A 70,533-nucleotide genomic window follows, 5' to 3' on the forward strand; every position below is an offset into this window, starting at 1 on the left:
TGAGCACAATAGTTGTTAAATGGAGTTGCGCATTGTAGCACAACAGAAAAGCAAACTGAGGCCTTGAATCTGACACCAGGCCTGTTCACTCTGACCACATAAGCAAGGTCCTCTGGCACAAAAACCTCACTGAACTCCAGAGTCAGCAGTCTCCATTGGCAAAGAGTTGAGAGTGTTCAGCCAAACAAAAAGCAGCAGACTGACTGAAAGGTGAGCAGGTGCACTGACTCCATCGCAAGACTGTCCAAGGAGGATCCACAACTCCTCCTGAGGGACCACACTTTAAGTGCAAGCAAAGTCAAGCAGAAAGCTACAGGGCATGGCCACATTCAGCAGGCACATTTCACAGACACAACTTGAAATTGTGTCAAGTTTTCTACAACAATAATCCAAAATCATCCTTGTCACATTTGAATGATCATAGCAGGAATATCAGAGAAGTTACAAACAACCAAAATAATGGAGATGTTCCATTCAAGTGTCCCTGAGATCCATGCCAGTGAAGCCAGCACTGACAGCCCTGGTGCTAAAGCAGCTAAGGGAAATCAGTTGTTTCACATCCCTGTTTTTCCAGTTGTGCCATATCGGCTTCAGTGATATGTTCACTGAATGTCAGGATATGATAGCTTTCAGCTCTAAGGAGTGTCCCTTGGGTCTGAACCTGTTACTAGCGTTCAGGAGCCAGCCATAGGGAACTACATACACCACCGCTTCACACCACTGTTATATTTATATCTGTCCATACGCCGGATGGTTACGCTGTTGTTTCGGTTGGGTGAAAAACAACACATGTAATGATGACAACACCGGCGTTGACAACACTGAAATGTAACGCAGGTTCTACCGTGCTGCTCATATAGTGGTTGGAATCGCAGCTGAACGTCCCCTGTCCTTCACGTCAAAGACAGACGCGAACACAACAGCGGCTCCCACCTGACCACACACACACGCCCAAGCCTGCGAGCTCACCTCTTCCTGTTTTCAGCTCGTCGTTGATATCCTCTGAGTATTGTGTATTTTTCCCTTTCTCCCTCAAACAACAAATGCATCTACTCCAGGTCCTTCACCGTGCAGAGGCGGCCATGTTGGGGAGCGTTCTGGCCGAGCTGAGCATGCTGTGTTGCGATTGGACGGCACCACGGTGCTCTGTGGTCTAATTGGCTAACAGGGGAGTGGGCGGAGCAGCGTTGCAGCGCTGTGCGGCAGTTGTATCGTGAAATAGGATACAACAGTTCAGTGACATGTTGATACCAATATACGAGGTTAAAATAGACTTTTAAAGAACTAACGCTTCCTAAGTGTCAACTATGATCCATCACAGCGTGAGGTGTCGTGGTTCAATGTACAGGGCTGTGTCTGGAAGCATCCGGTCCGTTGCTACAAGGCAGAATGTGCTGTTAATACCTATTTAACTTTGTGAAGGTAGTTATTCCTCTTATGCAGCACCTCTTACCTGCTCCAGACCTGTCCTCAACCCAACTACTGACTGATCACTAGATCACTTGAAAACCAGAGTCATCTTTCTACAGGATCATTAGAGGGACAAAATAAATAGCAGGGGCGTTCCATATGTGCATCCTAACGTTTGAAGCTTTAATATACAGTTTATCTATGGTGTGAACGCAGAAGTCGGGCGAAAGTTTATTTCCTGACTTGGAAATCCAAGATGACCCCTCTATTTACCAACAGTACCGACATTTTTACTGTTTATTAGCACATTTTTGTTAAATGTGGGTACACACAGCCTAATTACTGATTGTTGACCGTTTACTACGGTGTTAGTGTGCTTGAAATGCAGCATTGTGCGTTATTGTGAACTGTTTAGGCTAACAATGCCTTGTTGGCTAACATAAACATTATTCCTGTGCAACTGGAACCCTATCAACAGCTGTGGCATGATTCCAAGCTCCAAGGTGTAATCGAATGAGCTTATATGCTGTAGCTAAATTTAAACCCGTATTATCCATCGATATAACCAACTAATTCTCTACCGAGATTGGCCATCTTGTCGATAGCTCTGTAAAGTCATTAAAATTAGACTCAATAGCGCCTCTAAAAAAGTGTTTGTGAAGAGGTAGGCTACAGACATAGATGGGCTACAGAGACGAAGGAACATACAAATAAAGACTTAAAGCTAATTTAAAGAGGCAAAACTATGAAAACAGACGCTTATGTAGGGGATTTTTTAAATTAAAAGTGCAGTTACATATTTCAACTTTTAAGCTTGTGAGGTGGAGAAGAAAACAAAGAGGTAAAACTGTAGCAATGCAGTATTATTAACACAAAGCATGGAAAATATATCCTGCAAAACATACTATTTATGTTTTTATATGGGCAAGTGTACTGGACATACACCCACACATCATTCTGAAAAAGCCAAGAAAAACTGAAGTTTAGAATTTCATGCCACATGTTGAAAAAGATTTATTTGGATAACCTCTGCAGCGTGGTTAAAGGTAAAGAAAGACATTCGAATATTGAATCGAGCCAGGCAGTGACAAAGTCAACCCTGACAGATGAAAGTTGTATGCACAACCCACAAAACAGGATGTGGTCAAGAGTATAAACAGGAGGGTGCCTCTTGTGGCTGTGCTGTGCATCCGTTTTCAGATTGCACTTGTTCTGTAGGGAGAAATGTTAAAGATTCACTCAAGCTTTGGCAGCTTAAAGCAACAAGCAGTGAGCAACATGTCTCCAGCTCAACAGACTCAAACATCAGCACAAAGACCAATGAGAAGACGTTAAATTGCCGCCCACCATGATTGATTGACAGCTGATCTCTGTGTGGAGCGGAAATGTCACAACGACAAACTTGAGCAACAAACAGGGAGACAAAATAAGTGTAAGGTAAATTCAACTGACCGGGGGCCCGTTTCACAAAGCAGGTTTAGTGAAAACTCTGAGTTAGTTAACCCTGAGATGAGGGAAGCTCTGGTTTTTCAGTTTCACAAAGCCAGTTCAGCTTTACTCTGAGTCAGTTACCCTGGCAACATACTCCGTGAACCTAACCTGCTCGCTGGCAGGTTTTCTTCAACTAAACCTGAGTTTCTCCTGCTCTTAAGTTGAAGCCTGCAGACTGAAGGCAGTGGCAGACATGGCGTGTCCTTTTATTGAAGAGCCAGTTGATGTCGAGGCGCAGATACTCCGCAGACATCTCCACCGGGAGAGGATTATTAGACCCCGATTGGATGTTTTATCATTCCCTGATGAGTATCTGTTTGAGCGTTTCCGTTTCTCTGCATCATCTATAATTTATATAAACGATATTCTCAGCCCTCACATCGCTCACATGACGCATCGTGGACATGCTCTCAGTTCCGAGCAAATTCTTTGTATTGCACTTCGTTTTTTTGCCAACGGCAGTTTTTTGTATAACGTCGGTGATGCAGAGCATGTGTCCAAGGCAACTGTCTGTCGGGCTGTCCGAAATGTGACACTTGCACTGAAACGGCTACTATGCACGTTTGTAGTGTTCCCAAGTCACAGACCCACCAGACTTCTCAAAGAAGAGTTCCACAGAATTGCAGGTATCAGTCTAAGCAGTAATTCATTTATGTCATAAAGCTTTGAGACTTGAAGCACTAATCAGTCAATTTGATATATTTTAGGGTTTCCAGGTGTGATTGGCTGCATAGATGGCACTCACATTCCTATCATCGCTCCTTCAATAAATGAAGGAGATTATGTGAATAGGAAATCTGTCCACAGCATTAATGTGCAGGTAGGCCTAAATAGTAGCCTTTAACATTCCAAATTAAATACACTACACCATACAGCTAATTACTGTTCTCCACTGTGAAGATCATATGTGATGGAGCCCACATGATTAACAATGTGGAAGCGAAGTGGCCTGGGTCTGTGCATGACTCACGAATGTTTCGTGAGTCGACACTGAGTGCCAGATTTGCCGGTGGTGAGTTTATATATATAATTTATATACAGTATATAGTTATATCCTATGATCAAATATTTTGTTTCCTCCTATTGCAACTGAAACAAACTGTATCTTGTATTATCATAGTAGAGTTCGATGGTTACCTACTCGGAGACAGAGGGTACCCCTGCCAGCGCTATCTGCTGACCCCTTACCCTGACCCTGAGCCTGGCCCACAGCGACACTACAACTTGGCTCACTGCAGGACACGAGCCAGAGTGGAGATGACCATCGGGATACTCAAGGCCCGGTTCCAGTGCCTTCGTAGGCTCAGGGTCACCCCAGAGAGAGCTTGTGACATTATAGTGGCATGTGTGGTTCTCCACAACATTGCCACTATTAGAGGAGAACAATGTCCTACTCTTTCCCCCTGTGATCCAGGTATTAATCATACCCCCCCTGCTGATACACGAGATGGAAGAGCTGTTAGAGACATGATATGTGTCAATCATTTCTAACTGACCCATCACCTCCCCAATGTTCAAGAACGACAATATGCATCTCATTTTATGAGGTCTTCTTTATTTCCTAGAAGGACAAATTTTGTACAGTTATTAATCCTTTGTTGTTGAAACAATTAAAAAACATCCACCTGTGGGCACGTCACCCACCTTTAACTGATGGTCCAGCAGTTGTATTTCCTTTTCTGTTTTGGTGATCTGCAGCCTTATGTGCTCCATTTCTAGGTGTGATTTGTTTATTTGAGATTCTAAATATACCTTGTAAAGTTGTTTCACAGGGAGCTATAGGAACATAAATGACATTGAATTTCAGTGCCATGTCTATTTAGTGTCATTGTAAGTTGTGGGTCAATGCTGAACAACATCTTACTGAGGTAAGCTGTGCTGTGGAGGTTGATGGACCTTCTTCCCCATTGTAATTTCCAGCATGGCTCTGTTAGAGAGAAAGAAGTTGCAAGTTGTATTGTGGAACAACACTATTAACTGAGCCAAAGTTATTTAAAAAAAAAAAGGTGTATACTTCAGCAGGCCTCTCTGCATCTTCCCTCTCTGTGGCAGCTGATAAGGTTTCTTCATCATCCTCCTGTAATGAAACAGAATGTGTGTGTTATATTCTACCAATTATGAAAAATCTGTGGAATATTAAGAGTACTTACAACAGCATGGAGGTCTGTTATGGCAGAAGGCTCAACGAGACAGATTACACCATCAGTAACTGGTAGAAAATTAAGATTAGACAGTTGATGATTACCCAGAAAAGTGCCCCACCTAATTTAAACACAATTTTTCAAACTCTGAGTCACCTTAAAATAGATTGATATCTGAAAGCAAAAGCAGCCAATTGCAAAGAACTGTAGCTTACTGCTACAAGAAAAATCAGTGTGCCAACTAAGTTGTGTCTAAGATGAATGGGTGGCCATTACTGAGCGAACACTAGAAAAAGGATTAACGTACATGCCATTCATTTGAATAACTTACCTCTTATGTAGGCCCCTGTGACCTGGGACGTGGGTGGGTCCGATGAACTCCCCCCAGAGATGCCCTCAGCAATGTGTCGTCCACTGTTCTGACTGAGGGCCATCTTTTCAGCCTCTGTGAGAGGTGGTGGTGGTGGACCGCCACCTGTTTTGCGGGCCTCAGCCTTTTTTCTGTTGGCTATAATGGAGGTCAAATTTAAATACATACAGAAAACACAACTTTGGAGACTTGTATGTATAAAAGGCATTTAGTTGTTGCTTTCATAGAGACAATATTAAATACTGGCAGTGTTGGGATTTCTCTTTTTTTTGCAGATTTCCCTAACTACTTAAATATATCCATCACATGTTGAATGTAGCCACTAAATGCTGTTTAATGAGGGCAGGCTAAACAACATCACAATTGCTTGTACTTTATTATACCTTACCTGTTTGAACTACATTTTTATATTTCATCTTTAGCTGCTGCCAAGTCCGTTTGGTGCCTGTTGGGTTGCACCTGTGCTCACAGACACACATATGGAATATAATTGTTGAATAAGTGGAACATTCAAGACAAAACATTTCTTTTTTTTTTCAAATTAAGACGCATTGACTCGGTCAGCAATTTCCTGCCACGCAAAATCCCGCGCTTTTGCTGCTGCCACAGTATTGCTTCTTTTTAAAAATATATGCTCACTTTCTGCATACGCAGTCATTAATATTTCCAACTCCACTGGGGAGAAGTAGGAGGATCGAGGCTGTTTACCACTTGTTGCCATGGTGAATCATGTTATCTGTGTTCCATTGATGAAGGCTTTTTATATCCTCATGCACAAGCTTCACTCAGGGTTACCTTGACTCTGAGTTGATTGAACTAAGTGTTATCACCTGTTCTGAAACCGAAAACTTAGAGTTTGACAGCTCAGAGTTGCTCAACCCAGAGTTAAGGTTTTAACTCAGAGTTTGTTGAACCTGCTTTGTGAAACGGGCCCCGGGTGTCTCACTGCTGTGGCCTTGGCAAACAGGGAGTTTGCTACAGAGGACACAGCAGATAGACACAGAGGAGGATTTCATATCGTTTTTTCTTATTACGTTTTATGAGGCACCTCTTTGTAATAGTTCTGGCATGTCTTCTTTTTTTCATATTGTCTTGTGAAACGCCTCTTTGTATAAGTCCTGGCTTTTTCACACTTGCAGCCAGTTGTTCCATCCTGAACACCCGTGCTGGTTGTGTAACTCTGCAGAATTTCATTATTTCAAATCTCAAGATGAATTTCCATCACATAAGTTAAAGATTTAAACACAGAATCTAAAACATTGCTCTTTAAAGGACTTGAGTCAGTTTGTGATGACAGAACTCAGCTACTGATCCAGAACAAACAAAATGTCCAGCAAAGAGAGGCTGAGTGAATGTGGTCTGGACTCTGTGGAGGAGAGTCATGGGTTATGAGACTCTGTAGAACGACAGAACACCTGCACTGGGATCCAGGTACACTCCTACTGTTTTGTTGACATCGGACTGCTTGATGTTGTTTTCAGAAAAGTACCCACCCCTTCTATGTTTGTCTAAAAAAACAGAGTGCTATCAAATTCTGCAAATATACAGGCCTTATGCAGCCTGGCACCAGTGGGATTTCAGGCTTCAGTTCAATTACACAAAAAATAGACAAAGCAGTAACAACATTTAAGCATAATAGGTACAAATATGACAAAGAAATGAGCCATTTAAACGAGCCTGTTTCACAATAAAAGTGGAGAAATACAGATCACTTATTCTTGGTGCTCAGAACAGTAACACACTGATAAACATTCATAAACTACGTTAACATCTCAGGGTATGAGTCACAAATATCGAGGCAGCTGTAACAGTTGTCACACCTGCCTCAAATCATGGCAACAACACCAACAACTTCTTCTTCTTCTTCTTAACCGCAACATTCTTCTTTGATGTCTGTTGCATCGCTGCCATCTTGTGGCTCCTACAGTGTCTTGTATGTCTCGTCAGCTTTTTTTTATCAGTCCTGTTTTCTTTAGAAAGCCTTGACCTCTTCCACCACACTCCAGTATCACTCCTGTTAGTCCTGCTGTCTTCATTCCCTCTATCATGTCCTTCCTTTGAGGTAAATATTTATTTGTGTCCTATTCTGAGTCAAGTTATCTCTTTCCTGCTTCACCCTGAATCTGCATTAATTGGTGATACAGCTTCTCTATAAATATTGCAATTATTCTAATCCTGTTAGTTTGTTGCAATTAATTGAATCAAACACACAAGTGGCAGTTAGGAAAGAGTGTCTTCTTTATTTCAATCATCGGAGACACTTGACAGTAAGGGTTGTTCTTGGGAATAATTTTTATTTGCTGACATGTGACCAGTGAAAAGAGGATTTCTAGCATTTCCTGTTACAAATACACTGGAAAGTTTCATTGCACCTGTTAATGTGGATCTGTGTGTAGTTACGCTTGTGTGTGTGTTTTTGTGTCCAACGAGAAGCAGCAATTTGAACTCCAGGGAGTAAGGGTCGTCCGACAGAACGGTTTTTACCTACAAAGAAAATAAATGAAATTATTCTTCCGGTCTCATCCTGGTCCAAGTCTAGTTATTCATCAAGAGCAATATCAAAATCAACGTGTCGATATTTGAGTTGTCTCATATACTGTCATTTAACTGTCATTGAATAGTTTTCTCTCAGATAGATAGATTGATAGACACTTAACAGACACCACACATTACCACAGTAACCATGCATAAACAAATGCTCTAAATGTTTTATTAAAGTTATTTTATTATAAGGAGGTTATGTTTCCACCACCATCCATTTGTGTGTCGGTTAGTTTGGAAGCAGGGTGACGCAAAACTACAGAATGGCGTTCCACAGATCTTGTTGGGAGGACACAGTATATGTCAGAAACGAATCCATTAAAATGTGGTGCAGATCCTGATCATGGGGAGGATCCAGCAAATATTTATCACTTTCTTGGACATAAAATGTTGGAACCTTGATTAAAAAAATCTGCCATATTTGGGTATATATATATATATTTGATGTCTACAAGTGTCCGGAATTTGGTGCCGCTTGATTGAATTGAAGGCGACTGTTGGGCCTTGGAGGATATGCGCTCCCTGATTGGCTTTCTGTTTTTCTGTGAATTTAGACTAAATCCTCAAGTCTGTGACTTGGGAAATGTCACGTTATGTTAGATTTGTATTTGTAAATCTGTATTTTTGTTTATAATTTGCCACTTAAATGTCATTAATTGTGCATCAAGGTTGAATTTTTAAGTGGATATATATTGTGGAACCAATGTTTTCGGATCCTCTTGAAACAGTTTTCCGTATCGCTTTGTGGCGATGAGGATCAAACCTGGGATCTCTGACATGTGACTTACTGTAACTAGTTACAGAGAAATGTGCTTGTCATGCTGTCCTGAAAGATTCCAGTGTTCTGAGATCAGTTATGATCTTGCAGACATTAGTATTCACATGTTGCAAGCTGCACTTGTGCATTATAAAATTACTTCAACAGTCTTTTCCTCCTAAGAGTTAAGAGAGAGGTGTAAGTTTTGTTTTCTTTGTGTTTCTTTACATGAAAAAATCGGACATCTGCCTTTTACCTCATGACACAACACAATCATACTCATGACTTTCCCTTTAATACTGTAAAGTAAAAAAAAATGCTTTGTTTATATGGTCATAATCAGGGTTCCTCCATATGATACATTATAAGAAATCACAGAAAAATACAAGACATTGTACATTGACATTGACCGTGTACAGTGTTTTATTTAAATTAAAAAAACATGTTAAACTAAAGCTATTCAGCCTTTTTTGAAGTAACCGTTGTAATTGTTCCTCAATGTAACATGAGTTCTCTTTACTCAACAGTAAAATCAAATCAGAACCCAGAAAACTGCAGAGGTGTTTTGCATTTCAGTGTTGTCCAGCAGAGGGAAGCACAGGCCTGCCACCAGACTAACTTGTTTAGTTTCTGAAATCTATACACGTTTAGATAGATTGAATTGTACAGTGTGTTGGTATTAGTCTACACTTTCTTTTTAGGTGAGACTGTCATACTGAAACATTTGTCTCTGGAAGAAGAAAAGCTACTCCGGTCTTATTTACCATCTTCATTTCTGATACAAACATGCTGTTTGATACACAATCAACTGTCAAGCTCATTTATGCTTTTGTTTTAATTCTATAGTGCAATTACTTTTCCAATGTCCTGTAAGTATAAGTAAAACATAAATCATAGTAAAAGTTGTTCAAAGTTCATAAAATCAAGCTAACTTTTGGTAACTTTATGTTATAACTTTACAATTTGGATTCAAATGATGCAGATACCTTTGCTGTACTTGTATTTAGTGACAGTTAAGAGCAAAGTGTACAAACTCACTGTATGAGGCATAAAAATAATAATATGTAGATTTGTTTTCAGTTGGAGATAATGCCAGGATTACATGGATGGGCCTATAATCTTTCAGGAATATACTCAGACTGAACATCACTCCGCTGGTTGTACATAGAGTCATAATACGGGGCTGTGTGGGCTAGGGGTGGAGTAGTCGACCTCCAACAAGAAGGTTGCCAGTTCAATCCCCACTCTTCCCCATCTGCATGCCAAAGATAATGAACCCCTAAAAAATGTTGCTTTGGATAAAAGCGTCTACCAAATGACATGAAATGTAATAATGTAATGCTGCTCGTCTGGAGCTTCTAACTGCATTGGACTTATTTGACTGGATAAAGTTAGATTTAGTCTTAATCTCCAAAGGGCCAACAAATATGAAACACTTAAATGTCCCAGTTTTCAACATTCAGTTTCAATTTGTTCATGTTTTCACCACAGTTCAGATATTTACAATATTCTGTTAACTAACCAAGACATATACACAATACACCACTTATCTGAATTCAACTGGTCTTAATGCAAGGCACCACCTTTACCACTCTGCAAGATTGCTATACCACTCTAGACAGTTTAACAAAGCATCACCAGCTGATCTGGGGACTGCTCTGCCCTGCTCTGTTCTCTACAGCTTCAATACAGAGGTAGCAGTAGCCTCTTGCTCTGTTCCAGCCTCTGCACTCAGACAAGCATATCTCTGTTCCCACAAGACCGACACAGAGAACCCTCCCCATTCATTCTTCAGATCTTTTCATCTTGGAAAAGTTGTTAAGACATTTCAATCAAGACCAAAGTGGTGGAGCTCGGATTCGGATTAAGAAAACGTTATCTATTCCAAAAAGGGCAATTCATTTTACAGTCTTTCCCCTTCATAAATTGAATAAAACAAAAAAGATAAATGAATAACCAATAGCAATAAATAAATAAAAACATGTGTTGTTATAAGCTAGAAGGATGAGCAAGCGAAATACGGACATTGCTATCACTTTTTATCATGTCACTGGTGTGGCTGAAAAGAAAGAGCCCTCACTGTGCAGTAAATCATCGAAAAGAGCAGATTATATCATATTACATAACTGTGCACTTGCTTGACTCGCCCAGTCTTGGTTGGGGTCCTGCATGGCTACCTGTGCTGTGGAGGTAATGGACTGGATTAAGCTGTGGAGCTTTTTATCCTCAAAAGGATTTCTGAGTATCAGAGACGGTTTTATTCAGGGTTTAAACAGGATGGAGAAACCAGCAGTTATTTCGCTGCTCTGTCTGTGTTTGTGTGTGTTTCAGGAGCCGCAGTTTAAAGGTGTGAATCATGAGTTCAGGTCTGTGAAATAATATGATAAGATTCCTGCACAGATTCTCTGACAAAAGCTCAACAGCTTATATACATGGAACGGTGGGAAATTGTGTGTGTGTGTTTGTGTACTTGTACAGATATCTTTGTGAAGACCATTTTAAACGTTGAAACTACGAAGAGAGGACATTTGGGCCGATGCCACTTCCAATGGGCTGTTTGAGGGCTTGGTTTTAGGATTTTAATTAGGTTTAAATTTGTGATGGTTAAGGTTAGGGGCAAGGGAATGCTTTATGCCAAAGAGTGTCCTCACTAAAATAGAAGTACAAGGATATGTGTGTTTGTGTGTGCGCGTGCGTGCGCGTGTGTGTAAGTGGTAAGTGGTAAATGGTAAGTGGAGTGGCTATGTTATGAGGGGCCGTGAGGGACATTATTCAGAATATCCTCTCACACACACATCTGAAATGCTCTCACACAAACTACTGAAAAGCTCTCATACACACTAGTGAAAAGCTCTCACACACATTACTGAAATGCTCTCACACACACATATGAAATGCTCTCACACACACATATGAAAAGCTCTCATACACACATGTGAAAATTTCAGTTGAAACGGAAGGTATTTCAGTTGAAACGGAAGGTGATCAAGGATAGTTATGTGAGGAGGGGGGGCTTGTGAGCGCCGCGTAGCAGTGTTTCCGTTTCGGTTGCGGTGAGGAAGGACACATGGTCTGAAGCGGAGTGACCCGGCGCTGCCCGGTCCTGATGCGGCTACGAGCGCCCAAAATTATTTATGAAATTAAAAATAATAATAATAATAAATAAAAAACACAGTAGGATATTTTCAACTGATATATTTATTTTTGTTAACAAACTAACTCAAATTATCAAATTGAATGAATAACAGGCAAATTCAGACAAAACAAGGCCATACTGAATAACCAAATAATATGTTAGGGTTAGAGTTCGTGATGTGCTTTGGGGGCTTGTGAGTGCCGCGGAGAATGTCGGGGTGACATTCTCACAAGAACTCAAATAAATGCCCCGTCAGATATCAGAACACATTTAGGGGGAATTGATGACAGAGAGAATCATTTTTATTCTTAAATATTGATGAATGAAGAAAAAAATGGGCTCCAGCAGAAGGGCACTTTTCTCATCCAGGGCAATAGGGCCAGTGCTTGAGCATCATTAGGGGTGTATCTGTGCATGTGCCTGCCGCGGAGCATGTCAGGGCGACATTATCACAAGAACTCAAATAAATGCCCATCAGTTTGGATGATTTGAAATGGTCATTTATTATCACACTAGCATTTAATTATCACTACAAACAATTACGCTTCACTGAACTGTAAGTAAAGTACAAGAAAGTTAAAATAACAAAACCTGGAATTATTACTTGTGAACGAATATCATTCACAGTTATATTCCACAATACTATGCAAGAGCATTTCAGTTGTGTATATGAGCACATTTCACTATTGTGTATGATAGCTTTTCACTAGTGTGTGTGAGAGCTTTTCAGTAGTGTGTGTGAGAGCATTTCAGTAGTGTGTGTGAGAGCTTTTCAGTAGTGTGTGTGAGAGCTTTTCAGTAGTGTGTGTGAGAGCTTTTCAGTTGTGTATATGAGCACATTTCACTATTGTGTATGAGAGCTTTTCACTAGTGTGTGTGAGAGCATTTCAGTAGTGTGTGTGAGAGCATTTCAGTAGTGTGTGTGAGAGAGTATAGTTTTTCAGTAGTGTGTGCGAGAGCATTTCAGTAGTGTGTGTGAGAGCATTTCAGTAGTGTGTGTGAGAGCGTATAGTTTTTCAGTAGTGTGTGTGAGAGCATTTCAGTTGTGTGTGTGAGCGTATAGTTTTAAAGTACTGTGTGTGAGAGCATTTCATATGTGTTTGTGAGAGCTTTTCAGTAGTGTGTGTGAGAGGATATTCTGAATAATGTCCCTCACGGCCCCTCATAGCTATGTGCTTATGCAAGGTCATGTCTGTAAAACCCTTTTATCTGATAAGAAAATAATCGTGGAACAGAGTGGTTCAGTATTATTATAAAGTGTGCATTCATGAAACAGTTTCAAAAGAGGCCTCTTTCCCTTTTGAATTAACTCCAGTTCCTTATGCAGTAACACAGTCAGAGGCAATGGACTGTGGCCGTTTTGGCTCATTATGACTTCCATCCCAAATCAATGTGGGTCATATTACAGTAATGATTCTCTGCTTTGTAATAATCCTCTTAGGGCAGGAGGATGCTGCAGAGATCTACGGTCTTCATTAAAACGAAACAACTTCTGCATCAGTGTCAGTGAACTCTGGTGCATCTCTGCACTTGTGGGTGATAGACAGATAAGGCTGACAGGTGGTGCTGCAGTTGTGTGTTCATGCATGTGTTACGCCTTATCCTTACACACTCCAGACCCACTCCACGCTGCCAGCAACACAAAACCTTAGAATGACACCAAAAGGCCCCTGAGTAGGGAGCAAATGCAACATTAAAAATTATAATAAGGTGGAGAAAGCTTTTGCTACTATACTTTTTTCCGTTATAAAAAAAAACTTGAGTTGCAGCAACTGACCAAAACAAGATAAAAAAAACACACATTTTTGGACTACCCCTTCAGTTGTTTCAGTCGAACTCAGCAAAAATCGATTGGAGGAAAACGTGTTTATTTTGGACAGACTACTTTTCTTTAATCTTGAAATACAAGGCTACATATCTCCATGTAATCCAGCTGCTCTGTACTGAGTTGTCATTATCATGGTTAGTCTGTCATTTGAGATGTGTATAGGTTTATTGTTTCACAGTGATGTCTGGTCCTGCACTAAAATTATTCTTTTAAATCTTGAGGAGTAGAAGTCATCTTCTGCGTCGTGCATAAAAATTGTTCTTGATGTAGGTTAAAATTATCTATTGTTGAAGTTATGATCAGTAATTCATGTAGAACGTTAAACTACACCTGTTAGGGAAGCTGTGGGAGCAGCCATACCACCAAAACATGTGTGTAAAATAAACAGGTGCCATTGGAATTACGTGTGGTAATTTCACTCATCCAAGTTTATTGTACTTTGTGTCTTTTGTATGAAGAAGCCTTGTGGGTATTGAGAATAGCAGCGCTCAGGCTTAACATTGTTGAACCAATTTATCCAAACCACATTGTGATGTGTTATCATTTCATTTCATGCTTGTTCTTGTTTCATTTTGAAGATGATCTCATAGTCTGCAACCTTAGCAATATAATGTTTTTAGAAATATAATTTCAGATCCTGATCCACCCAGGTATGTACACAGATTGATACATAATTGTTTTTGTGTAGGTAGCTCTTTCTTGACCTAATCCAAGAGCTTAGGTTGCGTGGAAATACAGGAAATTTGCTTTAGATTGGAGAGGCGGTGGTCTAGTGGCAGAAACTTGGACTATGGGCAGAGAAGGTCTCTGGTTCATCTCTGGTTCAACTCCACGGAGAGACAACAAAAGACGAACCTGGATTGATCTGTCCAAAAATCTCCCTATTTTTGTCTCCCTAACCTGTCTAGTGCCCCTGAGCAAGGCACCTTACTCCCCCAACATCTGCTCCCCGAGCGCCGTACATGGTCACTCACTGCTCTGTGTGTCCTGCACACAGATGGGTTAAATGCAGAGGTTGAATTTGCCTGCCATTGCATGGGTGTGTTGTGCATGTCTGTGCATGTGTTTGGTATGAATAAACATATCTTAATTTTAAATCTCTGGGTGGACCCACCGATATTAATTTATTTTCCAATTTTGCTCCCCTGTTTAAAAGCATTACCAGGGACCCTTGATGGTGCATTAAATCACTTATTTACATCTTTCAATAGGCAGTCTGAGGCTATAAACAAACATTTTGACTGCAAGAATATTTTTATTAACATTTACTAAACGCAAAATGATGATTTTCTATTAGAGAGTAAACTGCTTGATATGTTCTGCAGACGATGTCGCCTGCATTTTGCATTAAGCACAGTAAAGAGAAAATTATCAAAATAAGGCACCGGTTATGTCCTGAATGGGCCTGGAGGCCTGTGAGGTAGCAGCAGGACATGATCTGCCAATTGAGTGACTTGGTACTTGGACCTCTTATTATCGTTTACTTTTTTAAAATTACCTCCTTGTGTTTCAACTGTTTCTATTTGCCACAATGTGTTTCTCGCATTTTTGATAACCTGCTCTGCAGCGTCTTGTCTGTTCCTGAGTCGGCCAACACCCAGTCTGCCTCTGATCACCTTTTGGTGGCCCATCCAACTCTTACTCCTGAACCCTAGTCTGTGGTACAGCCGACACCTGCTCTTGGTTCCTGGTTGGCCATACCTTTCCTGGACCCAAGTAGGGTCTGCACTCCTGCATCCAGCCTCCAGCCTTGTCACCCTTCCCATCACTTTGCTAATGCTCTATGGAGTGGTCTTGCCTTCATACTTGCTTTCCTCTTGGCCCTGTGGAATGACTCTACCTTTCTGTCTGGCCTACTTGCCACCATCCTAAGAGATACCACCTGTACCATCCAGCATCAAGGCCATGTTTCTTCCAAGCCTCTGGGATATGTGCCCAGTCCTCTTGCTGTTCTGCTGAGATCCCCAACCTCATTCCTCTGCTCAGTGTCCACTGGCACGTATATCCCTTATCAGAGGGCTACACGTCTTGATTTTGAATATCACAGACTGTATTTCCATTAATGTTATGTAATAATGATATACATGTAGTATTAATAATAGTAGAATTCTGAGTGACTTAATGACTAGTGTGGTTCATAAAAGATACTGCATGTCTTTTCTATAATTCTTCTTATAAACTTTAAGAGGTATTATAGATTAAACACCTGGAGCCAAAGATATAGAATAGTAACTAAATTAACACACAAACACACAGATCCACCAACACTCACACTCACACAAACACACACACACACACACACACACACACACTTTTATATACTTATTTTTTTTATTCAAAGTTTTATTCAAATCTATTCTAAGGCCGAACTTTGAATGAAACAAATAATGCTTTCTTCTGCCATCTGTGTTAGGATCTGCCTCTTGAGTGACTCCATGTATGGATTTAGTTTTCTTATTTTCTGTTTTATTTAGGAAAAAGTCCTTCCTCATGTTTCTGCAGTTGTTTTACCTCCTGCTCTAGTGCACCCATGTTTCCCCTGTGTCTCTTTACCTCTGCACTGGGCTTCTTCTCACTTTGTGTCAGTTGGTCTGTTCTGTTGCTCCCGAGTTTGGATTACTTAGTTTGCATCCTGTTTTGCATCTGCCACTCTGCCAGAAGCACAACAAGCCACGACAAAACACAGACCCTCCCCTGACTGAAAAGCTTTGGAGTTGTGTACTTAACTGTCAATAATTGCATCCCTTATAAACTAACAGCAATGTGTAATAGAGAGGTAGAGAGAATGAGAGAAGCATGGTTTAATCCTGACTATAAACCCTGGTAAAAATAGGACTGGAACTAGAGAGAGGAGATTAGAACAAGGGATTAACACTATTTGTTTAAAGGAGCATTCACTGCTAGAGGTGCAGGAAGAAAGTAATTCAAAGGAGAGAAGAGGAGAAAGAGCCCATGCAGGGAGAGAAAATTATAACAGGGGGAAATAATGACACTCAGAAGAGCACACACCTCTACTAAGGCACCTTAAATGGAATCAGGCAGCACCGAATTTCCGTCCCCCAAATACAGGGCATAACAGTTTTGCCTGATGAAGATCTAGTATCAAAACGCTGCAGCATAGTAAATCACTGATTGAAAACTCAATTTTGCAATGAATGATTGCGAGTGTCAATGAAACAGATGTGTGTGTCTGTGTCTGTGTGTGTGTGTGTGTGATAGAGAGAGAGCAAGCTTATATTATGATGTAACTGGGTAGTTGTAATTCTAAGCATGTGCATGTGCGCAGGGTTGTTCATTTAACCGCAGGAAAAGTGAGCTCGACCTGAGGCTTTGTTTATTCCATTATGTCTTCCATCCCTCTAACAATCGGAGTGGATCAGAGGCAGCAGAGCCACAAACACTCCCAGTGTGAGGGATGCACTCATCTCTGGGTCTCACACTCTGCTGCTGCTTCAATTAAAACCAGTGGCAACCAGCTTAGGAAGCAACGGCTGAGAACTGGATATTTCAAAGCAGATTCCATCTCAGAGGTTTGATAGGGCCCGACAAACATAATATTTCCATACTCCTAGGAAGCGAGGCTCAGAAAACTCCATTAATCTACATTAAGGTATTGAGAGCAAGGCTGTAACACTCAGGATGTATCAAGATTATTTCCATTAATATGATGCAGTGACTTTATGACTATCGTGCAGCTTTTTCCATAAAATATAAAGACTGCAGATTTAAATCTTTAATTCCTCTCAAAAGCTTTATTTGTAGGCTACAACCCCGAGGATATAGAATACTTACATACTATATAAATCAGTAAATAAACTATATAGAACATGTGTGCACAAATGTTTTCATATAAACACATCTGTGAGTCAAATCATCTTATCATGGTCGTCATAAAGGGTAACCTAGGATTGCAAACACAGACTTTAATACAAAACAGCCTGAAGGTTAAGCTTTTAATGATGAAAAATGGTAAAAAAGTGGGGACTTCTGAAGTCAAGTTAACACTTTGTGTCAAACTGCAGAGGAAAGACTGGAGGGGGGGGTCAGTCAGGAATCATACTCGCATTGAAAACATGAATGATTCAGAATCACAACATATCTGTCAACATTACCTAGCTTAACTTACATCCACATGGCCCTATACTCTAAAAAACATTTGCCAAAACATGTGTTGCCATAAACCTCACATCCATGGCAACATCCCCTAAATATTTGCCTTATTTTTTCATCAAGATCCGTGATAAAAAAGTTTCCTGAACGCGCCTCTTTCTCCAGATCCATCCCCAAAACTGTATCTGCTCTTCCTTGCCACATACCCCATCCTTCTACCAATTTTCAATAAAACTGATGGAGAAGGGCTGCTAAAAACACAATTTGCTTGATATGAAGTCATCATTTAATATAATGATGATAAATCAAGTCTTATTAAATGATACCTTCTAATTTATTTTCACTTTCCTGTGCTTAAATTACATTACAAATTAGCCCAGCTGCCGGCTTCGGTATATTTTTTGCCTAACCAACCAGGAACATTTTATTTTAAGTCAAATTAACTTTTTTTGTTGATTGATTATCTTATTCTTACCATACTTAGGATAATATATTTTTTTGTCAGGCTTACCTTGAACCATGCACCCCAATGTGGGCTTGGATTGTAAAATAGTTTGAAGGTAATGAAATGGTACAGTCTGAGAGGTTTAGTGTGGTCTTTAGTTGAGAGCTGATTCTTTTTGTTTCAGCAAACACAACATGGGTTAGGGTTAGGGTCATTCATTTGAGTGTCTGAAAGAGAAGTAGCGCAGGTCCTTCCTCCCTGCTGCTGTCAGTGTACAACCACCACAGCTCCCAGTATGCAACAAATTCTGGGACTACACAACAAATTCACCTACCTGAATGGCAAATTAAAAAAATATCTGTCTAAACACTAAACACTTACACATTAAATGTGTAAACACTGTTTACGCTGTAATTCTTTGTATTGTCTATAATCCCTCCATTTCATCACCTTCTTATATTTCAGTAAACAATCTCTCTATGAATATTGCACTTAATCATAACACGACATGATTATGCTCCTGACTTTAGCTGGGGGAGATTTTCTCGAGCTGGGCTTCACCCTCACGTGACCCGCCCGCCTCTGCGCTCTGCCCTTGTGGCTCCTCCGACTTGCCGTAGATCAGCCTCGCTTATAAAGGCGGCTCCTCGCAGACTCCGTGCTCCTCTCTCACATTTACCAGGCTGTCAGCTGCTGTCACCGGATCTCTCTACTGTCAGGTACGGTCCAGTTCAGCTTCTTTACCGATGTTTGTGTCCAGCTGCCCATCACACACGTCCCTCATCAACCCTGTCGTTTAAAGGAAGCAGTTTGGAACTAGCGCTCCTCATTTTTATACTTATCTGAAGAAGCCGGCATTACCGGCACGTTACGTACAAACACTAGCTTGCTTCCAGCTCAGTTAAATCTTCATTTATTTAAAAGTATAGGGAAACATTTTATATAGAAGTGAAGGACACGTTGTTCCGATGCGGTTGTGGCGCATTGAGGCGTTCACCGGCTGACTGGGCTGGAAGTGATTGGTCTGCGGCGCCACGAACAAAAGGCCATGTGGCTGTGGGCGAAGGCCCGGGCCTGTGCTGGATATTCCCAGGTCTCCTGAATGCGTCTCTACTGCTGCTGGTTGAGCTGTGGTGTGGTTTGAATGAGTTCCAGCCGGAAGCTCGATCATCTGACAGACTGAAGAACTGTCAAAGTGCAGCCAGCAGCTCGCAGACATTTACACCAGTGATCACATCCTCTTCCTGGAGTGAACTCAGTGAGCTGTGCAAACCTGACGGAGCCTGATCGCATAACGTTCATCTGGTCACTAGATGGACGTTGTCGGAAAAAATGAAACTATAATGTAGCTCGAGGAGGTGTCCTGAACTTTCTTTTGTTGTTAGACCAGCAGTTCATCCTTACTGTGAAATAGACAGCCCCCCCCACGCCTTTCTGCATTGCAGTTTTTACAATTACATTTATTTGTCATGAGGGTTAAATAACGCCTTAAAATCATTGACAATTTTTTTTTTATATTTGCAGATTAATGGGTATCGAAAAAATTGTCACTCCCTAATGTGGGAGCACATCAAGCCTGTCAGAAATCTGAGCATTGTATTTGACTGCAACTTGCGTTTCAAATGGCACATCACAGAACTTGTACAGACATGCTTTTATGAAATATGTCTTGTGTTCTGACCTGTAATCATTTTACATTTTAGCTCATCACGCCTGGATTAGTGAATCAGCCTTTCCTAAATGGCAAAACTATAGACTACTAGGCTACAAATATTTTTATCAGAATTTAAGGTTCTTTTTAATTATCTACTAATCACTACATGGACTCGCAATATATTTCCGTGTAACCCATCCTCAGGCAGGGGTCTACTCCGTGCCCCAGGGCTTTGGATAACCTTGCCTCTTTTAAATCTATGCTCAAAACACATTTTGATCTTATTGCTTTTCCATATTGTACCTGGGTTCAGTTTTCGTTCTTTGTCCTGTTTCCTACTCAATTTTGTCTGATTGAAGATCCAGTAGATGGCAGTATCCATATGGGTGGGGTCCTTCAAAGGACTCTTAAAATTATAGTTTTACACAGGGAAAAGAAATAAGAATATTAACTTCTAGAAATTATTAGTAACTTAATTCTTCAGGGACTTGCTACATGCATGAGGTGTGAGCAGCTAAACCTGTACTGGACTCTGTCCGCTGTACCTGGTGCAGGGATAAAGTTGTTTCCTCTGTGGGTGGGGCTTGCAACAAGTCACAGTGGGTCAGTAGTCAGATCGGCACTATCCTTCACATCGTCAGTGGGTTCCCAGTAAAATGGGGTCGGGGCCCTCGGCAGCCGGCCCCGCCTGTGCCAAATGCAACCAAGTGGTGTGAGTGACACTCGGGCGTCCTCCTCCAGGAGTTTACACTGTTTGTTTTTTTTTTATTGTCCTAAATCCTTTTTTTCCCCTCTGCTTTGTTTTCAGAATCATGGCCGAGCTTCAGGAGCGTACCTTTATTGCCATCAAGCCCGATGGTGTGCAGAGGGGCATCGTTGGAGAAATCATCAAGAGGTTTGAGGCTAAGGGCTTCAAACTTGTGGCCATGAAGATGGTTCATGTAAGTAAACAGAATATAATATGCTTGCAAGCACCTGTAGGGTGAGGGATGTAACAGTGGCTCCTTTCGTGAAGGTCACTGGTGATATTTTTAACTACTATAGGATGTGCACATGATCATGTAAGTGTGCAGAGTAACCCTTAAGACATCCGGTGAGCTGATTAGCCTGCTCTTGTCTATTCCTGACTGTAGCACGACCAGCGTCCCCTGATCCTTGAACATCTGAGCTGTGACAGATTGGGATGTTTGCTTTACCGTGCTGAGTGCTTCATTTATAACCCTGCATTATGTAAGAATTTCTGTTTTTAAAATGACCTTTTTTCTGGGTCTCGATATAAAAGGGCCAGATTAATTGTAATTAATCCTGCTGTCTGTAATTCAGCAGGAAGTGAAATTAAAGTGGGAGCCAAGTACATTCTGACTAAGTTTCAATGAACAGTGTCCAGAGGAAGTAGAGCTTATTGAATTTAGAGTTGCATGTCATTTCAAATAGTCATCCCACTGAAATGTATCCTCAGTTATGAGTCATTTTGAGCTCAGTCTTTTATTCTGAAAGGGAGTCGTGGTTGAATAAATTGCAGACTGAATTTTGTAGATTTGTGTTATTTGCCCTGTTTTATTGGATGTTTGCTCTTTTTGATTGGTTGAGACATCTGCTTACAGGATTTGTGGTTATACACTTTGTGACATTGGAGTGGGATGTATTGTATAGTTGACACTGTTTCCTCGGACACGGACTACATTCACCCACTTTCTAGTCTTAACATCCTCCGCTAAAATAGCATTTATACTCCAGGGTGGCAGCGTCTGGAGGCAACACTTCTAATCTACACACACCTTAAGTGCAGCTCAAGTGGGAGTTGGCCAACGGACCTCTCTTTTAAAGGATGGTTCACTGAAAAATGTCTGAGTCCACAATACACTTCTGGAGACTCAGGGAAAACTTTGTAGCAGCTGATTCCAATACGAATGAAGTCAATGGTAGAGCTGAGGGACAAAACGATATCAGTAATAATCTCGATATAACATTCCTTGATGGAAAGTTGAGACATGTTGATATAACGTGGAGAGAACTCGGGCATCCATGTTTTGACAGACAACACAAACAGCCAATTAGCCTAGCGCTGAACTAATCATGTGGCTGGAGTAGAGTTAGGAGCAGCAGCACACCTGTTAATATTTGTAGGATGGTAGGAAAAATGTTACGAGGGCAAAGGAATGTGTTCTCAGCATCAGTGTAAGTAAAGTTGGACTCTGACGTTGTGTCTACTTGTTCCCCTGCTGCAGGCCTCTAAGGAGCTCCTGAACCAGCACTACATCGACCTGAAGGACAGACCTTTCTTTCCTACCCTCATCAACTACATGAGCTCTGGACCAGTGGTTGCCATGGTAAGAAGCGATGATTGTATTTTACAGTATGTTGCGTTGTACAATAAAAGAAAAGGCTAAACCCTGGAGAGGAGCTCTGCTACCAGGCTGCTGTGCAAATGATCGTCCAGTATGACTGCTGCCATAGAAAGGTGTTTTTATTTTAAAGACTACTAGAAAAGTGACTTTATCTCACCATCACTGTTGTTAACAGGCATGGGAAGGCAAAGGTGCCGTGAAGACGGGCAGAGTGATGCTCGGTGAGACCAACCCCGCTGATTCCAAGCCTGGAACCATCAGAGGAGACTTCTGCATCGATGTCAGCAAGTAAGTGCAGAATCTGACGGCTGTAAACGTCCCAATACAGTATGTAAATCGCTGACTGGGATGTAATTGTTTCCTTTTCACAGGAACATTATCCATGGCAGCGACTCGACAGACAGCGCCAACAAGGAGATCGCCCTGTGGTTCAAAGATGAGGAGGTGGTAAAGTACGAAAGCTGTGCCTTCAGCTGGCTGTACTAAGCTGTACTGGCTTCTGCAGCAGTTCCCTCACTGGTCAGAGACCACTGAAACTTTTGCCTCAGATTTCCAGTTTTTCATCTGTAGCAAAGGGAAGAACTTTCAAGTTCTTCATGGTCCCCACATTGCCCTCATTCACTCATCCCATTGTCATACTGTACTGGGATCTGGTCTCTGCGGAGGTCTAGTCTACATTCCTGAAGTCATTCCATTTAGTGACATTCCACCTTCTCCTTGACAGTAGTGAACGATTTGAAACTTGTCCTTGACTGTTGTTTAAAGGGGATCTGCTTTTCAATAAAATGCTCACAATACCAACTGTCTCGTCCTTCAGATTATACCCTAATGTACATATGATCCTATACATCTGAAATGTATGTGATGTGGATCATACAGGATCCTTGGCAGACTGTAAATATCTGTTTTGTGTAACTTGGACTGATGAAGCCTCACAGGAGGCCTTTTTAAATGTAGACTAAAAGGTTAAATCAAAACTTCTAAACTAGAAATTGCACATTACAGGTTGACACCATATATTTAACTGCACTGCCACCCCTTCAGTAACTTGATATAATTTAGAGGACTTGTGACATTTCTCAAAATTGCAGAAATACTATTAGGAAAACAAATGTTGCAGTTTGATGCAAGAGGATCCTAAAAAGCTGCAAAGATATTGGAAATAGATTTTTGTAAATTATTATTAAAATGCATAAAAACATTTATACAGGCAATCTTGGATCGAGTTAGGAGCGGGCCGCTGTATGGTTATTAACTTTTAAGTAATCTATTATTTATATTTTCATTATTAAAAAATATAGATTACAAAAATGCCTGAGGGGGCTTGACTTTGGCTGCAAATATGCCTGTAGCCCCACGTGCCCCGGTGTGTCGCCATAGTAGCATGCGGCTTTCTCGGTTTTCTTTCCCCTGTTAAGGACGGAGGATTTTGCTCCTTGTTACGTCTTATTAGGACAATAGTGATTTGTTTATGACTTTTCCTCATACCCTTGATGACCCACTGCTATGCTCCTTTGAGTGTCTGCCATTTATCCTTACTGCCTCACAGTGCTCCTGAAAGAACCAACTGCTGAAACTCTGAAAAAGAAATCCCACAGTGTTGTAGTCATAAGCCTTTTTTATTCAGTGTAAAAGTCAGATCTTACAAAAATCACCAGATAAACTTTCACAGCCATGCGGAAACTGCAACGCTTGTAAACAAAGAAGCCATCCATTACAACCAATACTATGATCCGAACATTTGGCTTTATTTACAAAGTCTATCAAAGCTTGATCACAGCACAAATATTACCATATGAAAGGAAACTAGTACACACTATCAAAAAGATGTACAAACTTTAAACTGCAATCTAATGTACCTCAAGGGTCAGTGTTAATATCAATAGATTTATAACTATTAACATAGATTATTTTTCATTTGTATCCAAAATAAATTTTGCACCATAACCCTCTCAATTCACAAGTATTTTCAGACAATAGTAATCCCAATACATTAAGTCGTTTTTATCAAATATATATAGCACCACAATATAATGGTTTAATATAATTAGAGGGGGACCATCACATACAAAAGACCCGTGTTAGTATCCAAGAAAAAACTAATATTAACTTCAGTTTGCTCCTCACTGCCCCCATCTGACAGAGCCACAACCCTGTACCTACAACTGAGTCCTGCTGATAGAAGCCTATCACCACCAGGGGGAGGGGATTAAATTGAATGGTGGGTAAAATTAAGATTATTCATGGTAATTCAAAGTAAGGACATCTTAAATAAAAATTTGACGCATTCATAAGAATTTGGAGTTATTGAAACCAAATTAGAATAGTAATTAAAACTTTTTCAGATCATAAGAAAACCAAATTAAAGCCTAAACTTTAACATACATCAATGTTTTTACCTAATAACCCAGAATTAAGAGATAGCAAGCCAAAATGATTGTTGTGAGTTCAACCACAACATTATAGACACAAGTATAAGAACAAAATTGAACGATAAATTTAAGCCAAAATGATGATCATAGGTTAAAATTATGTTAATCTGGAATATAAAGTCAAAATCATTACAATATATCTTTGATTAACTACAATAATTTTGCTTCTGTGAGTTCAATCTTTACTTTGTATCTCACAATCTTGGCCTTCACTCTCTTGGTGGAAAAAGGCTTCCAAAGCTTCCTGTTTACAGTGGAAGAGGAAACGAGGGGACAAACTGAAGTCCAACAAATAAATGGTCACGACAAAATAAGTAAGTAAGCACGATGAGCTCTGTTCTACATGCATTCAGTTGATCAGTGCACCAAATTCCACATACAAAATGGATCCACAATTGCTTCCATGTCCAGCTACTGATGAGCAAACATTCCAAATACACAAGGACCTGTGGATAAAGGTCAAACATGTTCCACTGATAGATTTGGGGTTCAATTGTGAAACAAGAATATCTACAAGGGAAAGTGAGACACAGAAGATCCAAAATGGTGCTGATTGTGCATTTGATTAATTAGGGAGAGTCTGGGGAAGGGTAGCAGCAGTTAGTCCATACAACAGTCGTTTTTAAATTTATTTATCTAAGCTATTAATGCAGTTTTGTCATTAAGTACACCTTCTGCCCTCTGACATAAGTTAAAAGTAACTCCAGATCCTAGCTTTAAGCTAACCTCCTTCTAATGATTGTGAGTAATATGTCTTTTATTGCTCATTTGGTCTTAGGAGCGCAGCGATTCAGCCGAGCTTTGTATTCAATCAGATCAGGAGACAAATTCAAAAAAAATTAGTAGAAATAAATTCCATATTCTTTGAGGAAATTAGATGAAAACAAGCTACAAAAAGCAGATTAAACCAAAAGGCAAACAGCATCCGTGTTTTGTTTTTTTTTGTTGTCACTCAAATGGAGAATTCATCATGAACACGTGAAATGGAAAGTGAGATAAGACCTTTGTTGTTTGAACGGCACAGAAACAAACAAGCACCTTGATAAATAGAATCGTTTACGCAACTTAACACCTATTGTGAAATTTAACCATTACTCTGCACTTAAATTTGAAATGCCACTGAATTTGTATTATTCAGATATTTTATTTGAATTCCTATGGAAATAGGTTATGAAAAGATGATAATTTGTGTGCACACAATTTAAAATTCAAAACTTGAGTTTTCAAAAACTGAACAAACATTTCTATCTGAATCCTAAAACATTCAACGAAACAATTCTTTTTAATATTCTGGTAGAAATTTCACAAAAGTGTTATTAGAGTAACATATTTCAATGCTAGAAATTCAGTGGTAACTACATTTCAAACATTAAGAATCAAGTTGTGGTTGAACTCCATAATTTTCTGTTGCCTTTAACATTGTGGTGATTCTGGCTCTCGTTTGCTTCCACACAACAGACGCACATCATGAAAAGACCATTGAGCTGATTCAGACTTGCTACAACATTTACAACACAGAAAAGAAATACCAACTTCCTGAGACCTGAATTATGAACCTTACTGGTAGAAAAAGAGAAATTATGGATCGTTTCAGTGAAAAGTTTAGATCTGCTCTTCATGTCATTACCTTGGCCATACAGTCACTTTTCGGTGTATGCACCTCTGCTCAGAAAAGAACCACGGCTATATAATACCATTTTGTTAAATTATCTCATCTGTTAATTATATTAATGTAGTGATCATAACATTTGTGGGTGCTATCCGTTTTTTTTCAACGTAGCATAATAATATTGGATCTATCGCTATTGCATATCATTCAAATTAGAAGACTACCTCATGTGCTATGATAAAAAGTTTCTTCCTTGTTTGGTGTCTAGTCTTCAAGTGGAGCGTATTTAGGTAATCATTTTTCATTTGCATATGCTAACACATATTTCACACACTTTTAGCTAAATGTGGCTAGCATCAGGAGGTAGTAGATAAACAGCTGCAGAAGTCTAGCGCTAAGAAGAATGAAAGAGGAGTCTCGTCATTTCCACGGCCAAGCAGTAATTACTGACTTTCGGATTTGTTACTCTATACCATCATAGTCAAGCATATACATACATATATTGATATATATATAGATAATCTAAGTTTTTTTGCCAGCTCCTGTTTTAAGTGAATGCTGCCTTCAGAGACTGTTGGAAAAGCATCGTTCATTTTCCACTAAAGTCAAACCTGTTACTCTGTGGCTCAGGTGAATCATAAACTAGCTTGCATACAATAGGCTCTGACATGACAACAACCGCAACGATACAAAATAACCCTCATGTTTTTGCATATTACACTAATGAAATATTCTACATATTCTTTTTCCGTATATGGACAAAATTGCTCGATGATGTTGACTGTTAGAGTGAGGCAAATTTTCCTGTTCTCTGAACATAACAGCCCAGCTTCATATTCTCTGACAGAAAGCAAAGTTTGATGCTACAAACACCTAAGGTATGGAATCTCGAGTGTGCCACATTTGAGTGTTTAATCATATTTCACTATTGTTCAGAAATTATATAAATCTATTACTTAAACAAATTTACATTTAAATAATGCAAAAAAACTCAAAGTGGAGTAAATTAATTAAATCTAATTAAAATGTATATTTAATTGTAAATAATTACATTTAAAAAAAAACATTTCTCTCCCCGTTATATGTATTTATTTATTAGAACTTAACTCATGTAATATGTTTTTATAATATTACACTGTTCAATCCACACTGAAGCCAAGGGTCAAGGTAATTGGCCAGTGTCACATGCCATCTGGCTTATTGGAGCTCCAGTTGCCTATTTGTGGGTTCAGCATTTGAATTTAAAAGATTTAACATATCAATTGTTTTAGTTTTCTTTATCCATCTATCCAAATACTATTTTTAAAGGTTTATATTTAGTAATGTATTAAATGATTACAGTTAAACAGTGGATAAGTTTAGAAATATTCCGGTGGCACACCCGAGACTCCATTTGCACAAGGCGTTCCAGACAGACAGGGTAACACACAGCAGAAATGGTCCAGAACACAACAGAAAACATGTGCATCTCCAATATGAATCACTGGTGTAGTGCAACCTATGTAAGAGAAGATGATTCACCACAACACTACACTGTAATATCCTGGCTGATACACGAGGCCAGCGAAGGTCGGCCTCTAACAGCAGCGATATCAAAAACTGTGAAGGTTAAAGTACATATTGTCGGGTATGGCAGTGAGAATGACCCTCATCATACCAGTAAGGTTTCTCTTTTAGACAACATACCCTGCGGTTCACTAACAGTCACACTACGCTAAGTTGTTTCTCATTTATTCTTTCTTTTAAACCACTGTGACTTTTTTTTGTATGTTTTTTAAATGAAAAAAGCTTTTCATCTCCACAGCTTCATAATTTCTGTTCAACATTACAGCGCAAAGACCCTGAATTATTCAAAAATGATAAATGATACATTTATGCTAGATTTAAGTTTTGTACAGAGGAATATAGAGGAAGAAGCCCAGGCTCATTAGCATGGCTGGATTCTTGCTACAAGCAGTCACAAACCCACAGTCAGTGGTATTGTGGGATTTACTGTGATAGGTCCCTGAAGCTCCTCGAAGCTGTTTAACATCACAGAACATGTTGAGATCATTTTTTGCTTCTTTTAGCTTATGTTGCCTCATGTGATCTACTGTAACAAACAGGCAGGTTTAGCAGCTGCACGTAGAAGGAGAGGTTGTGTGAAGTTGTGTTTACAGATGATTTACAGTTGCTCAAAATGTAGTAATACAAAAAATTACAGATTTTCCCCACAAGACCCACTTTGTGTAGCTTAGGAATAACAACATCTATAGACTGTACAGATTAAATGAAAGAGAAGTGGAATGTGAAGGAGGATTTCTGTATTCAATACCTAACTTATAAGAAACAATGGTAAGAATGAGTTTCTGCAATAACTGCATAAGATATGTTATATAACTTTCCGTCAAACTTGCAATGCAATTAATATATAAAACGTAATCCTCCTAAGGGTTCCTGGTGTGGCTTTATGTTATAAATGGGGACAACTTGTAAATTGAGATTTAATAGGAGTAACAAATTTCAATAAAAAAACTTTTAATTAAATTATTTCCAAAGCCATTGTTTATGCTTTTCAAATGTAATAATGGCTCAGTGTGAAAGAATGGGAAGGTTAGCGGCAGAAAACCAAGGCAGCTTGAGACTGATCTTAGAAAGGAAGGAAAACAGTGAAGAGTATTTTCATTGTTTTCTAAAGGATTCATCCAAAAAATGTGAATAAATAAATAAATTACATGATAATGACAATATGCTTGTCACGCGCCCTAGATTGAGTTTCGCGTCATCTGAATTGTTTTGGTGGATTTGATTAAACCTGTGGGCTCAAACTCTGCTGTGAGTAATGTCATGTATTTTGAATCAGACTTTGGTTCTGTAATGTTTGAACTCGGAAATAAATGTAGCTGCAGAAATCTTCAACATCATTAATGCTAAGCAGCGGTGTACTGGGATCTGTCTTCCAATCCTACTCCTTGATCTATAATTCTATTTTAATAGGTCTTCACATACTATTTGAATATAATCACTTCTGTGAAACAACGCACGTTACATTTCCCACACAACCACCAAAAATTTAAATGCAAAAATAGGAACATTAAGACACACATCATTACAAAAGAAGGACAAAATAAAGAAAACTTCAAGTACTTTCAATGAAGTTAAAGTCCACCTGGCAATTTGAAAATAATCAAAATATACACAACTCTGCTCCTGTCTCTGCCAGCCTCTCTTTTCTTATCCCCTCAGGCTGCTCAGTGGGTGTCTCTCACCAACTGCAATTTATAAACCTGAAAACCAACCAAATTATATATATTTATATGTATATGTATATATGTGCTGTCCTATAAGTGTGTGTGTGTGTGTTTGTGTGAGTGTGCATATATATATACAAAAAAACAAAAATTAAACAAAGGACCTGGCTCAATAAATGGTTCTCACAGTTTCTACAGGTCTCTGTGCGTGGCCCAGATTGTGGCGAAGGCAGGACGGGCACATGTCGACCCTCCATCTCTGTGGGGAAAAAGGCTGATTTTGAATCCATCCAAATATATCTTGTGTGGTCGGATGTTTCAGACAGGAGAGGAGAAAAAGCCGATGTTGCGGCACCCAACGGTGGCACGAAAGAAAATGCCCAACTATTTCCAACCCCTGAAATGGGTTCCATGGGATATTACTTGCACACACAGCTACAATTTTAGATGACTAAGCGGGATGGTCTTTCAGGACTTTTCAGAAGCATGAACATCTTCTGCTCTTTATCATCTCCTGTACTGACTCCATAGAAGGCCTGCTGGCATTGGTCTACTAGTGTGATTTGAGGCTAGTTTGACTTGTTCCTGATCCTGCTGAGGTTTTCGAGACGTCCGGCCTGTTCCCAGTTTGTCCCGCTCTGTCCCGACCATGTGACCTCAGGGCTCCTGTTTGATGTAGTAGCTGCCCGAGCCGTTGCTTTCCTGGTCGGATGTGCCCTGTGAGAAGGTGAACTCGTCCACCTCAGCTGCCTCCTCCTTCATGCGCAGGAGAGACTCTACAGATGGGCACAAACACAGATAAGAGAGAGAACAGCAGCACAGATGAGCCACGTGTGTTTATGCACTGTCAGAAAGGCACAGGAGGTGCTGGTCTGTCCTGTTCCAGGTGTTAGCCTGAACTCCACATGCATGAGGGCACATCGTATGAATCACACATGCCTTATGAATGCTTCAAAGCGGAGACAAAACACTAGTAATACACCAAACTAACTCCACTCTAGGTCATTGCTGACAAGAGAAAACGTGACAATGAGATTGATAGAAACAAAGGGCTGATTGGACAGTAGAACATGCAGCATCGGCAGCATCCAGCTCCACAGCGGGGCCTGTCAGGGGCCTCTGTCCTGTTAAAACCCTGCTGGGCCTCAGAATGCACACTGCTGTGCTGGTTTTGTCTTAATGGGACGTTACCTGATTTGTGGGTTTGGTGGAGGTGTGTTCGGGGTCGGGGCCGAGCTGGCCCCTGGGCAGGGTAAGGGGGCGGACTCTGCTCTTCGTCCCCTGAGAAGCTGCTCCTCCTCCTGCCTGCCTGACTGAAGGGCCGTCGACCAACCGGAATCTTCCTCTCTAAACACCAAGCCAGACTCAGGTAAGCTACCAGGGGCTTATTGCACACAATTCAATTCATCTGGAGCAGGTCTCAGTGTTTAAATTACGTATTAGGAAGAAGGTTTAACAGGTTAAAGTTAAGTTGAAATTTATAATTTATCCTCAAACTGTTGCCACTTGTTATGCCAATCTGACTAAGCCCCTGGTAAGCTGTACTCAGACTGCTAGACCCCAGTAAGCAGACGCACCGTTAGCTACCGAGAGCAAAGCTACAGTATGAAATGGAGCAGCATATGAATGGGAGACTGTGGCTGCCAATATTTAAATGAAATCAAATAAAAAGATTTAATTATTTCCCTTACCATTTAAAATATGTGTATTTCCAATTAGACTATGAATTGATGAATGCCATTCACAATTAGTTATAATTAGAATGGAAGGTTATAGACTGGAATGTAAATGGTTAGTTATAGACTGGAAAAGTAAAAGGTTAGTGTTACACTGCCATAATAAAACAAGGATGGGAGAATACATACGCGTTTTACAAACAAGCTAAAAATATAAATGTTCACTTTGTAATCTTTAAATCCTCTTTAAATCTGTTAAGCACTGTGAGATTGGTCATTAAATAAAAGCAAATCCCATTTGAAAGGCCATTACAACGGGCGAAAATTGGTACATTTAAATGGAGTTTAGGTTGCCATCCAGAAAATAAAAATAGATTCCCCATGGAATTTCATGCAAGGTTATGCGCCAGAGGACGGTTTTAATTCTGAATTTAGATTTTTCCTCCTATTTTAATGTGTATTCTGTAATGTATCATGTGCACACAAATGTAAAATACATTTGATTGACAGATTTAGTATAATACTGGTGGCCACAGACTTCCACCTTAAAGTGTATTGAAATCAGCATAAACGTCACCTTCTTGTAACTATTGATCTGAAACTCTTGACCTAAATGAGGGTGCAACGCCAGGCTCCTCTTCTCAAACACCTGCAGAAACTCCACCTCAAAAACTACAAAGTCCAAGTGTGTAAGTATCCCACTCAAAAAGGGAGACAAATCTTTGCAAGCATCCGGCAGTGTGACAAATGAGGTCCAATGACAATATTCCTGACACACCGGGCAGGTGACCAACAACAGAGCAGCACCGTTGCCACCACAAGTGTAGCCAGTGACAGGAAGAATTACAGCGAAAGGATAAGGTGGAGGAAAGAGCGGAGAGACACTTATTTACAGTCGATGAAGGATTACTCACTTTTCTTTTGCCCTTTGTACTGCTGGGCCTTTTTCTTCTGCTTGGGCACAGACTGGGGCATGTCTCTGTTACCTGACAGAACAACATGGGATGGTTGTGGACAGTGAAGTACATTTCAGATTAAACGGGAGACACAAAAACACATTGTATCATTAGCAGAGCATTATGGTTTGAATATAAAGTAGCACAAGCTACATGTAGGGTGTCTGATCAATATCAGTGTATCTACAATGACATGTAAACACAGTTCATCTCTCAGTGTCATTACACAATTCTAAGTTTCTGATGTCTACTACACTCAATGAATGATAAACTAACTTTTAGGGCCATTGCAATCCCTGGCCTTATTGCTAGATTACATTAAAGTAATGAGAATAGCCATCAGTCGAGCTACACTTCACAGCTATGTCTGTTCAGGCCAATGTATTACATGTATTGAAGACTTTGAAAGGAATTTAATAAAAAGGTATTTTATCACAATAAGTACATGAAGGCTTGAGTTAGAGCCAAAATGTGAGGGCACAATTACCTTAGACCACCAAAATCTAGTCAGTACATTTTTGACATGGAATCTGTTACATTGCTGAGTTCATTAGTGGTGGCTTTTTAGCATGCAAGCACACAGCATGATGTTTAATAAACTATCAAACAAAAGATATTCACACATGGCCAACAATCTAGCTTTAATAATATTCAATTGAACAACCCCTTGTTCCTCTTTAGCACTGTAGCCCGAATCATACTGTCATACTAAACCATGTATTCTTTTATCTCTTAGCAGGAATCATTTCCTGGGCTTCATTACAACTATCTAGCTTGATCAGTCATTCAATCAAATTTGATGTGTATAGTCCATATTCACAAAATCAGAACACAACTTTAACACCTGATCTATATTGAGACTGCTTTTCTTCAACAGTTTAGATCTGTCTGAGCTGTCTTCACTTGTCTCTTCATCCAAACCATAAACTTGTCTATTCTAATTCCCATCTGATTGTTTAAGGGCTTTACCAGCATAGAGCAACACTTCCATATTAGATGTAATCTATGGATCTTTGTTATGGGCTTCACACAGCAGGCTTTTAAGGTTGAAATAAAGAATCCCCTTCGTCTTGACACAGATGTTTTTGCTCAGATATATCAAACTTCTTTCATTTCGAAAATCCTCAGAAAAACATAATTTGATCGTATAATTACAATGGATGGTATTATCTTGGCCTCTAGGTCTACGTGAATGAACCATGTAGTTATGTTTGACCTGGACATGCCCAGTGACTCACACAAAGTGTCAAGATGAGCCTTCTTTCCACCTGAGCAAAATATTACACATCCTGTCTCAAGGAATGCAGATAAACTAGTCCAGCTCACAGTTTGGGAAGGTTAGAAGTTAGTAACAGTGCCAGCTCAGGTGAGCCCTGAACCATCTCTTTGCTACTGTTTACATGAACTACTGGAATAAACTCAAATGATTCACTGAACTCTCCCTAAGTATTTATATCACTACTACAAGTCAATACCGTGTGTGTTTTATCAATGTATCTGCTGTCCCAACGGGTTCATAAAGAAAGAGCAGAATATGACCCTTATTAGTGTTATCATAGCAAAGCCACCACATGACATGAGTAATAACTGAGGGAGTCAGAAAACTTGTCCTGCCAGTATCATGGAAAGATGTCGTTGGGATCACTATGACGCACTTTATAAAAACGGGACCAAAGTACACAGAGTAGTAAATAAGTAGAACAAAGCAGTGAGCTGTTTTAATCAGAGATGCCAATCCTAAGGCTACTGATTGCTTTTAATTAATCATTTTCCTTCCTAGAAGGTTAGTTATCAACTGATGCAATACAACAGGTATAAGCTTTTGAATGTATTCTAAAAATCACAACCATTAAAAACCTGAGCTATTATAACAAAATAATAATAACAAATCCAGCTACTCTGGCTCATGTCAGAAGAAATATTTTATTTAGATGATGAGATATCTAGTTTCCAAAGAAGAGAGTTTGGCCTCATGGGTTCGCTAGCAGAGGGATCAGACAGACGGCAAACATGAGCCCTCAGTTGTAACAGAGTTGAAATGGATTCTTACTCTGAGAAGCAGGGGGTTGGAGCTGGTAGCCCGTCAGCTGACACCAGCCCACAGGGTAGAGGTCAGGTGACTCGCAGTCCACCCACTGGTCATACTCGTCCTCCCAGCCGTCAAAGTGGATCCTCAGTAGCCGGTGCACTATTCTTGTCACTGTGGCAACGCACACAAGCCGCGGCTCCATCAGGTCAACAGCCTCGAGCTTCATGCCGGGTCGAAAACCATGATTGGGAACCTCCTAGGAAATGTGACGCAGCAAACTGAATTAACCCTGAGAATTAAATTTGACTTCTTATACAATGACAGTACACATAACAATCACTGATAATTCCTGAATCCCATTATTTCACATCACTGTCACAAAACCCAATAGCCAGAAAAATATTACCAGACGACATTATTATACCTTTAACAGAAACATGAAGGAGAAACCATGATAAAGTTTACCTTGTTAAAAAGCTTGACAGGAGCAGCTATTGATCCTGATTCTCTGAGGTAGTCAAACCATTTATATGGTAGTTTAGTATACCCTGGGGAAGATAGTCGGCATTGAGTCCGGAACATAAACCAAATGCACGAAGAAGCTACCAAACTAAAAAAAAAAATTATTCAACAATTAATTTAACATAAGCTCCTCAAGGATGCAACTGTCTATTTAGAGACAAACTACGAGTGCTGTACCTCTAGGGGGCGTGAGCTCAATGTTGTTGATTTCACAGAAGCCGGCAGGAAAGATGGAGGGGGAGGCGCCATGGTAACAGAACCAGTCTGATCCGTCCACTGCCTCCGAACCGTCAATCCCGATCATGAGGTACCCGTCTGCCAAAACCTTAAACAGCAGAGAATGAATGAGGTGAGTCCGGAGCGGCTGAGTAAAGCTTATTTCAAATAACCAAAAAACAAATTGATCTTCTATTCCTGACAAGCAGCACCTGATAATGATGTGCAGTATAGACGCACACTAACCTTTCTTACAGTGGCTACACATATAGCTGAGAGATTGAGGGGGTCAATGGCTTCTAACTTCATCCCATCTTTGAACCAGTCCCCACTCTGGTCCACATCTTTCACCTGATATTCGCATAGAAACAACAACAAAAAGAGAACAGATGAATTATTTACAATAATATGGATTTATCAAACATTAGACATAACATATTAATGCAATTCACAATAATGAGAGCAGTTGGACTTAAACCACCCACCTTCAATATTAAGATTGGTTGTTTTAATGATATGGCAGATCAGTATATTATCTAGTTATAAGTTTAAATAGAGATTTCTTAGAATTTCATGACCAGGAATAACTTGGTTCTAGGTGTATGGATTATAAATACAACCCTACGTCTACAATGGCTGGTCATTAGACACTGTCACGTTAATTCAAACCAGGACATTTTGGACAGTACAGATAATGTTAATAGAAAGGTTTTATTTTGCATTACCTTCTGGAAGAACTGAGCAGGAGCATCAACTTGACCCTCAATTTTCTTTGAAATATCTGAAAAATATATTGACGGATTAAAAAGACTTATCATGCCTGAGATGTTTTAGCAATATAGTCACAAAAAATGCCTCACAAGCATTACATGATCTGAAAAGAGAGATGAAACTGGTGAGAGTTGGAGCGAAGGACGAGCTGGACCTCAGGGATTCACTTAGCATGAAGTCACTTTTATTCATACCTAAAGCAGCGTTTCATAAAGTTACGTAAACCTCCGCTGTTATAACCACAATCAATGATGACTTTTCCTTTCCTTTTTAGGAACAACCCAGAAGGGATCTACAGAACTTTGTTGGCAAATATACCGAATGCCACCTTACCCTTTACAGCTAGTGTCATGTAATGGTTTACTATTGTTACAAACTGAGTGATCTACAAATAGCAGAAAACAACATGTATTATTAACAATAGATATTTTATATATATATATATACACACACACTACAGATCATAAGTATTTGGGCTCTGTACGAAATTGTTCACACATCACTATATAGCCCAATATATAGGGAATTTGCCATTTTGAAGTGCAAACTGCAGCTAACTTCAAATATGGTCATTCAACTTGCTTTCGACATACTGTACAAATATTAACACTTAGAATCCATTGTGGGATTTTCCACCGTCCGACGTTGCTGTACGTCATTGTCGCAGGACGATGAGGTACAACGTCAGATAGATCTTAAATGCTTTTTAAAATCGAGAAATGAAATGCCACTTGCTGGGGTAGTGACATAAATTATGACCATGACTGAACTGGGAGAACAGAATCCAAGCAGCAAGAGAGTCTTTCTTCTTTGCAGTATATATAAAAGAGATCATTTTTGTATTTCGCTCCTTTTCTGCAGAAAAGTCTTGTGTATTGTGTACTCGAAAGCTAAGATGTGGCACTTAACTGTAGTATCCATTATTTTATTTCAAATTAGAATGGGACTCAGAGAGTGCATTCCTCCACCAAGGCTAACACCCTACCTTGGCCTGAAGGACAACATGTGTGACTTCCCAAATACTTGTGGTCTTGACTATAATTTTCAACACCTTAAAAAGGCACCACTGAAGCAAAGGTGTTACTGGAACTTTCCAAACCCACCAGATCGTTTGAAGCGGTGTCCAATGCTTCGTGACCAGCCTATGTTATGGATGAGGGGGCTGTACATGTGGCACCAGAAGTCATCAGATCCGTCCTGGCTCTCTTCGTAGACCAGCCTGAGGCGACCTCCAGTGACCTGCTCCACCAGCGCCACCCGCGTCCGGCACAGGTAGTTTTTATCCACCACCTCCACCCGCATCAACTTTTTAAAGGGGAACTGCGTGTTCTCATGTACCTACAGCGAAATATTATACATGGATTTAACAAAGGTAAACCCATTGTGTGTAGTCCTTTAAGTTTCACACCTCACAAAATGAGGCAACGCTAAGTACTACATCTGAAAATACCATCAAAGAAAGAGATGTTTAATCAACATAGAGAATAACATCAGTTCTTGGCTCATTTTAAATCAAAGATATATGGTAAATGGTTTTGTATTTATATAGCGCTTTTCTAGTCTTGATGACCACTCAAAGCTCTTTACAGTACAGTTTTACATTCACCCACACATTCATACAGTGCATCTATCCGCAGCACTTAGTTATTCTATGGGGGGCCATTCGGGGTTCAGCATCTTGCCCAAGGACACTTCGGCATGCAGATGGGTCAGACTGGGGATCGAACTGCCGACCTTCAGTTTGGAGGACGACCACTCTACCCCTCAGCCACAACCGCCCCTATATAGGCACTGGCCACCAAAAAAGTGTCATTTAATTTATTCTGTATTAGTTTCTCTCACCTTGGTATTAAAGTCAGGTGGCAGTGTTTTAGCTCCAGTAAGACGCTTTACAAGAAAGGCTTTCCAGTTAGAGTATTTATGCTGTATGCCTGTTAGAGAGATGAAACAAATAACAGCCAGTTACCATGAGCCGTCCGAGAACACAGGCATTCACGACAAAAGAGCAGAACAGGTTTGGCACGAGGCTCACTTTTTGGAGGTACAAGGGGTTTCCCACTTGAGGCGCACCATCCCACTGGGTGAACCTCAGGGATACAGAGATTACACCAGAAGTCCTTACTGGTGTCGTTGTCAAAACCCTCATAGCGCAGGAGAGCCTTGAACCCTGCAGAATGTTGACACTTGTGAGTTTCTGCTGAATTTCAATCCTGAAGCTGGAAACACTGGTCTGTCTTGTTAATGAAGTCAAAGAACTGATATGTTAAGTATCATTCAGTGAATCAGCACGCAGGTGGATGTGACACATAGACAATGTGCCATCTGAAAAGGATGGTTTCAGGGCAGAAGAGAAGAGGAAAACTCAAAACTTTTTCACGTAATGTTAAAAGGAGTCTATCAAGATACAACTATATTTTATAGTGGACAGAGTAAAAGAGAATGCCACTCTGTGGTTTGACATGGCAAAACACAAAAAAGTAATCTTATGGTTGAATACCTTTTCCTGTATGAGTAACTGTCTGCAAAGATTCATTCCTGAGCGTTTTTAAGTATTGAACATGTTAAATGCAACATTTGTATGGTTATGATGTGGTTAATGTCATTCAGATTATCCGATGGTGTTTAATGTCTTCGAACTAGTTGTAGAAAATGTCTTACCTGCTAGCTTAATGATTTCTGCTATCCAGTATACCTTGGTGGAGAGACTGGTGTCAGAGTTGAGCACTTCAATCCTAACACCTTCTTCTATGTCTCCCCAGCATGTCCCCATAGGGGCCTGAAACACAGAATCGGCAGTAAAGTTACACAGATGACAAAGAAACAAATCATTTGTCAGTCTCAAATCAGCTCTAGCTTTTACTTACATGCTTGAAACAGCTGACTGGCGCTCCGACTGTGTTATTGCTACAGATGTACCGACCCCAGTCAAAAATCTCTGCTGGGACCACTGGCAGAAACAATGTACAGTGTAAAATTGGAATATGTTTTAACATGGAATCACTTTCACCTTATTAATAATTATGACTGCTTGTTGACAACATACCTGCTTTTGGTTTCGCCTGGTTCTGTTGACTGGCTTGGTACTGGGCGTAAGCGGCCAATTTGGCCATGAGAGGCTGTTTCTGTAAGACTTTTGCCTTTTTTGTTGGTGGTTTGCCCTTTCAAAATAAAGCAGAAATGATAATTTCTCTAACTATAATCACTTTATCTTAATAAATGTGTTAAAAAATATAGTTGGAAGCATTTACCTGTAATCGAGCCAAGATGCTAGCTTTTTTGGAATTAGAGGAATAACTCCTCGAACAGGACACACTGCAGAAGCGCTTGGTTTTGGAGTAAAAAGCATCTCGTACTCCGACCATCCCACACATCTCACAAGTGGCTGTGAAGAAGAGTGCACAAAACAGAAGCAAGATCTGTTAAAATCACCAAACTGGTACATGTTGGCTAATTCTTTGTTTCTTATGCAGAAGATTATTTTCCAAAGGTCCACACAAACGTTAAGTTCAAAACATATTTACTGACCCATTCCAGCCTTGCCATCGGGGTATGTGTAGACTTGACCATTGTTCTTGATGATGGGCAGGCTGACAGGGATGGAAGGTACCACCTCATCCTCACTGTCCTCAGAACTGGAGCTGCTGGTGGACTCTTCACTGCAGCTGTCATAGCCATCAAACATCCCGAACGAGTCTCTCCGCTTACGCTCTGAACGTGGGGTGCGTTCAGCCTTCACAGTTGAGAAAAAGACAAAGGCATCTAAATTAGTAACATATTCAATTGCCTCAAATACCTCCAGAACTATATAGAGCATATAGTTATAGAACTATAGAGCAGTGAATAGGTGTAGCGCTCACTAAAATGTCAGAAATGACAATATTCCTCACTGGAAAGTCCCACAAGTAAAACAGTGATGTGTAGCTTATGTAAGACTTCAGTTTCGAGTTATTTAAAGGAAAATATAATTGTTCCTAAATGTGTTCTTTTTCAGGAATGACTGTCAAACTGCAATGAAAGCATTTATTCTCTCTTTTTGTTTTTAAAAACAAACATGAGCCAGGCCATAAATCAATGGCAGCAACCATCACTTCAATACATGGTTAGTAGCATACAGCTGTAAAAATGTGTGAAATTATTTGTTTATGTATTTTTTTTTAATGCACTGGTATCAGCCGATACACAGGTATTGGATCTGTATCAAGAACGGGAAAATAGTATAGCTGCAACTAACCATGCATTCCTTTATAATTGTTGATCATTATTTGCAGTTTACATAAATCATAGAGTAAATTCAAAATGGTATCTTAAAATGTCTGATTAAGTCCATAGATTAGAGGGTATTGTCAAAGACAAGAAAATAAAACAGCACACATTTGCATACAAGCTGAAAGCAGTGACTTGTTGGTCATTTTGAAATTAAAATGCATTTTCAAAAGCTATTATAAGAATGTCCACATTTTAAAATTAATTTTTTTACTCATTTAACAAAATAGGATTAGTGCTGGTGTAAAATTATAATAGCACGGTACATGCTCATCCTTTGCATAGAGCAATTTTGAGTATATCTAAAGGATCATCTGCTGTGAGATCTGACCTGTTAAGGACAACCACAAACGACTATGAGTTTAAATGTAGGTGTAGGACTGCGGTGACAACGTGAAGCTTCAATATTTGCTGCCTGACAGTATTGAAATATGTATTGTTGTCACAGCCTGTTTACTTCCTCCTTTCGGCATAACAGGTGACATACCAGCTAACTACGCTAATATTTATTATTTCACAGGAACAATACTGAAATAGTAATAACAAACTCTACCTGCCAGTTAGGACTCCACGAGCGAAACAGGAAATGTACAAAACAGAAGAGATAACTAACATACGAGCTGGAATAGGGGGCGGCCCTACTGGAAATAGCTCTCTGTGCTAACTGGTGCTAGCACAGCTAGCTAGCGGAAATGTTTTTCCAGTTTTTTTATTCACAGACCCACAGCGCACTTTTCATTCACACTGCAAATTCACATTTGCTCACACGCAATTGAATTCAATCTGGGGTCACTTAATTTCTACCGCTGTGGAGAGCTTCCTAATATTTAACTCTAGCTGTCCACCAGCTAGCTGCGATTTACAGATAACAACAAAGGAGGAGCGTTAGCTTTAGCAAATCCCCAGTAATCGGAGGCTCGCGGCCCTAAAATGCTGCTAATTCACTCACCAGATCCCGTGCGTCTTCCATCAGCCCTTCATATAGAGAAGCTGCTAGATCACTGTGCTCGTGTGCTGATACAACTCCCCACGCGAGGGGTGATTTCAGCCTTTGAAATAGCAACAACTATATAAATACTACCAGGCAGGGTATCAACAAATTACTCTGCTGCTCCTGCGCATGTGCGAGCGTAACCTGCTTTCACGCGATTGGCCCGTTCGGGGAATGGAGGTCAGCCACCACTACAGAAACAAAACAGTGGAGTCCGAGATGGGAATGAATGAATGGCCTCTTCAGTTTCAGGTGTGAAGTTAGATTAGAGAGGAACATTTCTTTACTTCACCTCCCGTAGCAAACCATGGGCAAACCATCGGCAGGAGAAACAGAGGGAGAACCTTTATATGACCTGTTGTTCATTTAAAATCAACTGTGTCTCTGCAAAGCACTTAGTTAAAGTGACATTTATGCTAAGGTCACCCCCCCCCTTCCTCTATGTGAAGACAGTGTGTGAAATGCCTTTAACTCACATATTCAACTTCAACTCATCATTCAGAGATTTGTTTAAGCAAACATTTATAGCACAATCAAAACTTCAAAGTAAAAGGCACACAATTCCATTCACATAAAATAAATCCTTTATAATATATAGTGCAATCTATTACACCTTAAGTTCTTGGCTGATGATACAGTAGATGTCACATTTTCACATCGTACACGAGAGCATGGGCCACATTCGATACTGTGCGTTTTCAATTCAATATGACTTGAAGCCTAATATAGAGACAATTAAATCCTTCGCAAACAAGAAGAGGAAAAAATATATACAGCTGCCTTCATTTTCCTTTGACTCGTATCACAGTGCTTTTCACAAATAATACTGATATTGGTTTTGTGCCTGTCTTCATTTGAACACAAACTATAGTAATGACCCATTTACGCAAAGCTGAATAATGTGCAACAGAACAGCACAAAATTACTTAACAAAAGGTTCTCTGTGTCCTGAAGAAACAACAATAAAGTGAATATGGCTGGAACAAGTGTTGCACGCTTGTCACGTCGGTAAGGCTCCACAAGAAGAAAATATGAGGTTGGGTTGGACAAGGAATCCCCTTCATCTCACTAGAACTGGTGCAGAGGAATGGATGGTCAGTGCTGGAAGATTGAGAGTGGGATTATGATTGTGATAGATATAATGGTTCAAACATTCCATCTCCAGAGAAGACTTAATTTAATTCAAGAAACAACACCTTGATATGTAGGTACGTCTTTGGTCTCAGAGCAGCTCATCATCTATGACATCATCGACACTTCCTGAGATAGAGCCAACTTCTAAAAGGTACAAAAAGAAAACGTGTTAGTTCCAGGTCAATCAGCAATCATCAGGCAACAAATTTGAACAACTAGACTCTCCGGAGTGCAGATGGTTGACAGAGAATCGCAATAAAGAACTTAATATATAGATAAGTGAGGTCAATCTAATTTGACAGCAAAGGTCAAAGTACTAATTCAGCTGGATATCGAAATAATTTACTTTTTAGGAAATGACATGTGTCTGTAGCTTCAAGCATGTTACAAACTTCTCAGACTCTCAATCTTTTTATTTATCATTTGATTGAAAACTTGTTTTTTTATCAAAGCTGCGGTTTTTGCCACATGGGGGCAGAACTCAACATATTCTGTATGACCTTGTAAATTGATATGTGTGACTTCGAAACACAACAGTAAGTCCAGTGCTTGCTCTGCATTTAGATTAGTTTTGCTCTTTCGGCCCTTTGGCTGCCAGCTGCTCTACTTCATTCACCAGCCGGTCATCAACTTTGTCTGTCTGCTCAGAAGTGGGGGTCAGGTGGTGTACAGCGAGTTTCTTTTCTGCTTGCTGGTGAGAAACATGAGACTGAACAAAAGTATAAAATAAAAACAATAAGCTAATAAATGTCTGAAATGCTCTGTAGTAGGGCTGCAACTAACGATTTGACAATCGATTAATATGTCGATTATTTTTCTCGATTAATCAATTGTTAGTCAGATAATTGAAAAAAGCTACATTTTACTCTTTCCAGCAGTTTATTTGAAAAGCAACTTCATCTTCTTGTACTGTGCTGTTTCTATATGTATTAAAGACATCTGCAACTTAACTCTGACGATAAATCCAGTTTCAGCTATCTACAATTTAATTCTGACTGATGTTCAAGATGTCTTGAATTCACCTCAATTCAAGATCCTTAAATTCAGTTTGAACTAGTCAGTATGGTGTTGTGGATATCATGAACTTGACTTGTCATCAGTCAGAAATAAATTAATTCAGAACCCCACACGGCAGGATTTTAAACAGAATCGACGATATCATTTCAAAAGTCAGAATGATGTTAAATATATCTTACAAAAACCTTTAACTAGTCGTGGTAAAAGTACTCAAAATGATCAAGTCAGATCTAAATAGTTAAACTTGGTTAAGGGAAGTTCAAACGGCTTGTCCTGCTCAATGTGTCAGTGGGACTCAGTCACAGTCTCTGTCACTCACAGCAGTCATTTGGCTAATATGTCTCTCGACTGCTCACTCTCTGCTTATTGAAGCAACAGTTGTTAAAAGTGTGTTAATATTTTTCATTAAAGCCTCAGGGTTTGTGACTAAGAGGGATCCTTTTCATTTAGATACAAAAGTATTGTTTCATGTAACTAATGAACTGAAAACAATACAAAGAATGCGTTTAATTATAATATTCATGGCAACAATGATATTAACTAAGACCTGGTGACTGCGGCTTTCCTGTCATCTCTCAACTGACACTATCACATAAAAAAGGTAGGTATGAATAGATAAACTGATACAAGCAAACTTGCAGTTCGGTCTAATGTTACTGTTTCCCAGATTACCTAGATGAATTGTCAGGGTTCAGGACATATTTGCCTGTCAATGTGGAGGGATTAGAGGCATATCTGGTTGACAATATTCCCAGACCACATGAGTGAAAGACATATCTGTGTCTACTAACTCAAAACATGTGAATGACGGGGTTCAAACTCAGCCTTCGCCTATGTTTTGCTGTATTTGTTGCAAGGGGTAATGGAAACTTCTAATCGTGTTCCACACTTTTGTTAAACTTCTCTGTTTCTACGAGTATTGGCTGTATGTCAGGTCATACCAGTCATGACTGTGAATGGTCCATTTCCTCCTCTGCTTTACCGGTTGACATCCTACAAACTGCCATTTTATCTTTATCCAATATTTATTTTATCTTTATCCATTCGTTGCACTTCATTGAGTCGCTATTTGTCCCGGCTTTTTAGTATCTTAACTTCTGCAGTGAGTATGTGTGGTGACAGCAGTCTGTTATTTAGTTCCCAGTTGATCTTGCTCCCAATCATCAGGCAGATGACTAATCTGTCTCATTATTAGAGTCTGTACTCACCTGACAAGCTGATACAGGAGAGACTAAGCTCTGATGATGCTCCTATCACATCATCCTGTAAGATAAAAATAAATTAAGCTGTCAAAGTGTTTAAGCAAGTGGAGGATACATTTTAACTCTTCAGTCAATAACGAGACCAATACTGAGGCCTTTGTCCCCAGCCCTCTGATACAATTTGTCACTTTGACAAAATAATCTTAATTTCAGGTCCACATTGTCGTTTTCCAAACATTCAAATGGTTTGGACCAACAAAGGGTTGGCTGCAAAAACCCTTTTGGACCAAAGATTCCAGGAACCATTGAACCAGAGGAAAAGGTTTTAACTAGACCTTAAAGTTAAGGTTTGTCCACCTGCTAATTTTATGATTTAGAATGAAAAACTTTCACTTCACAAATTTATATCAGAATTGGTCAGTTTAACACCTAGTAGAAAGCTCTGGTTTTTCTGAAGATCTTAAGGAAGAAACCTTTTTCCGTCAGACAAGAATCAATTCTATAACTATCTTATTTTTGCCAGGAAATTATACTTTGAATATATTTGACATGGGCATAAACAAAAAACTGACCTCAAGTTAAACACAAATCCTTATTCTACAGATACAAAGTACAATATATCACACAGTTTGGTCACTAATAAGAATCAACTTGGTTCAGTGGCTCACCAGCATCCTCTGCAGGCAGCCAAGATTGTCCCCCTCCCTCTTCCCATTTGCCAGCTCCTGGAAGCTGACAGCATGGTCCCGCCGAATCAGCTCCTCGCCTATATCTACAGTCTAGGATGAATGTTTTTTTTATTGTTTTACTACATGTGTGAAAAAAAGAGCGCCAGGGTGAGAGACATTCCGATAAGTAAACAAATAAACACAGATATGACCAGTGATAGAAATTGGTCTGACCTTGCCATCAATGTTGACATAGAGCTTAACACTGGGCCAGGAGGATAGCTCAGAGTGCGAGTAGCTGCACAGTTTGGCCTGCAGGGGTTTCCACGAAGCACAGTAAGTCAGTTGATCAAACTCATCAAGGGCAGCCTCAGTCCACATCTCCCCTAAACAACGAGGCAGATCAGAAAATATATATTTAAAAATAAGGTTTGGGGGGGGGGTTAAAAGGGGTATAACTTGAAAATCTGAATTAAGACTTTAATAAACTTGAATAGTTTAGTGTTTTTATTCAAATGCATGTAGGATGAAGGTACCATATTAAGATGACGGTTTTACCTTTTGGTCTCACTCCTGCTAAGTTGCACTCAATAGCTTGGAAAGGTAAGCTGAGGAAATCGCTCCTGAAAGGTTAATGTAGCAAAAGCAAAAGCTGTTAATAATTTAGCTCTTGCAATTTTCTCTGATGCCATGAACAATAATATGCTCTCTGAAGATGCATTACAGTACATCAGAACCCTCACTCCTGCAAGTGTGTGTACACAGTTATATGGAGCGGTGGAGATGAACACTTGTTTCCAAGTTTGAGCTGACCTAAATGAGACGGTGTGGTCTTCTGACCAGCTTGTCCCACCTTTACAGCCATCACCTATGTCGCTTAGTTCTTCTGTCGATTAAAGACACTATAACATGTGTACTGTTGCTTGGGTAGTACTCTATTTAAAAATTATTTCTTCTGATGTTTTTGCCTCGCTTGCTGCCACATTACGTCTTTGTAAATAACACAATAATCCAGTCTTCACGGTTCCGAGTTCAGATACATTTAAAATGCAGTTACTTTGATGTCCAGCCTACCTCATATGGCGGAGGCTGTCTCTGGGCAGCTCTCCGTTGTCCCCAAAGTCAACAAAGTAAAGGTCCACTAGTCCAGAGCTCAGAACTCCCAGGACCCTTGCCCTGTTCCATGTACCGTGGTCCTGGTATGGAGCAGCCACAATGTCCCCCACCACAATGGTCTCCACCCTCTGCTCCTGTTGAACAGAAAAAGACGGACAGTATCACACTGTGTTAAATCCTAAAACTTATCACATGATCATAGGATGGCATAGGACATGTCCTCACTGTGGGGTTGCCGCTGTTGTAGAAGCGGTTCATCTCCTCTGCAAGTTTGTCAAGCTGGAGGGAGCGAACCCCCAGGATCTGGATCCAGAAGTGGTTTGGGTTCTCCGATGCAGAGACATAAACCTCTAGATGTTCGTCAGGCTGGAAGCTCAGGTCTGGGCTGGGAACTTGACAATGCAGATAAATATATTCTTTGTATGATATGATCATGTTCAAGGGCAGATAATAGTGGGGACGTTATAGTGAATGAAAAGTCTTTTCAGGACTCTATTACTAACTTTCAAACTTGGAGACTTCGGACAGAGAGTCTGTGGAAATACTCTCCTCTTCCTCCTCCTCCTCTTCCTTGTTGTCGGTGTTGCTGATTTTTAGCTCCTCCATCTCGTCAACATTACTTTCTGGCTCTCCTGTGGTTCCACTGGCATGAATGATCCCATTCTTCTCCGTCTGGGGGTAGGGACCATTGTTGTTTAAACCCAGTGGCTCTTCTGCCTCTGTGATGTCTGCCTGCTGATGTATAGCAGTGTGGCCACGTTTGTGGCGTAGAGCAGATGACTGGGAGATCTTCGTCCTCACTATCATGTCCTCTCTGACCTTTTCTAGAATCAGCTCCTGCAAACAGATCACAGTCATAACAGTTACATGTGTTACTTCAGGCAAGTATGTGTCTGTTTGTATGTTCATTAGCAAGTGATGTCAAAACTATTTATGGTGTTGAGATCTATGAGTTTGTACAATTTGGTGCAGTTTTACAGACTATGTTTCTTTCTTATTTGTTTATATTACTGGATATTTTTCTACTCGCCTTGGCCTGTTTCACTTCCTCTTTGGTCCCAGTGATCGTAATGTTGCCCTTTGTCGACGGACCTTGGGTCTTCTCTTTGGAACAATCCACTTTGGCCCCTGTGGTCCTGGTGATCAGTTTCAGACTCTCTCCACCACGACCTGCAGCACAGGCACGACATAAGCAACCCTTTTAAGATTAAGATTAAGATTAAGATCCATTTATTCGTCCCAAACACATGCACAGACAAGCAAAGGCACACTCATGCAGGTAGGGAAATTTAATCTCTGCTTTTTACCCATCTGGTGCAGGACACACAGAGCAGTGAGCGACCATGTACGGCGATCGGGGAGCAGATGTTGGGGGAATAAGGTGCCATGCTCAGGGGCACTAGACAGGGTAGGGAGACTCTTGGATTTTTGGACAGATCAATCCAGGTTCGTCTTTGTTGTCTCTCCGTGGAGTCGAACCAGAGACGAACCAGAGACCTTCTCTGCCCATAGTCCAAGTTTCTGCCACTAGACCACCCTTCAGTCTCAAATATTCCACAAAAATGTGCAAAAAATAAGCTTTATTTTAACCACCAATGTAAGCACATGGTATAAGAGCATTGACAAAGGGCATGTAGTCCATCTCTAAATCCCTTCTGGCTAAATGAACAGGAGAAAACTGGACATTGGACCAGGTGCATGGTTAAAAGAGCTTTATGTAGTCTCTTAATGAACCATGGGAGAGTTTTGGGTGTAACAAGCATAAACCAATCAGATGGCCATCTCCCTTTCCCTGACAAACCCAGGTGAGATTGCACCATAATGAATTGTTCTAATAAATAAGAATTTACCAGGTAGTAAGATGTCACCTATGTAAGAGCATATTACTATCTTGATAATGAGCCTTAAAATCACAGCACCACTGACTTCAGACCAATTTTTTCAAATCACACTAACAATCCCTCTCTGCTGCCTTGAGATAGAAATGCACCAAACCACATCTGATTTAAAGATTAACAGGGCTATGGGCGCTCAGATGGGCACAAGTGCATAAGCTATTTAGGAAACATGGAGTTTATTGTTTCTGTCCCAAAGATTTTGCATAACCTAACTACACCCTGCAACACTTCATCAACCACAGGTTTGATGACACAACCTCTCACAGATGATGGGTAGAAATGGCCATCAGGTTGTACCTCCACCACAAAGCAACCAGACTTACAGTCAATAAATTCATACCCTCAGTGTTATAGAGTACTTTTATATGCAATCTAAAAGTTATGTTTGTATAATCAACCATAGTTATTCAATGAATGTGAAATTTTGGCAATTTAATGTATTTGCTGGATTTTAGATGTTGAAGTGTTTGCTTGGTAGTGTACGCTGGTTGCTTGCAGTGCCTGTAACACTGTAGAGATCAGTTTTTAAGCCCAGATACAAACGGGCTAAAAGGCTCAGGAAAGCTCAGTTACTGACCTGGTGATAATGACCTGTGGATTTTCCGTGAAACTACATTGACAAGTGACACCTTTCACACTGCAGTAAGTCAACTGATGCACAGATCATATAAAATATGGATGGATGCAAGCTAATGGAACGGATAGCAGCAACAATCAATCGTATCCACTTAAACATTAAGCAGCTACCTATTATACGTCCGAAGGCCGTCTGAGGGACCTCCAGAGCCTCAGTGACTGGTTCACAGTCTGTGACAAGGTTCTCCAGGACACAGCGAGCCAGAAAGATCTGTTCCTTAGAGCCCTGCAGCAGGAAGCATACAGCTCCGGAATCTGACAAGACCCTCACTTGGGCCCCAGACTTCTGGGTCACCTGCAACAGACACAGAGAGCTGATGGAAATGACTGATTTCACATCATCTGTAATACTTTATTGTGTGAGATTTTAAGAAGAAGTTTTTTGTACGAATCATTTGGGGAGTTGCAAGTCTTCATATCCTATGAGACTCACTGTCAATCCATTAAGTTGAAATAGTAAGTATCAATGAATTAATTCAAACAAGGCTGCAAAACTGAAGATTTCCTTTGAGGACATGATCTCATCTAGATAAACATAACACAAGATAAATCACGATGGAAATCTCCATCATGATAAAATTTGATTTACCTTTGAACTCCACCAGGAAAGAATAGCGGGTGTTGAATGTCAGAGATATTACGTTTTTAAGATTACAGAAAAACTACATGACAGATTACTATGAAACTAGGTGGAATGATGCAGGATGTGTCAGGAGAAAAAAAACTGAATAAATTGATGGATTTTGATGGACTAACGAATGAAAGACAAGATCTTTCGTGAGAGAGAGAACTGCATTGCATGCCACTTGAAGGTACACACACAAATACACCTGGAACCGTTACGACTGAAATTGGACGTAGATTAATTTTCAAAGGTTAGGGGGGGTTTTGACATGTGAGATGACTAGTTAATTGACACAGATGTACAGCTTCCTAATTCAATGTTTAAATCGATTCTAGAGCTATTGTAAAATTTTCCACAGCTTTTAACTGAGAAGAGGAAAAATCTTCATCAGGTATTGAAGGACTCACCATTTCCAAGAACTTGGCCTGGTATCTCGACATGTTCCTGTAAACTTCTACAGGAAGTGTCATCTTTGACGTCTCAACGTCGGGCTCCTTACCTGTGAGACACCATTCACACATGAAGTCATTTATCATTTAATCACAAATAAGGGTTCTAACAATTGTTCTTGGCAGCAGATACCCACTGATGCTGGTACTGCTTATGTGGCGATAGACGATGTAGCCCACTGTGGCCCCAACAGAGAGCCCCGCAGCCAGAGCCACCATTTTCCCGGAGCTGAGGGAGCTCTTGGGACCCTCCTTCACTGCATCCATGACACGCTGTAGACCCAGCGGGATGCTCCACCTAAACAAAGACATGACACATGTCAACTCCAATTGCTGGTGTTAGGACTACGAATGACCTGCATATTGTGTTTCTATGTCCAGGCCTGTTTTATCAACTTCTGTCTATATCAAGTCTTTATAGGAAGTCAGCTGTCTTTTATACCTTTTGAAAAAAAGAAAAATGAACATCACAGCAATCCAGATGAACCTCGGGGTGTCATGTACAATTCTCATACATTTGTTGGCTTGCTGGGCAGCTGTACAATCATGCAGCACAACAAACTTAAGCATTAGCAAGCCTAAAATTAAAAACTGTAAATCATGTGTAAAACATTTTCACAATCAGACCACTTATTGATTAGGTGTCTCTGAGGGAACCCCAACTAATTAGACAATGTATTGTTTGTATTTCATGAACCAGTAACTGTGTCATGTCTAGACTATAGACTATATATAAAGATAAACTCCACGTTCCCACTTGATTCCACATTAAGAAAATATTTCGGTTACAGGTGCTGCCATCTTGTGCTGGGGACGTCATTTGGAGCCAATATATCTGTGCTCGACATATTGAATATCAGTTTCAGATGTAAATCAGGATTTTTCAACCCAATATTGGCATCAAATTTTTTATTGACCAAACTTATCCGACACACAAACACTTAAACATACCTAAGTGTGATGAGAGGTACCTACACTAAAGTGATCCTGTTGTTCTGGCTTCACTTGAGGGAGCTGTCAGGTTATCCATGTTTATATAGTCATTTTTTAACCTTGAGAATTTAGGTTTTTCTTGAAAACAATTCCAATCAGTGGTTCATTTAGTAGCTTCTCTGAGGCTCTTGATCGAGTTTCATGAGCTTCATCAGCAGATGGGATTTGCTCAGCTGTCACAGAATTATAGATATTTAAGTTTTTCTGAGCACTGATATAATGTATTGTAATACAAATACAAATACACTTACTTCACATATACTTATCTTATTTAATATTCCCCACTTCTTCACCCTGAAAACTGTTGCTTCATTTGAATTTATTTGACTATGTTATATGTTATACATATATTCATATTACTTAATTTAATATTGTGTTATATGTCATATGTTACAATGTTATGTTATATGTTATGTTACATAGTATGTTATTTTTTTTTGTCATTTTGTAAAGTCGCCTACTGCGTAGATGTTTGCCTGCCATGTCATAAGAATTTCACTGCTCCGATGACGCTGTCATTGGTGCATGTGACAATAAACTTTGATTTTGATTTGATGTCCATGTTTCCGAGGAAGACCAAAGTTCACTCGAGATCTTTGAAGCAGCTTTGGAGTGACCATCTTTTTGTGATATGATAAAAAGCTTGTCATGAAATTAAAACTCAACTGCGCAGTCATTGGGGAGAACTGTTACATTTGTGATTCTGTAACTGAGATAATTCCCTTAACTAAATCATTGCAAGTGTACCGAATTCCTCAGACTGCAGGAAATTCTTACAGAATGGCCTCACTGTCTCAGGCTGTATCATTTGCAAGATTGTAGGACATTCAAAAACGAAACATGCGCAAGCAGTCACATACAAAGTATAGTCCTCTAAATGCTTAAACATTTAGCGTATACTGTTCATACCCACACTGCAATGCGCCTGTTATAAATGCACAAAGCTTTGGTCCTGACCCTGCCAGCAGGGTGTAATGCACTGTAAGCTGCTGCTGTTGCATACAATTGAATACTGTTTACTGTATTTGGGCGACCTCCAGCCATTCCAATGATCACTGAATACTTGCACCAAATTCTTTCTGAGGCTTTTCACGTGAAACTACTAACAGCTACAACTTACAAGCAGAAACAGAATGCAATGGAGGAAGCCAACAGCAAAGAGTATAGGGGCTATACACCGGGGAGCACACAGCACCACCATGCAGATGCGTGTCTCACTGGGAAAAGAGGGCTCTGGGGCTGTAGTTGAGAAACACCTGGGACCTGGACACACCAACGTCCATCTCAAAAGAATCGTGACAGTAAGACTCAAGCCTTCTCCGATCCGGGCTCTGTTTTTTGTGAACATCCAAGTTCAAGACTACTGACAGAGAAAAGGGGAACAAAGTAGCATCATTTCAACACGCTGCAGGTCAGCAAATGGTCACATTACACTTGGATGCACCTTTCAATAGAAACCATTGCAAGACTGACTAACTTAATACAGTTGTATACTGAAGCCGGCAATAAAGGCCTAGCATAACACAATTGGACGACTAATCGCTTTCTTACAATGTTCTTTAAGACTTTCTGAAAGTGTATTGATAAGATCCAGCAAGCAGCATGTTGTTCTGTTGTTCAATAATTTAGTGAAACCATCATAATTATTAGTTGAAACATTACTTTTGTATATTTAGAGGGATTTTTTCACAAACAGATGGGCATTTGGAGGCGGTAACTGAGTTTGGAACTGTACTGAAGGTGTTAGCAAACAGGTTATTCACACTGAGGTTTCAACTTCGATTGGATCCGATCACATTGAAACATTGTTCTTTGTATGCGCACAGTGGATGGTAAACATCACAGTCCTACTCAAGTAACCATCTGCTCCGATTAACAAAAAAATAATGAGAGCAGACTAAAAGGGCTACTTGAGTAATATTTTCAGGACAGTTTGCAACAAATGGAATTGAATTATACTTGGTCTAAAACAGAAATAAGTAACAAGTCACACAAGTTGTATAATCTCACAAACAGAGCTATTGAGAGTGATCAATACATAAGACACTTTCTGCATTAGCAAAATAATATTTCATGATTCCCAAAAGTCAAAAAGAAATCACCTGAGGTCAGTAACACTTTGATCCTATGTTAAATTGTGACCTGCCATCACTGTGGGAAGGATAGCTGGTTAGGAAAATGAAGAAAGTAGTAGTAGTGTCTCCCTATGAACACATGCACTGTTTTCCCTCTCCTCAGGTACATTTATTTATTGAAGCTATAACTGGGCATAAGTACAACAGCTTCTCATGAAGTTCATCTCTTCACATCAAGCAAACATCACCTTGTGGCAACAAAACCACATAAATGTATACTTTTTCTACTCTAACGATGACGTACCCCAGTTGTCCTGTCAAAGCAGTGAACCAGTGAACATGTATATACATTATATCTCAAATGAACAGTTTTATATCCGATGACCTGTCAGAGCGACACTTTCTCCTCCAGTGTGTCAGGCTACCGTTAGCTCGCTGCTGGCTGACGCAGGCGACTCAGAGCTCCAGTCAAACGATTCAAACATCGTTGCAATGCACACGTCCTCAAACAAAACACCATTTGTAGGTTATTCTGACTGAACATGATGTTGTGAAGCGTGACACTCACAGGCAAACTCTCACTTTCTTCAGACTCGACCTTCTCCTACTCCTTCTGTGGCGACTGCCTCATCTCTTTCTTCTTCCTCCTCTTCTTCCGTATTGACTGGAGGTGTACAAACCAGCTCATCGACGCACTACCGCCCCCTGCTGGACTGGACCGTCACTAGGGAGGTTATTCAGGGAAAAAGTAAAGTAAAATTAGCGCGTGATTACAAACCAAGACACGAAAAGAACCACATTTAAAAAAAGGTCCAATTTGGGGATTTATGCAAAGTTTGACTTCAGCCAATGAAACTGCTGAAGGACAGGAGTGATGTGATTAATGGAGGGGGTTCTGGAAATGATGCGAGCGGCAAAGTTCTGGACTGGTTGAAGTTTATGAAGGAATTCGTGAGGGAGACCAAAAGGAAGGGAGTTACAGTAATCAATGCGGGATGTAACCAGGGTGTGAAAGAGAATAGAGCCGCTGTTGAAATGTTATAGACGGCGGAGGCATTAATGCTAAGTACACTGTTAGAAATATCAGTAGAATGTATGGTAAAAACAGTAAAGACAACAAAATGTAAAAAAGTATATTACTGTAGTGGATACTTTAAATTCTGCTAAACCAAGAAACAGTACACCATCATGTCTCATCTGACCACGTCACCTTCTCCCAAGCTCTCTCTGAATCATTCAGATGTTCATTAGCAACCTTCAGACGGGCCTGTACATGTGCCTTCTTGAGCAGGGGAACTTGCATGCGCTACAGGATTGGAATCCATAATGGCTTGTTGTGTTACCAATGGTTTTATTGGTGACTGTGGTCCCAGCTGTCTTGAGATCATTAACAAATTGCTCCTATGTAGTTCTGGGCTGATCCCTCACCTTTCTCATGACCATCGATATCCCACGAGGCGAGATCTTGCGTGGAGCTCCAGACCGAGGGCGATTGATGGTCATTTAGTGTTTCTTCCATTTCCGAATAATCGCACCAACAGTTGTCTTCTCACCAAGCTGCTTGCCGATGGTCTTAAGCCCATTCAACCTTCAACGACAGCTTTTTGGTTTGCCCATGGTCGAGAGGTTGGAATCTGATTAATTGATTCTGTGGACAGGTGTCTTTTATACAGAGAATGAGTTAAGATTCGGAGTACTTTTTTAAAGGGGACATATTATGCCCAGTTTACCACAAGTTGATATGGTACTTTGGGGTCTTAATGAAACGTCTGTAAGATATTTTGGTCAAAATACCACAAGGGTTTGTGTGCAATATAATACAACTTTTACAAAACAAACATCGAAATGTGTAGATATATATTTGATTTCTTTTCCTTTTTGACCTGCCATCCAGCCTGGGAAACACTGCTTTAGGTATGTGACAGTGACGTATTTGTTTGCATGCACCTGGAGAGTCCTTAAACTGTTTCCGGTTCCGGAGGACACGGCAGAGGGCGGGAGCAGGTCGAGAGAAGAGACTATAGTGTTGCCAACTTGGCGACTTTGTAGCTAAATCTGGCGACTTTCCAAATCCTCATCACAACTTTTTTTGTCAAAAGCTGCTAGCCACAAATCTTGCAACTTGTTCTGGTGATATTGGAGTCTTTCTGGTGATTTGGAGCCTGAAAGCACGTATAGTTCTGCAGTTACTGTCCTCAATGAGCAGCGGGTTCTGCCGTGAGACCCTTCGCCATCCCAAAGCACTCACAGGCGGTCACTCTCCCAGTAGCCTTGCACAGCAGTCCCAGCTGCAGTCGGCCGCCGCTGATCTGTCTTACAGAGCGGGATGTAAGTTTAACCCTGGCCTTAAACTCAACTTAATATGTATCAATTCCTAAAATTAATGTTTAAAAAAAATGTTTTTTATTATTGCTAATCTTGCCTGCGTATTTATTCATACCCTGCAAACAAAAGGCACAACAAATCATAGTGATGGGCCTTGCGATGAAACCAATTATTAGGCTAGACATTAAATTCTATCATTTAAATTTATAAATAAATGTTTGTGTGCGCTGTGTGGGAACGCGCACACACACAGTCGCCCGCTCCTGGTATTTCATGCTGGCTTGATACGATGATGAGTTAACAAATAATTAAAGTGACGTTTCCTCACGTGCACGTTCAACAACTGATTCGTAAAGTTCACTGTGCGCGAAAAATATGCGCGACATGCACAACACTGCAGAGGGGCTGAAGAGCCTCATGTGTTTCCAGAGCCGCGGGTTGCCGACCCCTGGCTACGGGGAAAGAGCGATTTGTTAACTGCTCTGCCCTTAAAGAGATGCTTGCGGACGTTAAAACATTAGTTCGGCTATAATATTGGTTACGCCTTGCATTTCCCCCTGCCGGTCGCTCACCCCACCTGTTATGCCTCTGCGCCCCATCGGTGGGGCTCACCACACAGTTTGAGATCACTGGGCCACAGGCACGTGCACAGACATTTTGGGGGACAGGTGCTCAAACCCCCCCCAAAAAAGGGCACCCAGCGCCAAAATTATTAATGAAATTAAAAATAAAAGTAATAAAAAAATAAAAAACAGAGTAGGATATTTTCAACTTACATATTTATTTTAGTTAACAAACCAACTCAATTTATCAAATTGAATAAATAAATGAATAACAGGCAAAAACACAAAAACAAGGCCAACTGACAGAGTTGAAGCATAAGCAGCATTACACTAATAATATGCCACAATATACCTCACCAGACTGTCATGTAGCTCAATTTAAGACCTACCTTTCATTTCAATAATTACGATTTTAAATGAAACAAAACTATTGAACTTGTCTAATTTGTAGAACCTTAAAACTGCCTTTAAATTATCTGCCTGTCTGTCTGCCTGTATCTCTCTCCCTCTCTCGCTTCATCAAACATCAGTAATCAGCTGGACAAGGCTTTGAAATCCTGGATTTCGTGAGATTTTTGTTTGTTTATTTTTTAGGAAAAGTCGGACCAGTTTGCCTGATAATGTTTTCAGCGGCGCTAATGTTATGGTTAATTAAACACCGTACCAAACAACGTGGTGGGATTGCACAAACACCGTCATTACCTGTTTGTCTGATGCTGCGGGTCAGAGAAGAATTGGCTGCCTGCAGCCGTTTGGCGCTCAGCACTGCATGAGTACTAAGTGGAGGAGGAGGAGGGAGGGGCCTGGGGGGCTTGTGAGTGCCGAGGTGCCATGTCGGGGCGACATTCTCACAAGAAATCAAATAAATGCCCCGTCAGATATCAAAACCGGTTTGGGGTGAATTGATGACAGAGAGTAATTTGTATTCTTAAATACTGATGAATGAAGACAAAATTGTGCTCCATCAGAAGGGGCCCTTTTCTCATCCAGGGCAAAAAAGGCAGATGCTTGAGCACCACTAGGACTCTATCTGTGCACGTGCCTGCCTACAAGTATCTGATAGTTAGATTTTCTCTCTGTATGAACTGAAAAAATAATTCTAAGGACTTTTGACATAATTTGGAGCCAGAGTCTGTGCAGTAATGATCGTGGTGTGCAGCAACAGTATCGAGGTCCCGCTGACACACCCTCATCCAATCATGAGTCGATCTCAGCTGTCACTTATGGCATTTCACTCTGTTTTTACAGCATCAGACCTGCAGGTCTTCGGAAGAAATCAGTTGGATGCGTACTGTGACTTTTTTTAGTTTAGCCAGTGTCCCTTCTGCTAACATGGAGGAGGAGTTTATGACCTATACTGCAGCCAGCCACCAGGGGACAATCCAGGAGTTTTGGGGAGCTGGCACGAAATCTATCTTTATAGAGTCTATACTTTTTTGCCCAAACTACCAAATTCTGCTGATCTGACACATTTCGCAGATGGCCAGAACGATGACAAGCTGTATCTGGCAGTTCACTGTGTATCCCTCATACCTTTTTATGAAAAAAAAGAAAACCGGAGGAAGGATATGTAGCACAGGATACAGACACAGGATGGTGTCCATGAGAACAGAGAAGAATGAAGAATGAAAGCATCTTATTATGTGACAGCCGGAGCAGCAGCCACCTCATTAGAGTGCAGGAGATCCCTTACACCAGGAAGGTGATGATACACAACTTTATGAGCGCCTGACACTTGGATGGCTTTGAGGGCCTCGCATGATCACACAGTAAACGAAATGAAAACGCACAGGAGTCGTTAGTATTCATGGCGGTCTATGTCCTTGTAACGGCGTGGAATTTTGTTTTTTATCTCATTGGAGGATCTCATCCATTATTTAGGATGCAGGCACGAACCAACAGACGCTCCTCAATAATTCCTGCGATGCTCGACTATCTCTGCTGCTCATTCACTTACAAACTTTCTCTCCTCCTCCTCCCCCTCTTTTTTTAATGACTGTTTTCTGTGTGCTCAGCTGCTTGCGCTCTAATTTTCCTCAACAGGCATGTGCCGGGGTAACCTCCGCAGGCTTCGGCACATAGAGCAGTGGGTGATGAGTACACACATACTGTATATGCTTAAAGCCCAAGGGTTTCTATAGAAGAAAGGCAGTGAAAGAATCAGACAGAAATGTTAAGTTGCCTCAGATGAATATGTTATGTGGAAGCCTGAGTGGGCCCCCGTCATTTGTTAATTTCCTGCCAGGCTGCTGTTTTATTCATGTCCTACATGTACATACTTCAAATGTGTGATGTTTGCATGCAGCTGCTGAGTGTGCCGAGGGACTGGCGATACAATGGCACTGACCCCCTGTTGACTTGCACACACCAAAACTCCCATGCGGCTGCAGCCGGCTGCACATTGGCATCCTGCGCTGTTTCCCGAGCCTGTGCCTTTCACACCCAGAGGAAGATTAACCGTGATCCAAATGTTAATCAGCAGACTTATGAGATAAGATTGTCATTATAAAATGTGCAACATAGCCATTCTTTACACTTTGTGACTAAAGGTATTACAGTGTTTTATTATTTTCATGTAACGCATACCAATCCTGAGTCCATGTACTTGCGTAAGCTGACCAACGGGTGGCAGTGTTGGATTGGAGAGGGCTTCTCGGTGCACTGAGGGTTTTCTCTTGTACATTTACCAGATTTGTGAAGATTGAAGACACTCCTAGAAAAAAAAAACATATGGGTAACAGTGACAGACGGTTTGAGTCTTGTGTGAATTTCCAACACGATTGAATTCTGAAAATGTGTCTCCTTTGTGTAGGGCTGGAGCACAGTAGTTGTGAGGAAGGTACACTATGTACTGACCACTGTGCTCTCCTCTGACAAACTCTGCTCATTAGACCCTCTGCTCATTGACTGGAGTCTCCTCCTTACACCTACAACAACTAGTGAGACAGCTGAGTGGAGAGATGGATGCATTGAAACAAAGCCAAGCACAATGTTTACCAGCCCTCTCCCCCCCCCCCCGTTTTAAAGGAAGCTTGGAATTAACGCTCTCTTGTTGTCAAAGCATGAGATTTCAAGGATGGCAGGAGATTTTGAGCTCTGTGGTTTTTTCTTCTCGTCCTTCTTTCTTTTAAGTGTTTGTCCTTGAATGAGCTCAGGTGTACTTTGAGATTTTATTAGGATGTGGAGAGGAGGAAGGTTAAACCAAAATCAGTCAGTGAGTCAGTGCAGAAGCCAGTCCATATTACTTTTGCAATGTATATATTTATTGCATATTCAGGTCAGATAAATATATAAACAGAGAAATCTATCCACAAGTTAAATAAATGAAAAATATAGATTATATACAGTATTTACATAACCAGAATTAAATGGGGAATAAAGATATTCGAAGACGAGAAGAAAAGTAAAATCGCATGTCAAATATGACAATTTGGCATGTATGATTTGGTGGTTACTCCAGGCCTAATATGTTGTGAGTGGTATATCTTTAAATCATTATTATTTATTATATTTTATAACATTTATATTTTCTTATATATTGAAGGCTGTTTATCACAGGGTCAGAGGATAGACTGTATATAAAGGTGGACAACGTCTCCACTTCCTGCCCCTATTTGGTCATTTGGAGTAAGAGTCTGCACATTAGCAATCGGGGATGGAGCCACAACATCGATACATGTGCTACACCAACCTCAAGTCAGGCTCAGCTGTCAATCATGAAGTTTCATCTCGTTTTTATAGCACAATAAATAAATGACAGAAACCATCTTTATTATTTATTTGAAGTGTACATCATGGTCCATGTCCCATCCACCGAAATGGAGGAGGCGGGGTTTATGACCTACACTGCAGCCAGACACCAGGTGGCAAATTAGATGTTTTGGCTTATCTTATGGGCAGCTGTCATGCACTCCATCTATATATTGTCTATGAGTCAGACTCTTTAGCCTTTTTGGCCCAACATTTTTGCAAAGTTCTTTATTGTAATGGGTTGCAAAGAAAAGGTATAAATACAAAAGCCTGTGTCTAGCTTAGAAAGAGGAGTGTGCCATGGTTGTCAATGATTCTTCTGTGATACTCCTAAATCATTTGCCCAGGCTGTTTGTAGGTGATCTAATGAGGTGGTGCAATTTAATTGTGAGTGTGGTAAATAATGGAAGTGCCTCATTTAATCAGAGGAGCAGAACAACAAAGTCCATTGGTGAACTATCTGGAATATTATGTTTGACAAAGTTGCGTGCCTGAAGAAAATGCAATTGAATTTACTTTGTAACTTTATAAATTATACCTAATATACCACCATTAAAAAGCTATTTGGGGACTTCCGGTTTGCACCTGACATGGAGTAGCCGCAAGTCTGACACGCTCCGTATATTTTAACTTATTACTTTGAGTAGGACACACATTTTAAAATTTTGGAGACATAACTCTGCAGCGCATATTTTGTAGAACCACCTGTGCGGATTATGGCGAGTAAAACTCAGAAGAAATCGGCCAAGCCTTCGACGCAAAATGTAGCTAGCCCCTCACTCAAGCAAACGCTCATGGCTAATGCTAGCGCTACCACCACCCACCTCACGGGTCCCCCATCCCCGACGCAACAACCCGAGGAGAACGCTCTTTTCAAGCTACTTAAAGCGGAGATGATGATGTCTCGTCAACTATTGGGCGAAACAATTAAACAAGAGATGGTGATTTTTCGTGCTGAAATCAAACAAGACCTCGAGGCTCTCCGACAGGACACAAGAGCTGACATCGCCTCTCTGAAAACGGAGTTCAGAGCTGAAATGTCATCTTTGCGCTCCGCACAGACGGAGACGGCGACCACTGTCCGGGAGGTGGAAGGCGCGCTGAACCGCCACGACTCCAGCATCACCAGCATAGAGGACGTCATGTCGGAGCTCAAGCGGGAGATCGGGAAACTAATAGACCGGAATGATGACCTGGAGAACAGAAGCTGCTGTCAGAATCTGAGAATTATCGGGATCCCCGAGGGCGCAGAAAACGGCAAACCCACGGCATTCATGGCCTCATTTTTTACCGAGGTGTTGGGCGAGGAGATACCGAACCCTTTGGTGCTCGACCGCGCTCACAGAACTTTGGCTCAGAAGCCCCAAACCCGGCGACCGCCCCAGACCCATGATTGTACGGCTGCACTACTACTTGGATAAGGAAAAGATCCTGCAGTTATCCAGAAACAAGGGCGAACTTAAATTCAGAGAGGCGAGGATCCACATATTCCCGGATATGAGCGCCGAGCTCAGCCGCCGCAGAGCGGCTTTTAACCCGGTCAAGGCGAAGCTCAGACAGGCGGGCATCAAGTATGGCATGTTCCACCCAGCCGACCTGCGTCTCACGTGTGACAGCGTCTCACACTCCTTCAAAGTACCCGCAGAGGTGGAAGATTTTCTCGCCAAACGGAGCCATCCCTCTTCGGAGACATAGGTAAACTTTACCGGTGTCTCGTGCTATAAGCGGATCTCTCCCACCGGTACTGTAAACTTTCTTCATGTATATTTTTGGTGCCCTGAGCTGATTTAAGTTGATCCTAGGCTCAGCTGAGGTACAGTACCGGTAATATATTCATTTGTTTACATTTTGATATACAGCTCATAAACTCATAATATCCTCATTTCCAGGAGACCACAATATTTTATTTGTGTAACCTATATATTTAGTTCCCTTTATTATGATGAGTGGTTCTCCATGTTTATATCTGGATATTGAAGGCAGAGATTTTTGTTTTTGTTTAGTTGTGACTACTATATATAACACTCTAAGGAGCAGTGTGTTTTTTCTCTGCGTATGAAAGAGCAATAGAAGAGTACCAAAGTGTATGGGGCTTCTTACCTCTCGTTTGGGGAGAGGTAATTTGGGGAAGGGGGCATAACGTTTTTTCTGTCTGTGTGTTTAACTTATTATTTTGTATTATGAATATGTGGCAGTGTCAGCGATATCCTGTGGGTGCTTTAAAAGCAGTCAAATTCTTGTCTACCTCTGATTATGGTTAATTCAGTGCTGACCAGGAGTAATGATGATATTACTGTGAACTATATTAGTTGGAACACCAAGGGAGTTAATCACATTATCAAACGTAATAGAGTTTTATCCCATTTGAGAAGTCTTGATGTTAATATCGCTTTCCTTCAAGAAACCCATCTCACGTCCTCTGATCATAACAGATTATGCAAAGGATGGGTGGGGCAATTATATCACTCAAATTATCAAAGCAAGTCTAGGGGAGCTGCAATTCTTGTTAATAAGAATACTCCTTTTATTGTACAGACTGTCACTGCAGACCACGGAGATATGTTGTGGTCACAGGTACCCTGTATAATATACCTATAATTTTGGCTTATGTCTATGCGCCAAACGGAGATGATGCACAATTTCTGAAGACTTTTTTGTCCTCATTACCCAACTTAAACACACACAGGCTTATTCTAGGGGGTGACTTTAATTGTATATAACATCCGGTTTTAGACCGCTCCTCTAGCTCTCCCTACAATATAACTAGATCAGCGAAGATTATTACTTCCTTCCTTCAAGTATACAATATGATTGATCCCTGGCGTTTCCTGTACCCTGATCTAAGACGTTATTCATTTTTCTCCCCTGTGCATCATTCCTACTCGCGCATTGATTATTTTTTAATTGATAGCCAGTTGCTGACCTCAGTCAGAGATTGCAGGTATGAAAGTAAAGTGGTTTCGGATCATGGGCCTGTAGTTTTGCAAATATCCTTACCTAAGAAAGTAACTCGGCGCCCGTGGCGCTTTAGCAATGCTTCACTCACTAATGAAGGGTTCGTTAACCATATAAACACACAAAAAGATTTTTTCTTATCCATGAATGATACACCAGATATTAGTACGTCCACTCTTTGGGAATCGCTTAAAGCTTTTTTGAGAGGAGAGATTATTTCATTCACCTCCTGGGAGGGCAGGAATAGAAAACAGCGCCTTAAAGTTCTTACAGACCAAATTCATCAGCTAGAGTACATATTCAACTGCTCCCACCCCTGAACTTTTAAAGGAGAGGTCAGCTCTGCAGACAGAGTTCGACTTGATGACCACTCATTATACAGAGCAACTACTGCTTCAATCTCGCTCTAATCTGTATGAACACTCAGATAAGGCAGGCAGGACTCTTGCTCAACAGATTAGACAGTTCACAGCCTCTACCCCAATCACAAATATCCGTAAACATGACGGTCAGATCTCTAATGACGAGCAGGAGATAAATAATGAGTTTAAATTATTTTATTCCTCCCTTTACACCTCTGAGGTGATCCACAACCCTTCTAGGCTGGAGTCGTTTTTTCAGAGCATGGATTTGCCTCAAATAAGTGAATCATTCATGGAGCAATTGGAAGTTCCTCTGTCTCTGGAGGAAACTAGATCAGCTCTTTACAGTATGCAGAATGCTAAAGCTCCAGGACCTGATGGTTTCACGGTCGAATTCTTTAAAAGATTCGGAGATAAGTTGCTGCCAATTTTACTCACTCTTTTTGAAGAATCCTTTGTCGAGGGCCAACTTCCACCCACACTCCCTCAGGCTTCTATCTCAGTTATATTGAAAAAGGGTAAAAATCCCCTTAGCTGTGGGTCTTACTGTCCAATATCACCCCTGAACGTGGACTGCAAATTGTTGGCCAAGGTCTTGGCTCACCGCCTAGAAGCTACCCTACCTTCGATTATCTCTCCAGATCAAACTAGCTTTATAAAAAAACGCCCTCTCTTTTTTTAATATTCGTCGGCTTTTAAATATCATGCAGAACGCAGATCCCAATCAGCCATTACCTGAAGTAATTGTCTCTCTGGATGATGAAAAGGCGTTCAATAGGGTTGAATGGGGCTACCTTTTTCGCCGTCTAGAGAGATTTAAATTTGGTCCAAAATTCATATCATGGTTAAAATTGTTATAGAAATCCCCAATGTCTTCAGTACGCACTAATAATATGGACTCCCAATATTTTCCGTTGCAACGTGGCACGAGACAAGGATGCCCATTATCCCCCCTCTTATTCGCGATAGCTATCGAGCCTCTCGCAGCATCACTGCGCTACTCACCGGAGATTTGCGGCATATTAAGGAGTGGAAAAGAACATAAGCTATCATTATATGCTGATGATTTATTGTTGTATATTAGCGACCCCCAGGATACTTTATCGCACATTATGACTACACTGGATCGTTTTACCGAGCTTTCTGGGTATAAGATTAATGCTTCAAAAAGCGAGCTTTTTCCTGTCAACTCTGCTGCACAATCACTCTCTTTTAATTCCTATCCTTTTGAGGTAACTACTGACAAATTCACATACTTGGGTATAGTTGTAACTCTGAAAATCTCAGATCTCTTTAAACTTAATTTTACTCCTCTTTTAGAATGCACCAAGATGACCTTCGACAAATGGTCTTCTCTTCCTATCTCACTAGCTGGCAGAATTAACCTAATAAAATTAACATATTACCCAAATTCTTATACCTGTTCCAAACTATACCAATCTTTATCAACAAATCTTTTTTTTCACACCTCAGTAAGATCATATCTGACTTCATTTGGAATAAGAAACCACCTCGTATCCGTAAGGAATTTTTACAAAGACCCAAATCGATGGGTGGGATGGCTTTACCTCATTTCCAATTATACTATTGGGCAAGTAACCTGAGAGCCTTGGCTTACTGGCTTCAAACCTGTGCTAACAACGAAGCCCCTGCCTGGGTCCAAATGGAGGCTGATGCGAGCCTCCCATAGTCCCTCCCTGCCTTGTTGTATTCAGCAATGCCTATCACACCACGCCGTGCTTCTACTGCCCCCCTTGTCTATCATTCTCTGCGTATATGGGCTCAGCTGCGAAAACACTTCGGTTGGCAGGCTGGCTCGCTTTGTGCCCCAATTGTGGCAAATCATCAGTTTCCCCCCTCACTTGAGCATGACTCTTTTTTAGTCTGGCGTGGGAAAGGTATTGTCTCATTTAAAGATCTGTACATAGCAGGTATTTTTGCTTCATTTGACCAGCTCAGAGCTAAATTTGATTTACCAAAATCACATTTTTTAAGATTTCTACAGGTCCGAGATTGGATTCGTAACCAGACTAGATCATTTCCTGCAATCCCTGTACATCAGCCCATGGATACTCTGTTCCCAGCAGCTCCATCTAATAAAGGTACAATATCCATTATGTATATGAAACTCTCATCTTTACAGACGGCATCTCTTGATGCATTGAGAGAAGCATGGCAGGCTGATCTGAATTTACAAATCACAGATACTAAATGGTCAGATATATTTACAAGGATACACTCCACATCAATCTGTGCCAGACATGGCCTAATTCAATTCAAAGTAGCACACAGACTGCACTTGTCTAAAGTTAGAATCGTGAAGATGTATCCAACAATTGATGATTCATGTAATAGATGCAACTTTTCACCTGCAACATTAGCTCATACGTTCTGGTCTTGTCCGAGACTCTCGGGTTACTGGTCCTCTATATTTGATGCCCTATCCAAGATATTTAAAAGACCAATAAATCCGAACCCGCTCACGGCTATATTTGGTATCCAATGTGAGGATGACCATCTTCCTAGGGCCCAATCTGATTGCATTGCTTTTGTCACCCTCTTAGCGAGAAGACTAATTTTACTTAATTGGAAACAGGCTGCCCCGCCCTCCTATAAACATTGGGTTAGAGATACGCTGCAACTCTTGAAGCTAGAAAAGATCAGACTGGCTCTGCGACATCCTAATGATAACCTCAGCAGGATATGGCAACCTTTTATTACATACCTGCTTGAACAAGTGTGAAGCTTTGTCCTATATGTCATGTACAGTATATATTGTCATTTATCATTACTGAAAACCACATGAATGTTCTGTCACACACACCTTATGTTTTGTCTGTTTTTTTTTGGAGTTTTGTTTGCTTTGTTCTATTGAGGACATAATGTGAAATGTGTATGTATGTATATATGTATGTATGTATGTATGTATGTATGTATATATATATACATTTTTTTTAATTATTATTTAATTTTTCTTTTCTGTTTGTCCCCTGGGGTTGGGGGGGGGGGGGATTTGTTCATATGCATCTGTATGTATGAAATTTCATGCTCAATTGTGAAAACCAATAAATAAAGTGAAAAAAAAAAAAAAAAAAAAGCTATTTGAGGGAGTGAATTTCTCTCCAATGCTACAACATAAAAGAAAATCACCGGAGACGGATGGAGTATGAATGCAGCAGTGACAGGATGCCCCCCAAAAAAGCTTTCTTACTGTAGTCTAGATATTAGGTGAGTGTGCAACTATTGCATTATTTGTAGAATATGAACGTGAAGTGTGCAAAGGCAAAAAGACCTAAACTGGTTGAGAAGATGAGGAACAACTTTTTCTAACTTCTTAGAGCGAAGCAGATAGAGCAGAAAGCTTTTCAGCACGAGCGAGTGGGGTGTTAATGAAAAAAACTAAAGATATAAAAAAAACTAAAAGGAAACAAATGTCTCCAGATTAAAGTGCGGTGCCGTACATGTAGAAGACACACAAGATCTGGAGAGCTTTTGGTGATAAAATCTGATGCTGGTGTTGATGTGCTGTCAACAAAAACACGTCATCTTCACAGGAGAATCAATACATTACATCCTCCCTCTGCCTGCTGCTCTACCACTTAGCTGAACGCTCCGGAGATGTCTGTGTCCTCATGAGCGAGTCTGTGCAGAGAATGCGTCCGGATCCAATTCTCCATCTAAAAATGCCTTAGGTCATCAATAATTTACAGCATTTACAATGTGGTTGAATCATTAAAGTTGTCTGCATTGATTTATAAATTTATATATCCGATGTGTCTGTTGTCCACAGCTGCTTTACACTGTATGACAACTTTATCCTGCAGGTCATTAAATCCATGCTGCCATATATGAAGGCAGCAGGAAACATGTTAACCTTCAGATTTCAGCTTTTTAATGGCATGAAGCTTTTTTTAGATCTTTGTCTGCAGTTTCTCAGCCGAGTTTCATTCCTGAAATGCCTGACGATGCTCATACTGTCACATTACATTTTGAGAAGTGATGTGACCATTTAGAATATTAGGTGGAGCAGAATTAAGACTGAAAAACCATCAGATCAATGCGATTCAAAAAAGGTAACAACATGTGTCCTCACATTGTGCTGCTCTGCACCATATGAGGGTTTGTTGCTTATCTTTATTAGGTTATCCAGAGTCTAGTGCATCTTTAGCTAGCCTTACCTGCACCCCGCCTGTTTATTTGGCTCCACCCACTGAATTCTACCTCAGCAAACACGATTTTCAGGAGCAGCTCTGAGTCCAACAGCTGTTGTAGAATCAAAAACCCCACTGTGCTCTCCCCTCTTCAGCTGTCAGTCTGTTGTTATGTAATAAGCATTACTCTGCTGTTGTGCCATGAACCTGAACGCCAAAGCAACCTGTATGTGCATTTGTGTGTGGTGGTGGTGGTGGTGGTGGTGGTGGGGGGGGCTGGATGTGTGTGTTTTGGGATGCAGGGATCGAGGCACTGTGTTTGGAGGCTGTCATGAATAAGTGATGACATGAAGAGACTGCTCTCTGCGACTTAATGGTATTACAATGCAGTAAGCGAAAATCAGGCCAAGCCCCTGTTGCCTCCGTTGTTCTACACTCTGCTTCAGAATGAGGGAGAGGGAGATACAGTTGGGAGAAGGGAAGGGAGAAAAGGGAGGTGGAGATGCATCCAAACAACAAACTGAGCAGACCAAATCTCTCTCTCTCTGCTTTTAGGAGGAAACTTTTCACGTAGTTTTTCTGTGAAGATTTTGTAAAGAATCTGTTATTTTAAAAGACAAACATCATCCAGGGTAATAACAGCCTATTCCACTTCATGGGAATATCCAAGCCGAGGAGGTTATGTTTTCATCTGCGTTTGTAAGTTAATTAGCAGGATTACTGAACAGATACCATGAAATTTAAATGGAAGGATGCAGTATGGGTCAGGGAAAACCCGATAAAACTCACAAGCTCTTACTCAAAACATATTTCCCCTTTGTGATCAAGTCCAGATTGATGAAGCCGGTGTTAGTGAGAAAGTCACAGGGTGAAGATGACATAAAGCTCATATCAGTGCAAAAAGAAAAGGAGAGAGGTGAAGTGGGACAAAGACAGCAAGTGCATATGAGGATCTTTAGAAAAAGCTGTTGTTGTATGGAGAGAGAGGAGACTGTAACAGATTTTTTATTATCCACCATATAGCCTCACAGTGTGTCTCCATTTAGTTCTATTTTATAAGGCAGCCTATAAGGGGAGAGCCTGTGTGTACGCTCCTCCCACTCTCCCTCCATCATTTATCCCTTCATCCAATCCATTTCTTCTCCCCCTTTGTGCTGCCGTATATTTGATTTCATGCTTTAAAGTCCTGACAGGCAATTAGATGAGGATTTGACCCATTAAGAGGATAAAGAGGGGGTTGAATCTGTTCATGCTGAGATGTTTCATCCCAGGTCAGGGCAAAATGTCAAGCAGCTCGGCTTTAACCTGTTTTAGGACGACAAATTGAAATTGGACTCAGTGACTTCGCACTGCGTCCGAGCCTCACAGTGTGATTTTTATTTAGCAACAGTAAAAGAGGATGGAAAGCTCAGGGTGGATGGGTTGGACACCACAGGTCTTGGCTAATGTCTTCTCTAATAATAACAGGCAGTGGTGGCTATTGTGTTTTATCACGTTTTAGCTCTAAACTTAGCTTCAGTCTTAAACTTATTCTAAGAACCTGTGCTAAAACATTTAAGGGCAATATTGTATCAAAGGTTTAAGCTTTATTTTCCTGAATATGTATACATACTGTGTCTGTGTATATATATGTATGTTTATTATGTATGCTTGTTTATATATTTATGGTTTTCTGAAATCCATGTTAAACCAGCATTTTAACTTTTTTTATCTATTTAAACATTGTTAGTACAATATCACTTGTGAGAGGTGAAAGCTACTGATAATCAGCATATTAACTTAATTAATCAAGAAGTGCCTTTGTAATTGTCTGCAGTTGTTAGACTGACCACCGCACCGGGGCTGTCCATGTCCTGGTGGGGTTTGCTGAAGCTGATAAGGCTAGTGTGTGTTAGTTAGGAGGCGTGACTTTTCTAGATTACCAGATAGGCTGAAACACATACACACAAAGCCATGCTGCTGTAAGCTCCATAAAGCCTCCCTGCAGGGCCTGTCACCGGAGGAGTGACAGGCCGATCCGCCCAGATGCTCATGCAGCAGGCGGCACTCACTGGAGACAAGATAATGTAAATGTCAACGGGTCAGAGCATTGACACACGCATAACAAGCTGTGTTGTCCTTTTTAACTCCCAATGTCGGCGCAACTGTTGTAATACACATTTTATTGGAATTTTATTTCATCGCATGGTTGTCTTTTAATGTAAGTGTGATTTTCTTCTCCCAGAGCATTGCAACACTCCCAGCAACAGAGCTGTCCTCATGCATAATAAACACCATGGACCAAGATGTATGCAGCAATTGCATAAATAGTTGATATGCATATTTGAGGTTGTACAGAATGCAGTTCGCTCTGAGCCATGTTAATGAATATGTTGTGTGGGCTGCAGTGATACTGTTTACTTTTATAATTTAACCTAAGCACTGTGAGGTCTGTAAATGTAGAATAAAATCTCAAGACATTGTAGAAATATATAGGGTGAAGTATATTTTACAAAGCATGGAAGAGGGCTCTTTTCTAACAGCAGGTAGGCAGGAAGATAAAAAGGAACAGTGTTGATGAAAACAAAGCAGATCCATTTAATTCCCACCCACTTGCCACTGTCACCACTCCACTGGAAGTATTTGTAGATGTGGTGCAGAGAGGGAGACATCAATATTTTCCTAAGCAAATATATTCAAGTGACTGCAAGTCAAACAGGCCTTTTCCTGGTTTGCCATTACAGGCCCTTTTATGTCTCCTCCGCCTGCAGCACCTGTCATGCTCGATACTGGAAAGTGTTCACTTTATTAGCAGATTTTGATTTAGTTACCTTCGCCCAGGAGGTTATGCTTTCACCTCATAAATTGGTTTGTTTGTCATCTGGATTAAACAAAAGGGACAAAGGCCAAGAGAGAGAAGTCTTTGTTCATCTGAAATGTATATCTCGGGAACCCTTCATCTTATTAGCTATTCACATTGCATGTGTATTGTTAAGGTTGAATCTGGTGATATATGGACACAATGTCAAATTTGAATAAACAGGTGACAAGTGCTTTGTAGCCGATGTGTGTGGGCCTCATTAATATAAGGGATGTTGTTGATAATGACAACTGATTGACCAGCTCAGGGTTCTTCAGACTGATTTGAGCTTCAACAAACCTTGAATAAACAGCTCTTTGTGCAGCTGGGGTGGTGCAGCTTCAGGGCTCTGCAGACAGAGTCCAGCAGGCTGTCATTATTTTCCGCGGATCAATTACTGCAGGTCTCTCTGACAGTATCAGAAAGAAAGTTGCAACAAGCTTTACCACAGAGCAACAGGCACTTCACTAGTGTAAGGAAACACAAAACTGCTGTCATTAAGTTGAAATAACTCTACATTAAAGCTGGTTGATTGATGATGATTGGTAATCCTGGAAAATCTAGTGAGCAGGCTAGACTTTATGCAACCCGCACATGCATGTGCACCGACAACTACTAGAAGACCCCTTCTGCTATCATCTCTGCTTCAGCAGTGTATGTCTCTCCAGTTGAAGACTGTTCTAAAGCTGCCTCCTCTTCAGTAAATCCATTATAGTGACAGCTACTGCAGTTAACAGAGCCTGTTCTGGAATAATGGGTTAAGTGTTGCAAAGAATAGTAGGTATATCTATTGAAATTACTGTTAGCCTGATATAAATTAAGCAGAATGACGTAATAATGTGTTATGAG

At 40.5% G+C, this 70,533-nt stretch overlaps 6 protein-coding genes and 1 long non-coding RNA gene across 15 annotated transcripts in view; 3 read left to right on the plus strand and 4 right to left on the minus strand.

Annotated features, from left to right (window-relative positions):
- Positions 1-1,089, minus strand: part of tmem94 (transmembrane protein 94) — a 37,162-nt gene extending 36,073 nt beyond the window's left edge. For all 5 annotated transcript variants that reach the window (XR_009924788.1, XM_062413744.1, XM_062413745.1 and 2 more), the window contains exon 1: positions 970-1,089. The gene's annotated coding sequence lies outside the window, so the exon portion shown is untranslated. The remainder of the gene's footprint in view (positions 1-969) is intronic.
- Positions 1,090-3,094: 2,005 nt separating this feature from the next.
- On the plus strand, positions 3,095-4,392 carry LOC133931770 (putative nuclease HARBI1). The gene is made up of 4 exons (XM_062378723.1): positions 3,095-3,527; positions 3,609-3,721; positions 3,802-3,913; positions 4,022-4,392. The coding sequence occupies exons 1-4, from the start codon at positions 3,095-3,097 to the stop codon at positions 4,390-4,392; spliced, it is 1,029 nt and encodes a 342-aa protein (XP_062234707.1).
- Positions 4,393-4,436: 44 nt separating this feature from the next.
- Positions 4,437-6,133, minus strand: LOC133931771 (uncharacterized). Its single transcript, XM_062378724.1, has 7 exons — positions 6,052-6,133; positions 5,374-5,550; positions 5,052-5,110; positions 4,916-4,978; positions 4,766-4,828; positions 4,527-4,677; positions 4,437-4,462 (listed from the first exon to the last, which is right to left on the minus strand). The coding sequence occupies exons 1-7, from the start codon at positions 6,131-6,133 to the stop codon at positions 4,437-4,439; spliced, it is 621 nt and encodes a 206-aa protein (XP_062234708.1).
- A 12,684-nt stretch (positions 6,134-18,817) lies between these two features.
- Positions 18,818-23,028, plus strand: LOC133931555 (nucleoside diphosphate kinase A2-like). The gene is made up of 5 exons (XM_062378462.1): positions 18,818-18,948; positions 20,692-20,824; positions 22,112-22,213; positions 22,407-22,519; positions 22,603-23,028. Exons 2-5 carry the CDS (start codon positions 20,696-20,698, stop codon positions 22,715-22,717), a joined length of 459 nt encoding a protein of 152 aa, XP_062234446.1. The 5' UTR covers positions 18,818-18,948; positions 20,692-20,695; the 3' UTR covers positions 22,718-23,028.
- Positions 23,029-23,831: 803 nt separating this feature from the next.
- On the minus strand, positions 23,832-41,027 carry mbtd1 (mbt domain containing 1). 2 transcript variants are annotated; one of them, XM_062413909.1, is made up of 17 exons: positions 40,885-41,027; positions 39,198-39,402; positions 38,921-39,054; positions 38,716-38,830; positions 38,537-38,619; positions 38,331-38,448; positions 37,705-37,839; positions 37,515-37,603; positions 36,776-37,010; positions 35,627-35,682; positions 35,148-35,252; positions 34,863-35,010; positions 34,629-34,711; positions 34,185-34,419; positions 32,093-32,164; positions 30,694-30,849; positions 23,832-30,278 (listed from the first exon to the last, which is right to left on the minus strand). In XM_062413909.1, exons 1-17 carry the CDS (start codon positions 40,903-40,905, stop codon positions 30,160-30,162), a joined length of 2,109 nt encoding a protein of 702 aa, XP_062269893.1. In that variant the 5' UTR covers positions 40,906-41,027; the 3' UTR covers positions 23,832-30,159. The 2 variants fall into 2 exon arrangements, with proteins under 2 accessions (XP_062269893.1, XP_062269894.1); XM_062413910.1 differs by lacking the exon at positions 30,694-30,849.
- LOC133975890 (uncharacterized) lies at positions 34,942-37,507 on the plus strand. The gene is made up of 3 exons (XR_009924797.1): positions 34,942-35,034; positions 36,779-36,944; positions 37,310-37,507. It is a non-coding gene; the product is annotated as an uncharacterized LOC133975890 (long non-coding RNA).
- A 465-nt stretch (positions 41,028-41,492) lies between the features above and the next one.
- tdrkh (tudor and KH domain containing) lies at positions 41,493-53,389 on the minus strand. Of its 4 annotated transcripts, none has more exons than XM_062378364.1 (14): positions 53,308-53,389; positions 49,809-49,969; positions 49,630-49,721; positions 48,709-48,892; positions 47,094-47,233; positions 46,567-46,900; positions 46,289-46,455; positions 46,022-46,197; positions 45,506-45,570; positions 45,182-45,333; positions 44,948-45,058; positions 44,286-44,340; positions 42,123-42,204; positions 41,493-42,027 (listed from the first exon to the last, which is right to left on the minus strand). In XM_062378364.1, the coding sequence occupies exons 2-13, from the start codon at positions 49,936-49,938 to the stop codon at positions 42,149-42,151; spliced, it is 1,662 nt and encodes a 553-aa protein (XP_062234348.1). In that variant the 5' UTR covers positions 49,939-49,969; positions 53,308-53,389; the 3' UTR covers positions 41,493-42,027; positions 42,123-42,148. The 4 variants fall into 4 exon arrangements, with proteins under 4 accessions (XP_062234348.1, XP_062234347.1, XP_062234346.1 ...); XM_062378363.1 differs by lacking the exon at positions 53,308-53,389 and adding an exon at positions 51,883-52,019 and having other exon boundaries at positions 41,493-42,000; XM_062378362.1 differs by lacking the exon at positions 53,308-53,389 and adding an exon at positions 51,883-52,017.
- Between the last annotated feature and the right edge of the window lie 17,144 nt (positions 53,390-70,533).

Source organism: Platichthys flesus, chromosome 20, assembly GCF_949316205.1.
Source record: "Platichthys flesus chromosome 20, fPlaFle2.1, whole genome shotgun sequence".
In the NCBI taxonomy this organism is placed as follows: domain Eukaryota; kingdom Metazoa; phylum Chordata; class Actinopteri; order Pleuronectiformes; family Pleuronectidae; genus Platichthys; species Platichthys flesus.

Bases quoted from the DNA above. Each gene is read 5' to 3' on its own strand.
- LOC133931770 (XM_062378723.1), top strand. From the start codon at position 3,095: ATGGCGTGTCCTTTTATTGAAGAGCCAGTTGATGTCGAGGCGCAGATA. The intron at 3,528-3,608 runs GTATCAGTCTAA...GATATATTTTAG, and splicing joins AGAGTTCCACAGAATTGCAG to GGTTTCCAGGTGTGATTGGC. The intron at 3,722-3,801 runs GTAGGCCTAAAT...TCCACTGTGAAG, and splicing joins TCCACAGCATTAATGTGCAG to ATCATATGTGATGGAGCCCA.
- LOC133931771 (XM_062378724.1), bottom strand. From the start codon at position 6,133: ATGGCAACAAGTGGTAAACAGCCTCGATCCTCCTACTTCTCCCCAGTG. The intron at 5,551-6,051 runs GTGAGCATATAT...CCTCCATTATAG, and splicing joins AATGACTGCGTATGCAGAAA to CCAACAGAAAAAAGGCTGAG. The intron at 5,111-5,373 runs GTAAGTTATTCA...ATTTTCTACCAG, and splicing joins CACAGGGGCCTACATAAGAG to TTACTGATGGTGTAATCTGT.
- LOC133931555 (XM_062378462.1), top strand. From the start codon at position 20,696: ATGGCCGAGCTTCAGGAGCGTACCTTTATTGCCATCAAGCCCGATGGT. The intron at 22,214-22,406 runs GTAAGAAGCGAT...TGTTGTTAACAG, and splicing joins CTGGACCAGTGGTTGCCATG to GCATGGGAAGGCAAAGGTGC. The intron at 22,520-22,602 runs GTAAGTGCAGAA...TCCTTTTCACAG, and splicing joins TTCTGCATCGATGTCAGCAA to GAACATTATCCATGGCAGCG.
- mbtd1 (XM_062413909.1), bottom strand. From the start codon at position 40,905: ATGGAAGACGCACGGGATCTG. The intron at 37,840-38,330 runs GTAAGACATTTT...AACATTCTGCAG, and splicing joins AGAAATCATTAAGCTAGCAG to GGTTCAAGGCTCTCCTGCGC. The intron at 37,604-37,704 runs GTGAGCCTCGTG...TCTCTCTAACAG, and splicing joins ACCCCTTGTACCTCCAAAAA to GCATACAGCATAAATACTCT.
- tdrkh (XM_062378363.1), bottom strand. From the start codon at position 51,947: ATGGACGTTGGTGTGTCCAGGTCCCAGGTGTTTCTCAACTACAGCCCC. The intron at 49,970-51,882 runs GTGAGACACGCA...GTCTTTGTTTAG, and splicing joins CCCAGAGCCCTCTTTTCCCA to GTGGAGCATCCCGCTGGGTC. The intron at 45,059-45,181 runs GTCAGACCAATT...CATTCATCCTAG, and splicing joins ATGTCAACATTGATGGCAAG to ACTGTAGATATAGGCGAGGA.